Raw genomic sequence first — 72,089 nt, 5'->3', positions numbered from 1 at the left:
TTGGTGTAGATTCCCTAGATTCTGGTGGTGTTATGTTTGTCTTTCTGTTGTTAGGTGTTCTCTTGTATTGCCTTCTTCCCATAGCTTTTTCCAGTAGGTGTTTGTGGTGTCTCCCCTCTCTCTCTATGGTACTTCCCCGATGGGCTTATGTGGGTCTGAGATTCAATATCTGTAGCTCTGTGTGGTCCAAGCTCTCTAGGAGGTTTCTCCACAGACAGGGATCCAGTGATGGGGTCAAGGATGAGGATCCAGAAGAAGATGCCAGCAGGTACTCACAGTGGACCTCTGGCCAATAGCTCTGGCCAATAGCTGGCGGAAGCGGATGAGGGCTGAGCTGGAACTTGAGAAGGTTTTGCAGGGTAGTGGGATCTCACTGGAAACTGGTACTTTCCAGCTGAGACCTCGTTCTTTGGCAGAGGCCAAGATTTGGGGGTCAAGGTTCTTGCCCGCAGGAACTCTGAGTGGACCTGCAGAGATAGGGGGATCACTGGGATGGGCCTGGGACTGCAGCAGTGGGCTGGAGGTAGGGTCACAGACCAAGCTGGTGGAAATTACGGGTGGTCCAGTGTGGATAGTCAGGTCTCCTTTGTTCTGAATTGCTCCGAGAAGTCTCTGAAGTAGGGTGGACTGTTGGTTCCACCCTCTGTCCCAGTGCTCAACCAGAGCGGCAGAAACGTGGGTGGAGTAGTGCACAGGGTAGGGGGCTAGGATGGCAGTGGGGATGGGTGGGGGTGTATCAGAGCTCCAAGGGTGCTCTCGATGGGGACTGGAGACAGGAGCAGCAGGATCATGGGCCAACCCAGGGAGTTCAGGCGGGGTAGGGGGGCAAAGAGGTTGTAGGGGACAGGCAGCCCCGATTGGGCCCAGACTCAGCTCTGGCCAATAGCCGAAGGAAGAGGACGAGGGCTGAGCTGGAACTTGAGAAGGTTTTGCAGGGTAATGGGATCTCACTGGAAACTGGCGCTCTCCAGCTGAGACCTTGTTATTTGGCAGAGGCCAGGATTTGGGGGTCAAGGATCTTGCCTGCAGGAACTCTGAGTCTGAAAAAATATTTTTAATAAATACAAAAACATGAAAGTGGAGTTCTAATACTTCATAAAGTTTTTGAACATTTTAACTGGCTTTAAAATATCTAAGAGACTTTGGCATGTTGTCATTAGGTGCAATTGGTCATGACGCATTAGCTTATTTTGTGTATATTATCTGTAAACTTTTGCACAATAAAATCTAGAAAATATGGGGTGGAGAGATGGCTTAGTGGTTAAGTGCACTTGCTATTCTCCCGATGAACCCAGGTTCAGTTCCCAGTACCCACATAATATTCTTCTGAGTCTTCCTGGGTCAGGGTATTCCTTTACTAAGAATATATCTCTTTCCTTACTCCAAAAGGAAGCACTATCTTTAAAAATCATCTAGAAAACACAAATCCAAAGTAGACATTCCACACACTCAATTAGCATTGCCTGCTTGTTTATAAATATAAGCACCAGCTAAAGATAACGTTTTAAACCTCAGTGGTTTAACAGAAATAGAGATTCCTTTCTCATCATGTAAATTTTAATCTATAGTAGTTTAATTGACAGTAAAGGTGAGGTCAGAGTGGGATCCATAGTTTAGACATGAACTAAAACAACACCACAGGCTGTTTGGCTTAAACAGCAACACATTTGGTTTTTAAAAGTCTAAAATCTGGAAGTCTAAGTTCAAGATACTGTGATTTGATTTTTGTGTGTGTGTGTGAAAATAATCTGTCTGGCCTATAGATAGTAACTTTCTTATTCTGGTGTGAATAGTTAGGCAGGAGTGAACAGCATCGAGGAGAAAAGAAAATGTTATGGTCATTGCCTTAGGGTTACAATTGTTATGGTGAAAAACTCCATGATGCAAAGTAACTTTAGGAAGAAAGGGCTTATTTGACTTACACTTCCACATCAGTGTTCATTATTGAAGAAGTCAAGAGAGGGACTCAATCAGAGCAGGAACCTGGAGGCAGGGGTGCTGCTTAGTGTCTTATTCCCCATCACATGCTCCAGCACCACCAGCCCAGGGATGGCACCACCCACAATGGGCTGCACCCTACATCAGTAACTAATTAAAAAAACGATCTTAGAGGTTTGTTGACAGCCTACTCTTATATTTATGGTTGTGAGCCTAGCCTTTAATGGCTGAGCTATCCCTCCAGCCTGACAGCCTACTCTTATGGAAGCATTTTCCTAGTTGAGGCTTGCTCATTTCTGATGACTCTAGCTTTTGTCAAGTTGACAAAACTAGCCAGCACAGTCTTTCTATATCTTAATGTCACAGTGCATTGCATAGCAATGGTTTGACAGTCTTCAAAAGAACTAGGTTAAAAACTAGACCTACTGCTTTCACTCTAATCTGGAGGCTGTTATTACCATGAGTCAATATCTAGTAGCAGATGAGAAAGAGGACTATGCATATTGGGTCAAAGGCCAGGGGCATTAATTACCTCCATCTATGTTCCTCTGGCCATATACATTAAGATGCCACAAAAGTTCAAGAGAATTTTGGAAATGTTGTCTACAGTATATCTTAGGTGGGAGCATAAGGAAGCTTAGTGAAGATCTATCTCTTCTTCATAGCTGTTGCCTGTCCTATGCTATAAAAATTAGCCAGTAGGGATGAAAATTCCAGGTGAATATCAGCTTGATTTCTCTATGTTCCATAACTCTATTTCTATGGTCTCTGGCAATGAGTATTACCATTAAATCCTGGAGATAACTAAAGGCATTGGCAATAGCATGAAATATTGGGCAGATTAGGGAACTCAAAAGGAGTTCTTTTATTTTTTTTCTGTAATTTCTAATAGGAACAGTGTTGCTCATTACCATAGCTGTATTTATTCTGTGTGTATATGTGTGCATGTGTTTCTACAGTAGTAGGTTTTCATATGACTTTACAAATGCTTTTATTGTTTGTTATACCATGCTGTATTCCCTTGTCTATAAGCCCTCCTAGCCTCTTACTGACTAAACCCTTTCTATACCTCTTTAACCCTTTATACAACTTGGTTCTACATCCCTTCCACTAACATATACTCCCATCATGGCCCCTTACTGTTTTCCCGACCTTTACATGTATTCCAAATGGAAGATTACTGAAGATTCAAGGTTAAGATATATAACATCTGGTCTGAGTTACCTCACTCAGAATGGTTATATTCTATTACATCTATTTATCTGAAAACTTCATATTTTGATTTTTATTAACACTTGGGTAATACTCCATTGAGTAAATGCGGAGCAATATAACCCAGTCAGGATATAGGCAGTGTGTTCAGTGAGAAAGAAAAGAGTGTAAAGCCTCACACTTCTATCGTAAGCCTGAAGTATGAAAGAAAACCATGGCATATTTATTAGCCTGATGAATTACAGAGGTTAAAAAAGGATTTTCTCTACAGTGAGTGTTTGAAAGGTCTTGAGACTTTGTCATTGCACATTCACAACCTCAAAATTTGTTTATGATATCTGTTTGTACAGGGAGGGTACATGCTTTGTCATTGTAGAAATGGAAAATAGGCAAACTGGCATTGTTGTCTGGAAAAATGAACTGGAAAAGCACAATTATCTCTCTTTCCCCATTTCCTATATATCTCATGTAGACCATGAACACAGGACATATCTAAGACATTTTTGTTTATGTCCCCAGCACTCCAAAGGTCACTGAAAGTCACATTACAGCCCTAATGTCACAACCCAGAGTACAGGCTGATGTATCTTGTTGGTTTAGTTATTCTTTTTGCCAAAAGCAACTTATAAAATGTTTATTTTAAAATACACAATGGTAGAGGAGGGATGTCAACAGGTTCCTACAGCAGGAATCTAGGAGATCACATCCTTAACCACAGAAAAAGCAGAGAGAGTGAACTAGATGTGGGAAGAGGCTAAAATCTAGTGACTTTTTTTTTCTTCAGAAATGCTGGACTTCCTGAAGGTTCCATAATGGTCCCAAATAGCACCATCAGCCAGGGACTGAGTGTTTAAATACTTGAGCCTATGGGAAATATTTCTCATTCAAACCACTACACATGGTTTGAGGAGCACAGCGTGTACTATTGATTCTTTTACAGGATATTTCTAAGACACATTTCCTAGGATATCGAGATTGCTCAATGATTAATAGTCCTGGTTACAGGACCTTTCCCAGGAGCCTGAATTCAAGTTCACTCCCTATGGTTGGATACCTAGATCAGCACTGAAACAAGGGGGAAGGGCTTGGTTCTGCCTTAACTTAGTATGCCAGACTTTGTTGACCTCCCCACTGCCCCCAAGAAAGGCCTTATTCTTTCGGAGGAGTGGCTGCTGGTGATGGTAGGGTGGGAGGTGGGGGGGAGTGGGCAGAAGAAGAGGAGAAAGGGGGAACTAGGGTTGGTATGCAAAATGGAAAATAAATTTGTTTTAAAGGAAAAAATGAAAGAAAGAAAGGAAGGAAGGAAGGAAGAAAGAAAGAAAGAAAAAGTGAGTCCTGGCTACTCTTCCACAGTTTTTACACAACCACCTCTGATTTCTATTCTGTGGGATCTGATGGTTCTCTCTTCCCTCTGTGGGCACCAGACATACATGTAGTGCACAGACTAATATGCAGAGAGACAAAACACTGATACATATACAATATAAATAAGACATAAAATGGTTCCTATCCTCAGTTAATTATCCCTTAAGAATTCAACACTATGATTTGGCCTTTCCCTGAAGAGCAAAAATACAAATCTGATTAGTTTTCTAGCAATCTAGTTTCAATACTGTGTTAGTCTAATATTTTATTTCTTTTTGTTTTTCACTTTTTTTAATTTAAATTTGAAACAAGCTTGTTTTACATGTCAATTCCAGTTCCCACACTCTCCCATCCTCCCATGTCCCTCCCACAAACCTCCATCCCATCACCTTTTTGCTCCCCACGGAGGGTGAGGTCTTCCATGAGGAGTCTTCAAAGTCTATCCTATCATTTGGAGCAGAGCCCAGGCCCTCTCCCATGTGTCTAGGCTGAGGGAATATCCCTCTATGTGGAATTGGCTTCCAAAGTCCATTTGTATACTAGGGATAAATACTGATCCACTACCAGAGGCCTCATAGACTTCCCAGTCCTCTCAGCTAACACCACATTTAGGGAATCTGGTTTCCGAACTATTAGTCTGGAGTCCATGAGCTCCCCTTGTTCAGGTCAGGAGTTTCTGTTGGTTTCTCCAGCCTGATCTTAACCACTTTGCTCATCACTCCTCCCTCTGCAATTGGATTCCAGGAGTTTGGCTCAGTGTTTAGCTGTGGGTGTCTGCTTCTGCTTCCTTAAGCTACTAGATGAAGGTTATAGTATAGCATATGATATGGTTGAAAGACACTTAAGAAAGTGTTCAACATCCTTAGTCATCAGGGAAATGCAAATCAAAACAACTCCGAGATACCATCTTATTCCTGTCAGAGTGGCTAAACATCAAAGACAGTTTATACTGGAGGGGATGTGGAGAAAGGGGTACACTCCTCCACTGCTGGTGGGAGTGCAAACTTATACAGTCACTTTGGAAATCAATATTGCAGTTCCTCAGGAAAATGGGAATCCATCTACCTCAAGATCCAGTAATTCCACTCTTAAGCATATTCCCAAAAGATGCACATTCATACACCATGGACATCTGTTCAACTATGTTCATAGCAGCATTATTTGTAATATCCAGAACCTGGAAGCAACCTAAATGCCTCAACTGAAGAATGGATGAGAAAATGTGTGGTATATATACACAATGGAGTATTACTCAGTGGGGAGAAGTGGGGGCAATGGAATCTTTAAATTTGCAGGCAAATGGATGGAACTAGAAGAAACCATTCTGAGTGAGGTAACCCAGTCACAAAAAGACAAACATTGTATGTACTCACTCATATATGGTTTTTAGACATAGAGCAAAGGATTATCAGCCTAAATTCCACACGGCCAGAAAAGCTAGGAAAGAAGAGGACCCTAAGAGAGGCAAACATTGTCTCCTGGAGCAGGGGAAAGAGACAAGATCTCCCAAGCAAACTGGGATCATGGGGGAGGGGAGAGTGAGTTAGGAGGAAGATGAGGGGAGAGGTGGAATGAGGGAGTGGGAAGATTGAGTCAGGAAAAGAAAAAAGGAAAGCAAGAAAAGAGATACTGTAGTAGAGGGAGCCATTATAGGTTTGTCCAGAGATCTACAAGGATGACCCCACTAACAATCTAGGCAATAATAGAGAGGCTACCTTAATTGCCTTCCCTGATAATGAGATTGATATTTTATTTCTTGCAAGCAGAAAAATGCCTTTACCCTTTGTTCCTGTATAATGAACTTATATGTACTTTCAGTTTAAGCATTTTTATAGCCTTAGTTTATCATTGTATTTAGATTATCGATACAGTTATATTGACTTCTGACACAATTCATTGAAAGTGATAGCACTGAAACATGAAGATAGGCTTTTGCCAAAGGTGTTGCTTTTCAATTATGCTTGAGATGAAGAATCCAAGGACAACTCCATTCGTGTAGGTTGCAGAGGGGCTAACAAACAAATATGAATGAATAATGGCATAAAGAAAACAAGAGAAACACAATATGGAATAAAGGCTACAGATATTGCAGTATTGACAGTGTACTTGTCATGGTTATAGGTATTTGCTAAGGGACTCAATACTTCCTGAGAGCTGTGTATCAGGTCTCTGCACATGTATAGATTCTGTCTTTGATCCACAAAGAGAGAAATTTATTTAAAAACTGGAAAATTATTTTCAGTGTAATGTCTGGTATTGCATAGTATTGTACCCAAAGATTATTCACCATCTTTTAAAATGTAAATAAAGTGATATAATTTAGAATTATAACATAGAATTTAAGAAATTAACAGTTTCTCAGTGTTTTCAAATGATATTAAGAGGTAATAAATAAGCAATACCCAAGAATTCTGAAAATTTTAATTATTTTAAACACTTCTAAAACTCTCATACTCTTTATCACTTTAATAACTAAGATTGTTGAAGTAATAAGTAAGTACATTCAGACATGGAAAACCATGATGTAAAATTAACATTTCCTAGTCAAATAATGAAGGAGAGTTAGAGGAATATAGGGAGGCAAGGAAAGCAAAACTAGGTACTTTGAGATGACAACTTCTTGTTCCAGAAGACATTGTGAGGAGAAATGGCAGGAATATTCGGCAAAGTACTTACACAGGACCCATAGGGGAAGGAGGAGGACCAAGAATCCATTTATCATATTTCCAGCTAAGGCTCCTCCCATTCTGAAGGGATAAAATAATTACTTTCCCCTTTTATGGTTTGGTCCTCTGATTTTCCTGGATGTTCAGTTCTTTTTCCATTTCAGGAAACCAACTTGGAGATGCCATAGATTATTACTAGCACCCTATTATAATAATAACCCTTTGGGGAATCACATGTGGACACTGTCATTTTAAGGATTTGCTTTTGCATTGAAAATGTTTTATATCTTGAGAGTTGAAGGGACTTAGACAAAATACAGTATATAACTGAACTTATTAGTATGTACTTGTTATATTATACCCATATGCACTTTTTTCTATGTAGGTCCATTAATATATTATAGGTTAGGATTCATATATGGGGGAGAATAGGTGTTTTTTTTTTCCATTTGGAATTTAGGTGATCTTGCTTAATATTATACATTCTAAGTACATCCATTTTCATGCAAATTCTATGATTTCACTTTTCTCCAGAGGCTAACTGATACTCCAATTTAGATATGTACCAGATTTTCATTATCCGTTGATCTCCTGGTAGACAACTAAGCTAGTTTCATTTTCTTGCTATAGAGATTAGAGCAGCAACAAACATGGAGGTGTGCATATCTCTATTGTATAATTTGAAGTTCTTTTACTATATGCCCAGAAATGGTTGGGTCATATAGTAGTTCTAGCTCCACACTGATTTCCGTAATAGCTGTATTAATGTGAAATTCTACCAGTAGTGAGTAAGGGCTTTTCTTTCAGTCCTCTCTAACATTTATCAGATTTCTTGATGATAGCTATTTTGGCTGGGGTGAGGTCATTTCTCAAAATAGTTTTAATTTGATTGGGCAACCTGTGTAACAGCTCATTCCTGAAGAAAACTGAATATCCCTATCTCAGTAGACATTGATCATATGTAGCTTTTTATTTGTAGGTGGGGTATATGGAAAGTCCTCTGTGTCAACTGGAAATATTTTGCTGGTCTTGTTCAGGCAATCATACTGTTGAGAGTTCATGGGTGAACTTTTTAGAAGTTATTGGACATTTGTATTTCTTTATTTAAAAAAACTTTATATTAAATTCATTAGCCCATTTGTTGATTGATAGTTTTCTGTACTTTGTATTTAATTTCTGTAGTTCTTTTTAAATTCTGGATATTATCCCCTTGTGTGAGGTATAGCTGGTAAAGATATTTTTCTTCATTTTGTGGTCTATCAGTGTCCTCTACTGGTAGTTTCCTTAGCTGTACGTGAACACTTTAATGTCTTGTAGTTCAGCCTGTTAATATTTAGAGAGTATTCCTGTGTTGTTGGTATTACATTTAGAAAGCTCTAGCCTACTGCACCACCTTGAAGAGTATTCTTTTTTTTCTAGGTGTGTCAGCATTTTACATGTTAAAGTATTTATTCATGTAAATTTTTTATAGAAGATGAAAGACATTAATCTAATTTCATCCTTATCCAGGAGGATATCCAGGTTTTCCAGCTCCATTTGTTGAATGTACTATCTTTATTTCATTGTAAATTTTTGGCACATTTTCAAGGATTAGATAAGGACTGCTTTGTCAGTTTACTTCTGACCTCCTATTCTTTTCCATTAGAAATTTGGTAGCTAGTAAGGAAACATGCAGCTGGTGGTAGAAGGTATATTCCAAGGAGGAGGAAAGAAAATATAAGGCTATAAAGTCATAAAGGAGAAATTTTAATAGGAGAGTTAAACTGGGAGGGGGATAAGATGGTAGGGTAGAGGAAGATATATGATGGGGGACAACTGATACCAAAGGCCCATGTGAAAACCTAGTACAGGAGAAGCTGCTGAAAATGTGTAACTATACTAGACTGTATTCTAACTAGACATTATATGGTAGCAAAAGAAAGTATTAGGGATGGGTTGTGTCTTTTTAATATGTTAGCCAAAACTTTCCTATAAGCTCTCCAAACTATTGGCAATTCTACTGGTTATCCTTCCCAGCCTGATGGTAAGACAATATACCAAAAAAAAAATTATGTCAAAAGACATGGAGAAATTGACCTGAAGGATACTAAAAACACTGCAGGAGAAAAGTAATCACCAATATCACCCAATTAGGAACACTGTGAATTATAACATAGACTTGCTTCTAAGACACGCCCTCTTGTGGAATAGTGACACAAATGCTATGTGAATAACCAATTATTATTTTTCAATTTAAGGCTTCCTCTATGAGATGGAGCCCATACCTGACTGTTAATGAGGCCAAGAATCTGGGACCAGACAAATCATGGGCACTACAATACTACAATTACTCTGCTAAATGAACATAACAATAAAACAACCCCTAGTAAAATTGCTGTGGCCATAGATCAGTGCATTGCTCAACACTTATCAGAGAAGCTTCTTTTTGCCATAGATGATGATTGACACTGAAACTCTCAGCTAGATAATATACAGAAATTGAGAGACTTTAGAGCATTCAGTCCTGAATGAGTAATCTTTATCACACCCCTCATCTCAAGGATTAGGATCTATGAGAAAGAGGAGCCTTTGGTGGTGGGCAACTCAAAGAAAATATTATCCAGATAAACAGAGCTGATGCACATATAAACTCATGGAACTTGTAGGAGCATGAGCATGACCTACAGAAGTTCAAGTCAGACAAAATTTAAGCATGGAGAAGGGAAAGTGTTAACAAAGACCTATGTGTGATCAACAAGCTGTTTCTAATTTATATTTGCTGGGGAGGGAAAAATAACTTTCTCAAACAGAGTGATGCTGGGTCTATCAATAACTCTTCAAGACAGGCCTCATGCACAGTCTCAATATGTTTCTGTGCTTTTATGATATTAATCCACATACCTATGAACACCTATTTTTGACAAAGAAGCTAAACTTATACAATGGAAAAAATAAGGCATCTTCAACGAATGGTGTTGATATAACTGGGTGTTGACATGTAGAAAATTGCAGATAGATCCATATCTATCACCATTCACAAAACTTAAGTCCAAATGGAACCTCTTAGAAAAAGAAGTGGGAGGTACCCTTAAATGAATTGATACAGGAGACCACTTTCTGAACATAATATCAGTAGCACAGATACTAAGATCACAATTAATAAATGTGACATCCTGAAACTGAGAAGCTTCTGTAAGTTAAAAGACAAAATAGCAGCCCACAGAATGGGAAAAGACCTTCACTAACCCTACATCTGACAGAAGGATAATCTCCAAAATACACAAAGAACTCAAGAAGCTAGTTACCAAAACACCAAATACTCCAATTTAAAAAGTAGATTATATAACTAAATAAAGAATTCTTAATAGAGGAATCTAAAATGGCTGAAAGGCACATAAGAAAGTGCTCAATATCCTTAGCCATCAGAGAAATACAAATCAAAACAACTCTGAGTTACAATTTTACAACTATCAGAATGGCTACAATCAAAAACACCAATGACAGTTTATGCTGAAGAGTATATGGAGAAAGGGGAACACTCTTCCCTTGGTGGTGGGAGTGCAAACTTGTACAGTCACTTTGGAAATCAGTATGGCAGTTTCTCACATAAATGGGAATCAGTTTTCCTCAATATCCAGCAATTCCATTCTTAGGCATATATCCAAAGGATGCACATTCATACTACAAGGACATCTGTAGCTGGAGTTTCTTTCCTACCAGGTCCTGCCTATCTTCAGCCCCAAATAAGCACATGGACACTATATTAGTTATAAAGCTGTTGGTCAATGATTAGGGCTTTTTATTGGCAAACTCTGACTTAATTATTAACCCATTTCTAAAAATTTATGTATTTCCACATGCTCTTGGCTTACTGGTGAATGCCTGGACTTGTTACTCATTTGGCAGCTACATGGTATCTCTTCACAATCTCTCTCTGCCTACCTTTCCCAGAATTCTCCAGGTCTCCTAGTCCTGCCTATCTTCCTGTCTCTATTGCCCAAACAGTGTTTTATTCATCAACCAATCAGAGAAACACATATAAAGAAGGACATACCTAACCCTCTCCTATATCTAAATAAAAAGAAAGGTTTTAACTTTAACACAGTAAAATTATATATAACAAAACAGATATCAAGTAAGATAGTTAACAATATTTAGTTAATTAACATTTGGAAAAATTTAAAGAAAATATTCTATCATCTATCTTATCTTTGCGAATCTTAAGTTTTATAAATAACTTACCTTTTATAATAACTAAGGAAAACTGTCTCCAACTCCACCAAAAACCTCAGAAGGATGATGTATAAACTCTAGTCCCTGCAGGACTGTCCCATCTTGTTTTTCAAGTTCAGAAGTCACTTTCCTGTAGGTTCTTCATATCCAGTTTATACAGCCAACTGTCAGAGAAGGGCAGTCGCTTGCCCAAATGGCTATTTCTGCCTTGTTGAAGGCAAAGTCCGTAATGACTTTCTTCAGTGCCCATCTTCCTTTCTGACATAATTAATGTTGCCAGGAACAATTATGTCTCATTGCCATGAAATCCCTAAACCATTTTAAATGCCATACTCTGAAGGTCTTTGGAAGGTTGGAAGACTATATACCCATCTCAAATATATCTCTGATATCTAGAAAACGTAACTAACATAACTATAAATTTTGACCATTATAGGTGACTACAATCTGTATTTAATTATAGATTACATTTTAAAATGAGCTGTGTAAGCACAATACCTAAATAAGAGGAGATATACATATAACAAAATGTGGATTAATATCATAAAAGCACAGAAACATATTGAGACTGTGCATGAGGCCTGTCTTGAAGAGTTATTGATAGACCCAGTATCACTCTGTTTGAGAAAGTTATTTTTCCCTCCCCAGCAAATATAAATAGAGGAAATCAAAAAGGCTGAAAGACACTTAAGAAAATGCTCCACATCCTTAGCTATCAGGGAAATGCAAATCAAAACAACTTTGAGATACCATCTTACCCCTGCCAGAATGGCTAAAATTTGAAACACCAGTGATGACTTATGTTGGATAGGATGTGGAAAAAGTGGAACACTCCTCCACTGCTGGTGGGAGTGCAAACTCATACAGCCATTTTGGAGATCAGTATGATGGTTCCTCAGGAAAATGGGAATTAGTTTACCACAGAACCCGGCAATCCCCCTCTTAGGCATATACCCAAAGGATTCACATCCATGCAACAAAGACATGTTCTCAACTATGTTCATAGTAGCATTATTTGTAATAGCAAGAAACTGGAAGCAACCTAGATGCCCCTCAATCGAAGAATGGTTAATGAAGAAGATGTGGCACATCTACACAATGGAATACTACTCTGCAGAAAAAAATAATGGTATCTTGAAATTCGCAGGCAAGTGGATGGCACTTGAAGAAACCATCCTGAATGAGGTAACCCAGTCACAAAAAGAGGAACACAGTATGTACTCACTCATATATGGATTTTAGACCTAGAGCAAAGGATAACCAGCCTATAATTCACATGACCAGAGGAACTAGGATACAAGGTGTATTCTAAGAGATTCATGTAAAGTCCCTCACAGACCTGGGAAGGGACAAGTCCCCCAGAGCTCAGGGGAAGTGAGGGGGGCAGTGAATGGAGAGAGAAGTAGGAGAAAATGAGGGGGAGGAAAGGAAAAGATAGGAAAGAGAGAGAGAGAGAGAGACAGAGAGAGAGAGAACATAAAAGAGGGAGCCAATATTGGTTTGAAGATAAAATTGAACACAAAGAAAGGTCTAGAGAACTACAAGACTGCTCCCAACTAACAATTTGAGCTTCCATGGAAAGGCTATCATAAATGCCCTTCCTGGAGAATGAGGTCAACAACTAACTTCTCCATGGAGCCCTCAACTAATACCTGTTGAAAACAGGATCAAACACCCATACATAAACACTGAGTCGAACTAGAACCCAGATGCAGATGGAGAGGACAAGACCATGCGGCAGAAACACATAGAGACAGCTTACCTGAACAAGGAGGAGCTAATGGCCACTAGACTGATAGCTGTGAAGCCAGCCTGGGACTGACTCAAGCCCCCCTGAATATGGGTCTCAGCCAGAAGGGACCTCAGACAGTGGAGCCAGGATGTATCCCTGGTGCACAAAAGAACTTTGCGAACACATTCCCCATGGAGGGATAACTGCCTTAATCTAGAGACAGGAGAGAAGCCCTAGTCCCTACTTCACAGGACCTGTCAGATCTACATGACCCCAACTGGATGGCCTTCCCCTACATATGGAATTGGGGTGGGGGGATGGGAGGGGAGGGTGTTTAGAGTGCAGGTGAGAGGGCAGAGAGGGTAAAAAGGGAGGGAAGGAGGGAGGGAGGGATGGAGGGAGAAAGGGAAGGAGGGAGGGAGAGGGAACTGGGATCGACATGTAAAATAATAAATTAAATTAAAAAAATGCTTTGACTCCAAAATTTAAGTTCAAGGACAAGTTACTGGGGAAAAGGATTTCTATTTTTGTTTCCACAGAAAATGAAAAAATGTGGATTTCTTCCAGACTAATGTGGTTGATCAAGCCAGACCGCCTGAAACAGAGTACAAGGTGATCCTACATTCAAAACAGCTGGACAAAACAGCCCTACAGACTACAGCCAGGATTTCTGCATCTTCTCCGAATCCCCCTTGACAGCGCCCCTTACCAGCAGGAAGTAGTTTGGAAAGAACAACGCCCAAATTCCCAAATATTATCTATAAATGCTTGTTTTCATTTAATTGGACTTTGTTATATAAAATAAAATAAAATAAATTAAATAAAAAAAACAAAATTGGCCTTAAATTTGTATCAATAAATCAAAATTCACACCAAAGCAAATTATTCATTTCTATATCATATTTCCTTTATTATTATTTTTTTTTACTTTAGAGATTGACTGTGATCATTAACCACTTATAATCAATCCCATTTCAAGGAAAAACAAACATTTATAAACAATATTTGGGAATCTGGCTGTCATTCTCTCCAAACTGCTTCCTGCTTTTTGGCGTACTGTCAATACGATGGAGATCCTTATAAAACCTAGAAACCTGTCTGAATTCTGGCTGTAGTAGTTGGAGGCTGTATCATCTCAGCTGTTTTGGAGGTTGGATCACCTGGGTCACTGCTTCAGAGGGTCTTGCTTGATCAAACTATATTAGTTTGTAAGGAATTCAAAGCTTTTCATCTTCTGTGGAAACAAAAACAGAACTTCTTCTCCAAAGTAACTTTCCCATAGAATAAAATTTAAAGTCAAAGCATTTTTAAAATACGTAAGCATTTATAATTGTCTGTTTGCAGCTGTTGCTCTTTCCTCAGCAATCAGTTTAAAGACAAAACAATAGCATACAGTTTCCAGACTCTCTGTGTATTTTCCATATTTACTTGGCTTTGTTTTTTTTTTTTTTTTACTCTATTTCTTTTACTTTCATTTTTTGTTTTTTTGAGACTGGGTTTCTCAGTGTAACTTTTGCTGTCCTTGAATTCACTCTGTGCACCCAGCTGGCCTTGAAATCACAGAGATCTGCTTGCCTCTGCCTCACTAGTGCTGGGATTAAAGGCATGTGGCACCACCACCCAGCTACTCTATTTCTTTTTTAATCACTTTATCCTTTTTTTTCTCTCCCAAGCCTATGCATATTTTTAAACACTTTTAAAAGCTTTTCTTCATCTGAATCAGTCTTTACTGTATATCTCTATCTTTTTCTGGGCATGAGTCTTTTAGCTGCTAAACAACACTGCTAAAATTAAAGCAGATGACTTTCCACCATGGTGAGAGTACATTTACTACTAGCACTGGGAGCTGTGTTCGCAACCTTGACTCTTAAACTTTTTTAGTAAAAGCTAAATCTGACATACATTATGCTTTGTGGCTTGGAGATGTGGCCACTGCTGCTGCCAGCTGCTCATACACACCATTTAATTTGTTTGTAACAGGGCCTCCTAAAAGAGCTTTGATATTTTCGCTAATGCTGAGTCAGGAAGCCTCCCTTTACATGAGCCTCTGCTTGTCTCTAGGAAACAGAGTCCACCTAAGAAAATGCTGCTACCAAGAAGCTTGTCTCTGTTCTTTTGTTTAGAATCCCTTTTAAAGTTTTTGTCATGTTTTATGTGGAAAATCTCTCATCTCATTGCTGGATGTTTCTCTCATTTTGTTACTGAAGTTTTCTTTTCTGCCAGGTCCTGACAGGATGATATTAATTCTAAAACTGTGGCTGATGGACAGGGCTTCTTATTGTCTAGCTCTTACTTAATTATTAACCCATTTCTATAAATCTATGTATTTCCACATGGTCTTGGCTTACCGGTGGATGTCTGGACCTGTTGTTACTCCTTTGGCAGCTACATGGTGTCTCTTCACAATCTCTTTCTGCCTTCCTTTCCTAGAATTCTCCACGTCTCCTAGTCCTGCCTATCTTCCTGTCTCTATTGCCCAAACAGTGTTTTATTCATCAACCAATCAGAGAAACACATATAAAGAAGGACATCCCCCATCAGACATCTGTTCATAGTAGCATTATTTATAATATCCAGAACCTGGAAGCAACCTAGATGCCCCTCAATCGAAGAATGGATAAAGATGTGGCACATTTACACAAAGGAGGGACGAGGAAGATAGAGTTGAGGGAAAAATAGAGGAGAGCAAGAAAAGAGATACCTTAATAGAGCGAGCCATTATAGTTTAAAGAGAAATCTGGCATTATTGAAATCTTCAGGGATCCACAGGGATGACTGCAACTAAGAATATAAGCAATATTGGATAGGCTACCTTAAATGCCCTTCTCTTATAATTAGATCAATGACTACCTTAAATGATATCCTAGAGCCTTCACCCACTAGCTGATGGAAGCAAAAACAGAGATTCACAGCTAAACACTGAGCAGAACTCCTGGAATCCAGTTGTAGAGAGGGAAGAGTGATGAGCAAAGGAGTCAAGACCTTACTGGGGAAACCCACAGAAACAGCTGACCTGTGTAAGTGGGAGCTCACAGATCCCAGTCTGACAGCTGGGAAACCATCATAGGACTGAACTGGGCTCTGTGAATGTGGGTGTCAGTTGGGATGCCTGGACATAATCTATGGGTCCTTTGGCAGTGGAACCAGTATTTATCCCTAGTACACAAATTAACTTTGGGAGCCCATTCCCTATGGAGGGATGGATACTCTCTCAATCTAGATATATGGGGAGGGCCTAGGCCATGCCCCAAATGATGTGACAGGCTTTGATGATCCCCCATGGAAGGCCTCACCCTCCCTAGGGAACAGATGTGGGTATGATGGGAGGATGGGAGGGAGGGGGAACTGCAATTGGTATGTAAAATAAGATTGGTTTTAATTTAAATAAAAATTTATATAAAAAAGAAGACAAAACTTTCAAATATTTTTAGTTGGTAGAGAGCTATATCCTGTTATTTCCAATAACAAACAGGACTCTGGCATGCTAACTAGTTACGTGATCCTTGAGCTGCTGGCACTACACAGACAGAATTAACAGATTAATAACTCTTTCTCAATTCCATAGGTGGTATTTTAAATCCATTCTTAGCTAGTATGAGGAATGGCATATTGCTTTGATAGGAATTACCATGCTGCTTTGGGGATTTGGGGGATTTTGGATTAAGAAATCAGTTCAATGCTGTATGTAGGACTTAACAGGACATCCTAATAGGAATTTAGAAGACTCTCATGCTAAAAGCAACATGGACTATATGGAGGGGCAGCTTTCAGAGAGGAAGAATATTAGTAAGTGATCTACAGTCCATTCTTGTGATATTTCCGCAAAGAATTTGGCTGTTTTATTGTCCTTGTCCTAAGAATCTGCCTGCGACTACATTAAAGAGTTTTGGACTAATTCACTGGGAGAGGAGATTTTAAGACAGCCTAGTATTGACTGTGTCTTATGTTTATTGGTAATCAGTCTTAATAAAATCTACAATAAAAAAGAGCAACCAGGACTGGAAGAAATATGAAATGTAGTTTGAGGAGAAAAAACCCCAAGGAAATGTAATGCTTTATGCTGAAAGAGATAAGAAGCCTAAAGCAAAATGGAATAAAAGGAGAGGTGCACTCAACATGAGACTCAACCTGGCTAATCCTTTAGCTTGTGAAAAGACTCAAGTTGTCATCTGTTCCTAAAGAGCAACAGCAGAGGAAAGCTTATAGAAATTTAACTCACCAGTGAAACAAAAAGTTCTGATCCATAGAACTTGTAATTTTTATCATATAAATACCCTCATCAGAGTCTGATTTTGTATGATTTTAATGTCTGATCTTAAATTATGAGCATGATACTAACCATACCTAATATTCTTGAAAATATAAGTCAGCTTCATTTAATCATTAGTTAAATATATAATAGGCTATTAATTTGTTTTTAATTATTTCATTTTTGAGATTACAATATAATTGTATTGTTTATGTCCTCTACTAATTTGCTATTAGCTAAAATATAAATTCTATTTTATACCCCTAGAAAGAGATGCACAAAAGTAATACAAATGGTGAGAGCATGGAACAACCACCACTCTTAAACCTTGGTGCTTGTAGAAATTGGAAGATGTTTCTATTTCTTAAAGGTAAACATTTACTTTTTTCTTTTATGAGAACAGAAATGTTTGGATACGCATCAAGACAAGTGCAAGACTGTTTATATGAGCTCAATTTATGAGCCAAAATGGCTCAAATGACAACTGAGAAATGATTTAAAAAAATGTGCCATAGCAGGATAATGTAAATTTATAAGATGAACTAAATTGCTAATAAACCAATGGAAAGCATTTTAAAAGTATCAGGTTTAGGAAAGGAAGTAGAATGGAAAGTAGATTCCATATATCTTTTCCTATGAAATTCAAAAATAGAAGGAGTAAAATTGAAGTTGATTAACTGAGGAAGTGGAAGAAATTTTAGGTCTGTGAACATGAATTTACCTTCTGGGAAACTGGATACACTTTAGAATTTAACTTTGTAGCATGGAAAATGCATATACCAAACTCTCTAAACCTGTATGCTTGAGATTTATGTCTATTGAAGGTACACAGTACTTTGACTTAAAAAAAAATGTGATGCTTTGCAGGAATATATCTGCAACCATTTGGATCTAGTTCTTGTACAGACAAGACTTCCTGAATAGGAAAACGTTCTAGCTCAACCTATACTTGAGAAATGCTTTTCTTTCAAATACTATAGAAAATTGTTTATATTTCCCATGTATTTATAAAAATCCTTTGTACATTTACATTCAGATACTCAATTCACTATAAAATCTGTTATTCATGTTTCATTGTTTTAAATTTTCATAAAATATATTTTGATTGTATTCTTTTCCCTATCCTGACTCTTCCCAGACACTCTGCAATACCATCTAACTCCATGTTGCTTTTCAAATCACACAGATAAACAAACAACAACCCAATCAAACAAATAACAAAACAAGCAAGCAAGTAAAAAAAAAAAACAGACAAAAAGTGTGGAGTACATTTTGTGTTGGCCAATAGCTCCTGAGCATGAGACCTGTTCAGAGTTTGGCTGACAATCTTAGTGTCAGTCCACTAGAAAAAATACTTTCATTTTCTAAGCAATTATCAATTACAAATAGATTAGTCAGTTCTGGGACTTCAGGTCCACTTCCCCTTCTCCATGATTGAGTTTTGTCTGACTTGAACTAGGTGAAGGTCTTGTTCATGCTTTCAAAGTTTCTATATGCATTAGCCCTATTGATTGTGTCTGGAAAATTTTATTTCCTTGAAGTTGTCCACTATAGCTTTTATAATCTTTCTTCTTTCTCTTATTCATGGGTCCTGAGCCTTGAACAGAGGAGTTTGATAAAGTCATATCATTTAGGGATGAGTGTACCAAATTCACTTTTTATACACTAACCAGTTGTGAGTCTCTGTGTTAATTGCCATCTACTGCAAGAAGAAACTTCCCATATAAGAGTTGTACTGATCTATGGTTAAATCACTGTCATTAGGAGTCATTTAATTCCTAGGTTCATTTAACACCATAATAGTAGGTTTCCCTTAGGACCCATGAGCTATCTAATATCAGGTTCTTGGCCTCATTATAAGTATCCATTCTGTGTTCTATCTTATGGCATGGGCTTTATATACAACCAAAAAGTACTTGGTTAGTGTCATTAGTGTCATGACATTTGTGCCTCTATTGCTTCAGAATATTTTACAGGCCAATCTATATTGTAGTTCACAAAGTTTGTAGCTGGGTGAGATTTAAAATCTTTTCATATATGTATATATTTTAGGAAGCTTTTTCAGTAGTAGGTTTTCATATGGTTTTTCAAAATGCCTTAGTTTTAGTTATTCCTCCCCATGTTCCATGCTTTAGCCTGCTCTCCCATACATCTGTCCATTTAATACTCCTAATTTATTTTAATCTTAAGACAAGATCATAGCCAAATCTATTAAACTCTATACTCACTGCTTCAGATAAAAGTAGAATGTTAAAGATTCAGATGGGGATTCTTTTCTCTCCCCATTTCATCCATGAATCTCACCTGTATCTTATATCCTGAGTTCCATGGGACAACAGAGCTATTAGTATAAATATTATACAAACACAGATCTACCTTTACCAACAGGTACTCAGTCCTTGACAAGGATTACTGGCTACACTTTCTCATTGAAAATTTATAATTATGTCAATTTCTACAGGCCCCTGAGATCCTGTCCCAAGAAGCTGAAACACAATTCTGCATGCAATTGTGTGGTATATTGAATAAAAATGGTCCCAAAAGGCTCATATATTTCAATACATAGCCACCAGGGAGTGGCCCCACTTGAGAAGGGATAGAAGTTGTGGCCTTGTTGAAAGAAGTATGTCACTGGGAGTGGGCTTTGAGATGTCATAAAACCCACACCAGGCCCAGAATCTTTCTACAGTCATTCTTGCTTTAATGCTCCCTGACATGATGATAATGGATTGACCCTCTGAAACTGTAAGCAATTCCCCCAATTAAATGCTTTTTTATTTATTGGAATTGCTGTGGTCATGGTGTTTCTTCACAGCAATAGAACAGTGCCTAAGACAGAGGTTGGTACCAGAAATGAAATAATGCTGTGACATGTCCTACTACACTGTTTGTTGGAGGAATATGAAAGACTTTGTACTTTAAAAAAAGCAGTTGAATGTTTAAAGTGGCATTTACTGGGCCTTCCTTGTAGGAACATGGAAGGTACTCGTGCTGAGGGTGATGTAAATTATAACCACCTCAAGAGGTTTCAGAGGGGAGGAATATTAGTAAGTTGGCTAAAGATTATACTTATGATATTTTGTCAAATATTGTGGCTGCTTATTGCCCTTGTCCTGATATTCTGCCTGAAGATAAATTGAAGTCTTAGATTAACGGTATTGTCAGAGTAGATTTCAAGACAGCTTAGTATTGAATATGTCCTGTGGCTATTAATAATCAGTCTTAGACAACTTTATAATAAAATGGAGCAAGTTGGATACAGAGAAATGCAAAATGTACAGTTTGAGGGGGAAATGGAGCACCAGAAAAGTGGTGAACTTTGATAGCACACAGGGAGATGCCAAATTTGGAATTTGCCTAGTTGTATTTTTTTTTTTTTTTTTTTTTTGGTTTTGCTTTCATCCAGTATTTCCTCACTATGACCTTTTCCCTCCCTTCTGGAGTGGTGACCTATATTCCATGCCATTGCTTATTAGAAGTTTGTGGGTTCAGAGTGTTCTGAGGACTGAGGACTGCATTCAGGGGTGGCTGCTTTAGTGGTCTGGCCCACCCAGAGGCTGCCTGCTTCCTGGTCCCACCTCTAACCACTGGGAAGGGGTAAGTGTGAGCCTGTCTCCAGTCTGCCTTCCAGTGCCCTGCTCAGAGCACCCTGAGGACTGAGGACTGAGGACTGTATGCAAGGGATCCCGCCTTAGTGGACCAGCTCATCTGGAGTCTGGCAGCATCCTGGTCCAGCCTCCAACCATGGCAGGAGTACCACCATCACCCATTGGAGTATGTGAGCCATCGGACTATTGGAACTGCTTGCAACCACTGGAAGAGAACTTTGGTCCCCTGCCCACCAGAAGAGGGACAGACCCTACCAGTAAGTACTGAAAGAAGAGATGGTAGATGACAGTATAAGGATATAGTCAACAAAAGAAAGGTCAATATGATGTCACCAGAGTTTATGGACTCCACACCAGCAAGACTTGAACATCTAAACACAGATGAAGCAGAAGAGAACTACTCTAAAAACAACAATATGATGATAGTGACCCTCAAACAGGTAATCAGAAAAAAATCCCTTAAAGGAATGGAAAAAAAAGTTAAGAAATGGAGGAAAAGACAAACTAAAAACTACAAGAAACAATTCAAACAGCACAAGGTTTGAAAGCTGAAACAGAGACAAAAACAAAACAAACAAAACAAACAAACAAAAAAAAAACATAGTCTGAGGGAATGCTAGAAATAGAAATGTTAGGCAAACGATCAGGAACTACAGATGCAAGCATAACCAACCAAATATAATAGATGGAAGAGACAATCTCAGGCATTGAAGATAAACTAAGAGAAATAGATTAATGAACCAAAGAAAATCTTAAGTCCAACAAATCCCTGACACAAAATAGCCAGAAAATATGGGACACTGTGAAAAGGCCAAATTTAAGAATAATAGGTACTGAAAAAGGTGAAGAATCCCAACTCAAAGATGCAGAAAATATATTCAACAAAATCATAGAAGAAAACTTTCCCAATCTGAAGAAAGGCATGCCAATGAAAGTACAAGAAGCTTACAGAACACCAAATAGAGTGGACCACAAAAGAAAGTCCCCTAGCCACATAATAATCAAAACACCAAACATACAGAATAAAAAAGGAATATTAAGAGCAGCAAAGGATAAAGACCAAGTAACATATAAAGGCAAACCTATCAGAATTACACCTGACTTCTCCATGAAAAATCTGAAGGCCAGAAGATCCTGGAGAGATATTTTGCCAACTCCTAGAGATCACAGATGCCAGCCTAGACTACTATACACAGCAAAGCTTTCAATTACTATTGATGGAGAAAACAAGATATTCCATGTCAAAACTAGATTTATATAATACTTATCAACTAATCCAGCCCTACAGAAAGTTCTGGAAGGAAAATACCAATCCAAGGGAATTAACTACACCCACAAAAAACATAGGCAATAGATAATCCTATTTTACCAACAGCCAAAAGAAAAATGGGGGAAATCCACACACAATACCACTACCAACAGCGAATCCAACACAAGCAAGAATTATAGTCAATGGTCATTAATATCCCTCAATACTAAAGGTCAAAACTTGCCTATTAAAAGACACAGGCTAACAGAATGGATACAAAGACAGAATCCATTCTTTTGCTGCATACAAGAAATACACCTCAACTTCAAAGACAGATGTTGCCTCAGAGTTAAGGGTTGGGAAAAGACTTTCCAATCAAATGGACACAAGAAAGAAGCAGGTGTAGCAATACTTATATATTACAAAGTAAATTTTAAACTAAAATCAATCAAAAGAAATGAAGAAGGTCATTTCTTATTCATCACAGGAGAAATCCATAAAGATGAAGTCTCAATTCTGAATATCTATGCCACAAATACAAATGCACCCTTATTGGTAAAAGAAACAATACTAAAAACTCAAATCTCACATAAAACCTCACACACTTATAATGGGATATTTCAACACCCCACTCTCAATGCTAGACAGATCTACTAGACAGAAGCTTAACAAAGATACAGGAACTAACAGAAGTTATGACCCAATTGGGTTTAACAGACATTTATAGAACATTCCATCCAAACACAAAAGAATATACCTTCTCAGCTCCACATGGAACCTTCTCTAAAATAGACCATATACTCAGCAATATAGTAAACTTCAATAGATACAAAAAAATTGGAATTACCCCCTGTATCTTATCAGACAACCATTCTTTAATGTCAGAGTTCAACACTAACACTAGTTGCAGAAAACCTACAAACTCATGGAAATTGAACAACGCGCAATCGCACCATTCCTGGGTCAAGAAATAAAGAAATTAAAGACCTCCTAGAATTCAATAAGAATGAAGACACAACATACCCAAACTGATGGGACACTTTGAAAGCAGTGCTAAGAGGTGAGTTCATAGCATTAAGTGCCCACATGAAAAAACTGGAGAATAGTTACACTAGAGAATTAACAGCACGATTGAAACTCTAGGAAAAAAGAAGCAGATTTACCCTGGAGGACCTGAACAAGGGGGAGCTCATGGATTCCAGACTGATAGCTAGGAAACCAGCATAGGACCGACCCAGACCCCCTAAACATGGGTGTTAGTTATGAGGACTGGGCAGTCTATGGGGCCTTTGATAGTTGTTCAGCATTTATCTCTACTGTACATACGACTTTGGGATTGCATTCCACATAGAGGGACACCCTCAGTCTAGCCTCATGGGGAAGGGCCTGGGCCCTGCCTCAGATGATATGACAGACTTTGAAGACTCCCCATGGAAGGTCTCACCCTCCCTGAGGAGCAGAAAGAGGATGAGCTGGGGTTTAGTGGGGGTGATGAGGGAGGATGGAAGGGTGAAGGGACTGGGATTGACATGTAAAACAACTTTGTTTCAATTTTAAATTTTAAAAAAGGTGGGGGAGAAGTATGTGACCTTTTTTTTTTTTTTTTTTTTTTTTTTTTTTGATTGATTGTACATGGGGTCACAGTCTCAGGAGAGACTTTGAACTTTAAACAGTGTTGAAACTGAAAGACTATGGGACTTTTGAAGTTGTAGTGAATATGTTTTTGCATTATGATATGACTTTAAGCCTATGAAGTCCAGGGAAGGGGATAGGTGATATGAAGAAGAATGACCTGTATGACATGTATTTGAATGCTTAGTCACCAGGGAGTGGCACTATTTGAGAAGGATTTGGAGGCGTGCTCTTGTTTGAGGAAGTATATCACTGGGGGTGGGGGTGATATGTTTCACAAAACCTACACCAGGCCCAGTCCCCCACCTCTGCCTCATGCCCAGTATGTAGTTCTCAGCTACTGTTCCAGTACCATGCTTGCTGCCATGCCCCCTGCTATGTTGATAATGGTCTGGTCCTCTGCAACTGTAAACAAGTGCCAAATAAATGCTTTCTTTTATAAGAGTTGCTGTGTCTCTTTACAGCAACTGAACAGTGACTAAGACCAGTTGCTATCTCTGTCATCTTCTTCATCCTTCTCTCAGGTGAAACCTTGATCTCTTTTACCCATGTGCTGGTCAACCTTTTCTCAGTTTGACATAAGCTAGAGTCATCTGGGAAGAGTGATGATGCCCAATTTTGAAAATTCCTTCCCCAGAGAAATTGCAGAATTGCCTCAGGGCTTTTCTTGGTTACTGGTTATTGATATGACAGGGTCCCGGCCCCAGAGGACAGTGTCATCCAGTCAGCAGGTTGTTCTAGCTTCTATAAGAAAGCAGGCTGACAAAGCCAATGGGAACAAGCCTATAAGTAGCAAGTCCTCTGTGGTTCTGCTGAGCTCCTCCCTCTAGGTCCCTGCCTTGAATTTCCTCAATAATTGCAAGCCCACAAACCCTTTCATGCTCAGGTTTCTTTTGGTTATAGTGTTTCTAACAGTAATATAAACAAACTAGGGCAGATATTATTACAAGGTTTATGGAGTATTGCTATGACAGACCTGACTCCGTTACTTTCAGGAGGACTACAGGAAGGGTTTGGAACTTTAAATTAGACAAGCCAATGAGTTTTCAAAGCTTAATGAGCTACCATGGGAGCTTGGAAGATGAGAACATTGAGGGCAGTGCAGATGATGGAAGCCTGGCTTATGAAATTCCAGGGGGAGTCTCTAAAAGACTTATCAGGGCTGAACAAAACCTCCTGAAAAGAAGCTGTGTCTGCAGAGAATGGATTGTTATGGTCCAAAAGGCTAGTTACCTTAGTTTGAACTGGTTCTAACTATCCATAACAGCAATTCCTTGCCCATCTCTGTATCAGAACTAGCATCTTATGATTTATTAGATTAAAAAAACTTTTTATAGTCTCTTAACTAGCAGATCACTAGCTTCCACTAACCCTAAAGCTAAGAATGGAATATCATCAGATAACATCTTGAACTTACAGAAAGGTTTCTCCCATTTCACTGTACCCTCCTTTCAGATGTGCCCATCAATGCATTTTAAAGTTGCTTATGAATTTCTTTATTCTGTAAAACTTTAAAACTTGTGAAACTGCTTCTACATTGGAACATGGAATTTTGGGTAACTTCAATCTGTGTTCCTGGGAAATGGTCACTCAAAATAGCTCCATAACTAAATATCTCTTATTCCCTTTAATTTTCGAGCTGTGGCTCTTGTGTTGACAAGTGAGACACTTTGTATTAAGGATCAGTGGCTTCTGGTTAGGTGTGGCTAAAGAATCACTTTTGATAAACTAGAGACAGGTACTACGGAAGTGAAACATTTGCTTTGCTGGGATAATTGATGCTTCTTAGCTGGAGCTGAGACATCAGCTGTGAGGAAGATGAGATAAGCATCCTTGGGGTGTAGTTTTCTGGAGGTGTTTTCTCAGGATTAGCACACAGAGCTGTGTTTCAGAGGAAGCCAAGGCTGCATCTCAAGCTGGCAGCTGGCTAGGAAATGTGTTAGACTCCCCTACATGGTACTAGTTTTAGTGCCACAGAAACCACAAGATTTAAAGGGTTATGGAGAGCAAGTAGGGTGTAGCAGTATGAGAAGCCTGGAGCCATTGCTCTGGTTATAGCTTGGCCACAAAGGAAACTCCAGGGTAATTGAGAAAATCTAAGCCTCAGTACCATGTGACTAGCAGGGAGTATCTGAAGAGATGCCAGGAGAGGTTATCAGTGAAGGTACAGTTTCTGTCATAGCAGAGAACCTAGAATACTGGAGATGCCAGTACAGCAGGATGACTGCCAAGGGCAACAGGTGTTGCAATGTGGCTGATGGAGCCACACTCTGTATGTTTCAGATGGCAGAATCAAAGAAGTACAGATGCCCAGACAGTTTGCTGTTTACAGGATTGTGAGCTTCAGATGCTGGTGCTCAGTTAAAGCATTCAATTGGTATTTCTGGATGTTGCTTTTGCTTTGTATTTGATTGCCATTGTGTCTTATTTCCCCTTCTTGGAAGAAATATTTAACTTGCTTTTAACCTTAAAAGTTGTGAGATTGTAGACTTAAAAAGAGATGTTGGATATTTTAAAGAGATTTAACTTTTAAAATGTTTGAAGTTTTAATGGACTGGGACTTTTAAAGTCACACTGTATTTATATGCTGTGATATTAACATGAGTTCTTAGACATGAACAAGAAAGGAAAGAACGTGGTTTATTAGTGATGTGTGTGTCATGTTAACAAAATGTTGAGGGTGCTGATTAGTTTGTCAGCTTGACAAAAGCTAAAGTCACCTAAAGGAGGAACCTCAGATGAGACAATGCTGTTAGATTAGACTGTAGGTAAGCCTGGTGGCACACACACACACACACACACACACACACACACACACACACACACACACACACACACCGTCACTCCACCGGCACCACCACCACCAACTCAATAAAATTCTTGCAAACCGAATCCAAGAACACATAAAAAAATCAGTCACCATGATGAAGTAAGCATCATTCAAGAGATGCAGGGATGGTTTAATATACAAAAATCAATCAATGTAATCCACCACATAAACAAGCTGAAAGAAAACAAAATACATGATAATCCTCTTAGAAGCAGAAAAGGCCTTTTGCAAAATCCAACACCCTTTCATGATAAAAGTTCTGGAAAGAGTAGGAAGCCATTATGGGCTTAATGGGAAACCTGGCAGTAGGAAATCTTCAGGGATCTACAAGGATGACCCTCAACTAAGAATGTGAGCAATAATGGAGAGGCTACTACCTTAAATACTCTTCCCTGTAATGAGATTGGTGACTACCTTAAATTACATCCTAGAGCCTTCATCTAGTAGCTGATGGAAGCAGAAACAGAGATTCACAGATAAGCACTGAACTGAACTCCTAGAATCCATTTATAGAGAGGAAAGAGTGGTGAGCAAAGGGGTCAAGACCAGGCTGGAGAACCCACAGAAACAGCTGACCTGAGCAAGCAGGAGCTCATGGACCCTAGTCTGACAGCTGGGTAACCAGCATAAGACTGAAACAGCACCCCCAAAAGTGGATGTCAGTTAGGGAGCTTGGGTAATCTATAGGGCCTCTGGCAGTAGAACCAGTATTTATCCCTAGTGCAAAAACACCCCACCCGCACAGCAGAGTACCAAGCTTGGCAGAGGGTGTCCGGATTGAAACAACAGACCACCAAGAGAAGTGAAGAAGAAGAAGCTGCTGCCATTTATTACAGAGAGTAATGGGCTTATATACTCAAGCCAGGGGATGGGCTAAGCATAGGAGGAAGTCATGCACCACTCACACCTAGGGTCAAGGTATGGGCACTGTGTACCATGAAGTTCTGAAAACAACCTTGTTTGCTCAATCTTGAGAGAATGGAAGTTCTACAGCTGGGTAGGAAGGAAGAGAGCTATAAGGGACAAGTACTTAAATTTCCCAACAAAAAAATAAATTTGGAAGCCCATTCCCCTAGGAGGGCTACTCTCTCAGCCTAGATACATGGGGAAGGGCCTAGGTCCTGCCTAAATGGTGTGACAGACTTTGATGATCTACCATGGGAGACTTCACCCTCCCTGGGGAGTGGATGGGGGATGTGATGGGGAGATGATGGGGGCAATGAGAGGGAGAGGGAACTGGGATTGGTATGTAAAATAAGGTTGATTTTAATTTTAATAAACATTAATTAAAAAATAAAAAATGCAAATAGACCCATATTTACCATCCTGCATAGAACTCAAGTCAAAATGGATCACAGACCTCAATATAATACCAGATACACTGAAACTAGTAGATGAGAAAGTGGGAAATAGCCTTGAATGCATTGGCACAGATGACTTTCTGAACAGACACCAATAGTACCTGCCTTAAAATATACAATTAATAAATGGGACCTCAAGAAACTGAAAAGCATATAAGTCAAAGGAAATTATCAATAGAACAAATCAGCAGCCACAGAATGGGAAAAGATTTTTACCAACTCTACATTCAATAGTGGACTAATATCCAAAATATATAAAGAAACTAGTTATCAAAAAACCAAATAATCTAACTTTACAAATGAGGTACATATCTAAATAGAGATTCTCAGTGGTGGACTCTCCAATGTCCAAAAACACTTAAAGGAATGTTTAACATCCTTAGACATCAGGGAAATGCAAATCAAAACCTCTTTGAGGTTCCATCTTACTCTTATCAGAATGGCTAAGATAAAAGACACAAGTGACAGCTTATGCTGGAGAGGATGTGGAACAAAAGAACACTCCTCCATTGCTGTTGGGAGTACAAACTTGTATAGACACTATGGAAATCAATATGGCAATTACTCAGAATGTTGGAAATCAGTCTACCTCAGTATCTACCTATGCCAGTCTTGGGCATGTACTCAAAGGATTCTACATCCTACCACAAGGGCATTTGCTCAATTATGTTCATAGCACCTTTATTCATATTAGCTAGAAACTAGAAATAACCTAGATGTCCCTCCACAGAAGAAGTAATAAACAAAATGTGGCACATTTACACTATGGAGTATTACTCAGCTGTTAAAAATGATGACACCATGAAATTTTGCAGCAAATGAATGGAACTTGAAAAAAAATCATCAAAAAAATCATCCTGAGTGTAACCCAGACCCAGAAAGACTAGTATGGTATGTATTCACTTACAAGTATATATTAACTGTTAAGTAAATAATAATCAAGCTACAGTCCTTGGATGCAGAGAGGTTAAGTAATAAGATGTCTAGGGGTGATGTACTGATCTTCTTGGGAAGGGGAAATAGAATAGATTTTTCAGGTGGACTGGGATGAGGTTGAGAGGAGCACTAGAGATTAGGTGTGTGTGGGGGATTTGGATGGAGGGAGAGAATGTAGGGAGTGATGGCTAGAATTGGGAGGCATTTGGGGGTAGCATGGGAATTCAGTGCAGTGGAAACTTCCTGGAATTTATGAGGGTGATCTTAGTGAAGACTTAGTAATTGAGGATATAGAATCTCAACTGGCCATGTCTTACAGCCAGGTATGGCTTCCAGTTGTATTCAGTTGTGTTGTAGGCTGAAGGGGTCCCATAGAGAACTCCTAGAAACCTAGGCTGATATTAGGATAGAATGCTCCTCTCTGCAAACTGATAGTAGAGTCCCATTGCTGAGGGCAACATCTAAACAGCTCACTGAATGTGAAGAGGTAGAGCTTGTGCTTGCATGGAGTGCCTCCCCACTACATACCATGTTCTAATTTCTTTGCTGAGGGAAAATACTTTGTAGGCTACTAAAAGAGAAATGTGGACAGCCACACTGTCACAAAACCTTTGACCAACACTCAATCCAACCTGCCTGCAAGATGTGCTAGGTAATGTTGGTGCAGATCCTGTAGGAGGGGTCAACCAATGACTGGTTTAATTTGAGACTCATGCCACGAGAGGGAGCCCATGCTCTACACTGCCTAGATGGCCAGGAACTGGAGACTAGATAACTGACAGAGGTAGTTTAGACCTAAACACAACTGGCGGGGGGAGGGGGGATCGATGAAATTATTCCAAATGATATTCTACTCTACTTGTAGAATCATAGATAAGTGCCTTATCCAGTAGGTGTAAGAGAGATGTACTCTGGCAGCAGATGGGAGCAGATACAGAGACTCACAGCTAGACATTATGAGGAGAACAAGTATAAATTGTAGGTCTCCCCTCTGAGCTTGGGGAATCCCTTGGAAGAGGGGGAAGAAAAATTGTAAGAGTCAGAGGAGATGGAAGACACCATGAGAATATGGCCCACTGAATCAATCAAGCAGGGTACATATGGGCTCACAGACCTCACAGAGGCTAAAGTAGCAATGGGGGCCTTCATGAGTCTGCATTAGGTTTTCTGTGTATATGTTGTGGCTGTTAGCTTGGTGTTTTTGTGGAACTCCTAACTGTAGGAGTAGCAGTGTCTCTAACTCTTTTGCCTACTCTTGGGGCCTTTTTTCCTCCTATTGGGTTGCCTTGTCCAGCTTTGTTGAAAGGGCCTTTGCTTTGTAGGGATTAGGGTTTTTCTGCCACCGCGCCAGCCCCAATTAACACACTGAGACTCTGTATTTGATATAATTCTGTTGGCCAGTTACTTGTCTTTTATCGGCTAGCTCTGTCTTAAGTATTAACCCATTTCTATTCATCTCCACGCAGTCTTATGTGGTCTTACCGGGGAAAGGGGCCAGCGTCTCGTCTCCCCAGTCTCTCCATCTTGACTCCTCCTTTCTACTTCCTCTTTCCTCCTTGTCTCCTAGTCCCTCCTATCTTCCTTTCCTATTGGCCAACAGTGCTTTATTCATTAACCAGTATGAGAAACATATACAGAATGACATCTCCCATCATCTCCTCTTTTATGTCTAAAATAAAAGAAGGGTTTTAACCTTAACATAGCAAAATATATAACACAACAGTTATCAAGTAAGAATCACAGTTAACAATATTTAATCCATTAACATTTAGCAAGATTTAAGAAAATATTCCATCATCTATTCTATCTTTGTGTCTAAAGTCTAAGAAACATCTTTAATCCTAACTAAGGAAAACTATAATCATTACTATCTGTCTTCAACTCCTTCAAAGACTACAGAAGGATAATATATAAACTCTAGAAATGACAGAGACATTTTGCTTTGTCAGTCACCTGAAGTTCTTCTGTAATCTTCCATCTTCAGCCCATAGGCTATAGTGTGTCTATCATACTCTTCAGCAAAGCAGGAGACTCAAGACTGTCTTCTTGTATTGGCAGTTTGCCAGCCATTTTTCTTTGTGTCCTGCAGACTGTCTAGCAGACTCTTCCATGAAGCAGGAACTCTGTAGCAATGTCCATCTTGAATCAGCAGTCACTTTTCTATGGCACTGCATGCTCAGTTTATACAGCATAAAGTCAAACAGTCCAGACAAGAGCAGTATCTTGTCCAAATGGCTAGTCTTGGGAGCAAACTTCATAATGAGTTTCTTCAATGTCCATCTTCCTTTCTGACGCAGGTGGTATTGCCAGGAGCATTTATGTCTCACTGTCAAGAAAAACCCTAAACCATTTTAAATGCCATATTCTGTAGGTCTTTGAAAAGTTTGAAGAATGCCTATCCATCTTAAATACATCTCTATATATCTAGAAAACCTAACTAACACTATAAGTTTTGACTATTAAAGGTAAAACCTAACTTAAGTTTTGACTATTATAGGTTACAATCTATAATCTGTACTAAATCATACATTACATTTCTAAATGAGCTATATAAACACAATACCTAACCAAGAGGAGAAATATACATATCACAAAATTGACCTTAAATTTGTATCAATAAATGAAAATCCATTCCAAAACAAAGTATTCATATCTATACCATAATTCATATCTATACCATAATTCCCTTTTTACCTTTAAAAACATAGTGGTTGTGATCATTAACCATTTATAACCAACCACATTTAAATGAAAACAAACATTTATAAACAATTTTTGGGAATTTGGGTGTCATTCTTACAAACTACTTCCTGCTGATAGGGGGTGCTGTCATGGGGGATTCTAAGAAGCTGCAGACATCCTGGTTGTAGTCTGCAAGGCTGCTTTGTCCAAGCTGTTTTGAATGTTGGATTACCGGCATGTATTTTGTTTTGCTGTGTTTGTTGTTGGAGGCCTGCTCTTTTCTAATGGGAGGTGAAGAAGAGGCTAAGAATGGAGGGAGGGGAAACTGTGTTCAGGATGTATTGTATGAGAGAAGAATCTATTTTCAATTAAAACTAAAAATAAAAAAAAAAAATGAGATTTTTGAACTATTTCATTAAAAATAATTTCGTAGTGTTGGAATGATTTAGAAATTGGATATATAATTAAGGATAAGAAGCCATAGGATTAAGGACACTGTTCTCATATTAAAAGTCAGAGTTAACGTTGATAAAATGAAGACTATTGTTTACAACAAAGAGATGTTTTAGATTTTCCTATTGCTTTTTTCTCTTTTTCATTTATTTGCTTTTTAAGTACAGCATACATTGTAAGGAGGGATTTTTTTGTGTGTGTTTATTTTCAATTTTTTTTTTTTATTTGTCGCACAGATGGTGTCTTAGCAATATACATAGGAGGAATACAGGACTACTCCATTATTTATCTAATTGTCTTAAGGAAAATAATAATATAAAGCAATCTTCATATTGAAATGATGCAGAATAGTAAGTGTAAGGATTCAGACATTATGTTGGCCTTCCATGTCACCTGGCAGAATGCACTCAGGCAGTACCCTGGTCAGCCCAGGGTTCCATGACTACTAGTCTGCATGCAGGTGCAAAGGACCTCTTTATAAGAAAGACCCCCACCTGCTTCTTTTCTCTTTCCTCTCTCTTTTTGCTGTTTCCCTGGGGCAGACAGGATTTTCTTGTCTCCCTCTTCTGTCATCTCTCTGTCTCTGTCTCTTTACCTCTTTTCTCTTTCTTTCCTCCTTCCTCTCTTTTCTAATAAAACTCTCTTAAGCTCTGGCTACCTGGCATGTTTGTCCCCAGCTTCAGTCAACCTTGTTGCCATGGAATCCAGCAAGGTTCCCCAGTATTTTATTCTTAACAGTATGGAGTAATCTAAGAAAAATAATAATCCTTGTATGAAACATTACTTTATTCTTTTAGATGTCCTGTGATCTTTTATAACTTAGGGAATCTGAATCCTGCCTACTAATATCACTAACTCTATTCCCAGTAAATAAGGGTATTAAATGAAATAATGTATATTAGGTACTTTGATGTGATAAAAGCTTAATAAATTGACGATCATGGACTGGGAACTCCAGTTCAGTTAGGCAATAATTAAGAATCTTAAGTTCCTTTTAAAATTGTCTTTGAATTACATCCTCATGTGCTAAAAAGACTTTTAAAGGCAATAATGACTTTATTATCACTGAGGAGTTACTGCAATGATAGATGTTGTAGTGTGTAATCTAATTTTCCAAAGAGAAGAAAAGAAAGAGTCTTGAGATTTGGCCATTCCAACCAAACAATCCCATGGAAAATTCCAGTTGATTTATGAACTAGGAAAATATTTTATATGAAATATTAAAAGGAAGCTGTGGTTGCTGAAACTAGCACTTGATAAAATGCAAGTCATGCTGAAAGCAACAAATTTTCTCTTTTAAAAAAGAATTTTGTGTGCAAAACTAATCAGGAAACACCAGGGATAAGTAAATATTTCAAGAAAGTATGTAAATAAATAAATAAAATTTTGATAAGTTAATATATATTTTAAATACCCAAATAAGTATCCTTTTTAAATTATCTGACTACATAATTTGTATTCTGTAGAGTGAGTGCTTAATGAAATCTTGAAGGTCTTGGAGTAAGCAGAACATTGTGAAACAATACTCTAATCCTAGTGATAGTATCCATTGGCATACTGTGATTATTTACAAGTGCCTGTTCTTTTTATTTATTTATTTATTTATTTTCAGGAACACAGTCTTTCCAACCAAGGAGGATCAAAGAGCAAATTATCTAAAAATATAATACCTTATGGAATGAGTAATGTTGTTCTAAAACTTGATTTCAAGTTTTTCAATGACTAGGTTTTATTTTTTTAATGTAAATGTTATATTGAGGAAAATGCTTGTTAAAATATTATAAAGACTGATATATTTAATTTATCAAGTGCATATACACATGGAGAAAAGCATTGAGATTCAATTGAAATGAGAATGAAGGGAATGAATGGAAGCAAAGCTCTATATAGCTAACAGAATGAACATTATTTATTCTCACTTAGCACCGGTGAAATGGAATGAAAACTAATATTCCCAATTATTATGTAACAATTTAGCACCATCATAGACAAGCATGATATTTCCTGTGTATTGAAGAGGCCATGAACAATCAGGTTCCTGAATTATTACTGGGAGTGGACAAAGAATTTGGGAATCAAATTAATAATTTGGATTAAGAGTCTTGGTAACATTCAAAACCAGCAATTCAGTTTCCAAGGAAACTGATGGTTAGAAGTTCTCCATGAGTTTTAAGTGTTAAGGTATTTTTCCTGATGGTGTGTGTGTGTGTGTGTGTGTGTGTGTGTGTTTGTGTGTGTGTGTGCGCGCGCGCACGTGTGTGTTTGAGAGAGAGAGAGAGAGAGAGAGAGAGAGATATGTCTTTAGCATTTTAAAAAATCTCTTTTTGAGATTATTTGTTTGCTTAGTTTAGGCAAACTGTAATGTGAGTTCTGTCTAAGAGGTCCAAGGCAATAGGTTTGGATTGAATATAAAGATTTTTTATGGAAGGATGCGTGGGTGCTATGTCTTCACACCCCAGCCCTTCCCCCTTTCCCTGCTGTGAACAAAGTGCTCAGTGTCTTAGAATCTCAGACTTCAGTCCTGGGAGGAAGCTCCTGGAGACACAGCAAAAAGTAAGCCTTAAACTAAGTTTTGAAAGGGTCTGCTACTGTGATTGAAAGAGATGGAGGACATGGAAAAGAGCAGAACACCTCACTAGTGGCAGGAATCAGCATTGTCAGTGCTAGTGTCAGTGCATAAACATGTTTTTAACCATTTAAGGAAACAAAAACCTATGTGCATTGTTTGGCAGAGCAGTTATGCCTCTGTTCCTATCTATTAGCTAACAACCACGTAGAGATGAGTAGAGATAAAAGTGGGACTTAAGACCAGCCTTAAATAACCATGGTGAATTTTCCATATTCAAGAGGCTCAAAATTAGGAGTATGTGTGCCAATCCTTTTATGGGAACATGGACAGCTTCAGGCTACTTTAAATTTAGCTCCTCCTTGACTGAAAACATTTTCCAGATTTGATTCCAACAAATCAGCAGTTGAGCCTAAGAGTCAAAAGTCAAGACACATGAAGGCAGAACTCTAAACAACAATCACACAGGTCCAGCTGTTGGTTGTCCTAGATTTTTTAGCAAGTCCAGGTTTCTGGAGGTGCTCTGTAGTCTTGTAGCAATCCTGGTCAGTCTAGTGTTTTGCCTTAAAAGCAACAAAACAGCTCTCTTGCCCACTTGGAACTCACTTGTGACAGCTGCTGAAAAAACAGGAAGTGACTGGAATGCTTTTACAGCTTCTCTGGACCTTGGGCTGCTTTATAGCCTGGCTCCTGAAAACATCTGTGCAGGCAGTAAAGCACCAACAGGAGTCTCCTATCTCATTGAGCTTTTGGGTGCATGCCAAAAGGAAAGCACGTTTAAGTGCTGTGATTTATTTCTTATTCATGTATTATTATTATTATTTTCTATATTTGGCGGGGTTTGGGGGATGGCTGGGTTACAAAAACTGGTGGGGGAGGGGAGGGAAAGAAGGAAAAGAAGGAACTAGGAAGAGAGGAAGTTAAACGCAGTTCCCCTCCCTGTTTTTTTTTTTTTTTTTTTTTAGGGAACCCAATATGGCATCTTGCATGAGGAGCTTGTTTTCTGACCACAGCAGATACGTTGAATCTTTCCGGAGGTTTCTAAACAATTCCACGGAACATCAGTGCATGCAGGAATTCATGGAAAAGAAGCTGCCAGGCATAATAGCAAGGTAACAAAAAGGCTGCCAATGGGCTAACCGGTGGGCCAAAGATAGGTGGAACACAGCCCTGTGGCTAGGCAGAGGTGGAGGAGACATTGGGATTAGAGTTAAAGCCGATCTCAGCTACCGACCTTGCCTAAACCTGCTCGCCTCCCTTAAGCAGCTCCGAGTTTGCTTTAAATACCGAGAGACTGATTTGTGCTGCGTAGCCGCCAGGGCACAATAAGTATTAACCATTTGAAGGCTTTAAAGGCACAAAGCCCGGCCGTGTTTGGAAAAAAGATAAGTTACCAATCATTAACCTCAGATTTTTTTTTTTTTTCTAGCCTCCTTTCAGATTTTGTTTTTGTTTTTTTAAAGTCCCAAATGGATTCTGGTATTCTTTTCGTTAGAATCAAATATAAGTAATTGCAGAAAACTGTTTGCTTCAGAGCATAGAATTAGTGCTTCTCAATTCTAATGAGTTCAGTTCATTTTCTTTATCTGTTATTGTAATCACTGTGCCAAAAGCTGTCTTTTCCTTTCAACTTAATATTACCAATATGATCCCCCCAAAGGATCATTTTACCACTCTCAGTGAAACTGGTTTCTTGCCTTCACCCAGACCCCGTTGTTTATCACTAATTTTTGATTAATGTGTTCAATTTGTACCAAAGCTGATAAGCATTATCGAGGTAACAGATTCCACAGGCTAACAATAATCAAGTCACCTATCTGGGGATAAATTGTTCCTACTTGTTCTGTTTCTAGAAGTCACTATGGAAAACTAGTAAGCAATGACTGGCTGTGGACCTAATTTACAAACAACAAAGAAATCTGGTATTTTATCTTTTGCTGTTTGAATTTCTCTGTGGAGTTAGTTTCCTGTGGTTGTTCTTCTGTCTAACCAGAGCAGACTTGTTGGACAAATACAGAATTCTCCTCCTCCTCTTGTAAAGGACTTTATCAACTGAGTCGTTTCCCCAGCCTTGTATTTTCTGTCTTAACAAGGTTAAAGAATAGGATAAAGGGTATTAAAAACTAAACCATGGGCTCAACACCCCACCCTATGCACTCATAGCTAGATTCCACTGAGTATAAGTGGATTTAGGCTGTACAATCAACAGCACAAGAAGTTGGGAGGGACACCTGGTGGTGGGGAGATAGAGGAGAAATTTCAGGGGAAGGTGAAGGAAATCCCTACAGAGTGGAGGCTCACTCTGAGACCATGGATTAAACACAGACCACACTCAAACCCTTATTTTCACAGAGAGATCCTTTATTAAGGGAGGAAGGTAAAGTTGTAAAGTGTCTACTTTCTGACTAAGGCAAATCATGCCCTTGCTGGTGTAATTTTTAAAGGGGGAGGCCTGTGTTAGAATGGGCTAGGATGTATGGTATATTTGGATTGGCACTGTTAATTAGGGTAAAATGTTAAAAGGGAGCTTTTGATTGTTGGACTTTAATGCTTCCATAACTGGACCTTGGTAGTCAGCCTCGGGAGGAGGAAGTGGCCAAACTAGGGAATAGACCTTGTTGGCTAACTTTAGGAATGTGATTTAACAGTTTTTAGCAAGGCAGAGGGAACTCGGGAGAAAGGCATGGCCTGTCAGAACCACATGCTAGAGTGGGCTAGTCCCTTCAGAAGGAACACTGGATAAATTTGATCAAACTTATTATATATATGTATGACATTTTCAAACTAAAAAAAGCATTAAAGCAGTTACCAAGTAGACAGCTTTTATCTGAAATTATAGTTTACTTCTTTTGAACTTTCTACTCATTTCTAAAAGTACAGGTTGTTATAGGTTGCTTTCTCAATACACACTCACTCATCCCTTAGTTTAACCAGATCCTTGATTTTCTTCACCCTCTCAGTTTAGTCTGAAGATGGATGGGTTTAAAACAATAATGGCCCCTGACCTGTCTTCTGAATGAATCCAGTCTAGATGGAATGTTTAAGGTAGAATTTGTGAAACATAAGATTTTGGTTATAACTAAATTTATGTTATAATGGCAATACATAAAGTTATGAATATCTGAATCCAAATGTCATTATTAAGGAAGCAATTTTGGTAGATATGGGGGCCCATGCTATAATCTACCACTTAGGAGGCAAAGACAAGATCTGTAGCATGAGTTATATAAACCCAGAGGCTAATATTGGGGTTCAAGCTGAAGATCAGAAAAGCAAAGCAGGCAAGCTACCAGAGAGGTCTTACCCCTCCTAAGACTAGGGCGGTCCTGTCCTCAATGTAGCTGGAGACTAATTGCCTGTTCTGAGACTCTGTTTCTGTTTTATATACCTCTCGTGCTGGGATTAAAGGCATTCATTCACTAAACTATGACTAACTGGTATGACTGCTGGGATTAAAGGTGTGTACCATCACTGTCTGACCTCTGACTGTGGCTAGCTTTGCTTTCTGATCTCCAGACAAGATTTATTAGATCATAAACAATATATTACCACAAAGATAGTGAGTTCCAGACCAGAATGAGCTACAATGTGAGACTGTTTAAAAGAAAATAAATAAATAAAAAAGAAAGGAGAAGAAAGAATGAAAAAGAAAAGAATATATTTTCCCCTTGAAATTAGATTCTGCAAAAGGAGCTCTAAGCTTTTTGAAGTAGTTTAAAAGTTACATGGTGTTACAAAATGCTTCCAAACTTCCCTGTGTTCTTAGGGAAGAGTTTGCTAAAGTGGGAGGTTGGGTATGGCAATCGCATACTTAGTGTTATACATTTTTATAAATAAATGCTTTTGTATTTTAAAACTCTAAATGATTTTGAAAGCAGGTAACAACAGAGTTCCTTTGTCCCAAATACTTTGTCTGTGATTTCCACTATCCAAAGGCAACTATTTTTAACTAAATCTTTTGTTCATATCAAAATCTGTAGTTTGTTATCATTTTTTTTTTTTGGTAGTTTTGCGTAACGTGTTTTCTTCTATTTCTTCAGTTTTACCACATTCTTGAAATGTGATTTTTTTTTTTTTGTTTCTTTGTTTTTTGTTTTTCTGTTTGGCTTTGTTGCTTTGTTTACTGAAGTTTGAAAATTTCAGAAATTGAATTTACTATGGTAACTCTCAGGAATTCATCCTTGATCTGGATGTTTCTCCTTAAATTCTTCACTTACAAATATCTGCTAAATTAAAATTTCTTAGAAAAAAAAAACTTGATAAATTGGATGAAAATTTTTGTCAGTTTATCTTGCTGCTTCTTTTTAGAATACTTTCTTTGCCCTTTTTTTTTTTTTTTTTTTTTTTTTTTTTAGGGCAGCCACTCAGATCTTTTCCTGACCCTTAAATTTGCATCTGAAAGAAGTCCTCATGCCATGGGTGGAATGCACTGTGATTTCACATTGAAAGTACATACTCTTTTTTTTTTTTTTTTAAGTTGATTCCCAGGATAGGCACTAAAGACATAATTAATATTTGTTTATTGAGAGGAAAATGGGGAAGGAAGAGGAAAGAGACTTGTAGAGGTAGCATGGACCAGGCCCAGGCTTTATGTCATCTGTGTAAAAGGTCCACAGAACCATGTGTTTTAGCCGCCAAAGAAATGCCACTTTTTCTATATGAGATGTTTATAGTGGTGCTTCTGTGTCTCCCAAGTTCAAGAAAGAAATGGAACCTGTGTTTTCAGGAACTCTAAAACTAAAAAGAACAATAGAAATAAAGGGCCACAGATATGACTGACCATTCATGCATTATTCTTTGCTTCTCAGTGGACTGGATAGAAAGAATTGCAAAGCACCTTTCGTTTTTTTCCTTAAATTCTATAATTGTGTCTATTTGCTTGCTTTTCAGGATTGGAGAAACAAAAGCAGAAATTAAAATTCTGAGCATAGGCGGAGGTGCAGGTATGCATAATTCACATGAAATTTATATTCTGCTATAGGCATCATGGTATTTGATAGTCACATTGCTCACACTCTAGAAAGCCACTTTCTTTTTCTTTTGTAAAAGATAGATTAAAAATACTGTCACCATTCAACTCAAATGCCCTCAATAGATTTATTGGCTTTATACTTTAGCCTTCATTACAATTTGTAGGACAGATAAGAGATGAAATTTTCTTTTTTTTTTTTTTAAGTAGAAAAGCAGGATAACTTTGAAGATTATTTCTTATCCAAAATTATTTACATACATATAGAAAAGGGAAGTTTCAGAAGTTCTTTAAGCTCGAGCCCTTTAAGGAGTGTGGTGATATTCTGTTTGTATTTTAACAAATAAAGCTTGCCTGAAGGTCAGAGTGCAGAGCTAGCCACACTAGTTAGCCATAGGGGTCAGGCAGTGGTGGTACACACCTTCAATCCTAGCACTTGGGAGGCAGAGACAGGCGGATCTCTGTGAGTTGAAGGTCACCCTGGGCTATACAAAATTGATTCAGTCTGAAAGAGAAACAGCCAGGCAGTGTTGGCTGGCTGTTCACACCTTTACTCCCAGCACCAGGGAGGTGGAGAGAGGAATATAAGGTGGGAGGAGCTCATTGCATTTCCTCTGAGGATTCATAGAGACAGGATTGCCCTTTCCATATGAGTTAGATGCACTTTCCAGATGAGTTAGAGGTAAGAACTAGGGGCTGGCTGTTCTGCTTTTTTGATCTTTCAGCTTTCACTTCCTAATAATATCTGATTCATTGTTTTTTATTATTAAGACCAATTAGAATTAGTGTTACTGGTCCATGTGAAGGAATGGAAACTTTCACCAGAGTGTAAATTGATGTATGGCTCTTTTCATTAAAAACATCTTAATATGGACAAAATACTATTTAATCATAGTTAATTTACATTATTGTATCCTCATCACTAAAATGAATTAGTCTCACTAGTCCCTTCTTCTGAATGAATCCTAAAAGTATTTTTTAATAACTCAAGGCACTTTCTTATCTGTATTTTATTAGCATCACTTGGTTTTATTATTATTAGGAGGCTTTGTTCTAGATGAAAAATCCTAACTCCAGAAAAGCAGATTGATGTATGTATCATTTGAAGCACCCCCCCCCCCAATGAACTGTGTAACTGTCTGATACATGAGCTGAGATTTTTCTCATCAGTAAAATGGAAACGCTGAGTCTCATCCACAGATTGTAATAAGAAAGCATTTATGAAGTGCTGAACATATACTATTTGTCTCATAAGGCAAGACTGTGCCTCTGCAACACTAAAATAACAAGTTTCTTCTCAAGGGTTAGTATTTGTTTAATTTTTAAGGTGTTATATATCTTTGACATAATATGTTAATATAAAACATGCTGACATTGTTGTGATTACAGCCTACTAAGTAGGAACCACCCTGTCACCTGTTAGTGTCCTTGAGCCTATTAAATACAAATACAGCACCTTATAAATGAGATGATTTATAGCCCATAGGAACACAAAGAAAATCAAGAGCTCTTCAGTGAAAAAGAATAGCTAGTTTATGGTGGCATTATTTGTTCAGTTTTCATAAAATTCAGTGTGCTATAATGTAATTAGGGCTACTTCTAAAAATCCATTTGCTCTGTTATCTTTAACCACACAGAAAGAAAAAGCAGAAAAGACAAATCAAGAAGGTTACTGTTGTTAATCATGCTATGGAGAATGTTTAAGTTATGGTACTATGTTATTGCTTACTGATACTATAATCACAAGGATTGAAATAGTGATGAATTACCAAAGGGCAATTCTCTTAATTAAGAGAATATTTCCAGTGTGTTTGCATATGAGTTTCAGATAGTCTCCAAGCTATCACTATAACACATATAACTTTATAGTGTTACATGTGCTCAGAGAGTATGAAAAACCCAAGCAACAATAATTAAAAATAATCTTTATCACCATTTATTTGTCTTTTAATATAAAGTTTATTGAATTTTTAATACAAATGTATCTACATACTTTCTTTTTTGTTGTTTTGTTTTTGTTTTTTTGAGACAGGGTTTTTCTCTGTAGCCCTGGCTGTCCTGAAACTCACTCTGTAGAGCAGGCTGGCCTGAAACTCAGGGATCTGTCTGCCTCTGTCTCCCAAGTGAGTGAGGCATGCACTATTATGTCCAGCTATATATTCACATTCTTATGATCTATCTTATAAAGAATATCCAGCCTGCACACTGATTCTTTACATCAATAAGCACCTAGGTGCTAATAGGATGCATCTAAATAAGGGGAAGAATACGTTGAGTCCTTTTGTTGGTAGTCGAACATTGTATTGATACCAGGCTCTATCTTGGAGAGAATATGAAATCACATTAGAGTTATCCTTCCTAAGAAACTTATCAGAAGCATAAGCAGACCTTAAAGAAAATTTCAGATTATATACTTAGCTTTCATTAACCCAATGAAATAAATAAGTAGTACCTTGAATAGTTGCTTGGACAAGGTGTCATTGTTATGAATGAATGGCATTTCATATAGTCTGAAATTTTATATTGCAGATAGGGAATGTTTATCTGAAAGCCTGAAGGCAAGCATGATCCATTGAGGAATCACATAACCTTGCTTCAGAAAATCAGGACCTGTCATATTTTACTATTTTCAATTAAGAGGTTTATGTCATCCATGAACTTGATTGTACTTCTGAATCAGTCTCTCAACTCTAATCTTTTTCAAATTCAGCCATTGTTCTTATTCTATACTTTGTGCTGAGGTCACACTTCACAGGAGGAGTCTTAGCTCACTAGAATCTGGTTTCACTGTCTACATGTTCTAGTCTCAGATGCAAAAGCAACTTCAGCTGATTTTCTACATTACCTCTGGTGAAAATGTTCTTTCCATTCATAACAGTGATACCATTTCTCCCAGCACAGTTGTGCAACACATATCCAAAGCAAACATACAGAGACTCTGTAAGTGAAATTACTACTTATGGGTGATTGTCCTCAGGGTCCAGTAACTGCCATCTAGGGGCAAACTCTGTCCCTTTGCAAAAGGTCATCTTAGCTGGCTTATTGACAGTTTACACCTGCCCCCAAGTATCCAACTGTTCCTCACAAACTGGCAACTCTGTACATGACCTGGAGGAGGGGTTATAATGTATATATTTTACATATTTATATATAAATAATCTATATATTTGTATATATGCCAAGGGGAAGACTAGAGAGGGGACTCTATCTAGGTGTCTATGGGAAAGCCCTCATTTCCACTGGCTGGATCTTTCCAGGTGGTGGCCAGAGGGGAAGGAGTGCCCATATCCCTGTTCTCTGTCAGGAAGCCTAATATCTTCCCTAGAAGATGGGATAGACCTTATTTTCATCTTCCTCTGGGAAGGAATTTTTGCAACACAACTTTATACCACTTTATACCATTTAGTGCTCATGTTCTTTAGTTAATTTTTATTTTCAGAAATAGCAGAAGAGTATGTCTATGCAATATTTTCCTTTTAGAAATTGGTGTTTATGTCAATAGACTTTCTATACCTTATGAAAAATTGTAAGGTTTTAGTCATAATCTAAGCAATTATTAGGGTTTTATACAGTTCGAATGAAAGGAAATTGATGGAAAACTCCTTTGGGTAGTCTTTAATTTTTCATATTCACAGCACTAGTATCTATAAACTATATGTTCTAGTGATGGAGAAATGTATGAAACAAATATTGTATGAGTAAAACAGAAAGGAAATCATAAGGAAGACACATCATGGACAAAACCCAGACTGTGTAACGTTTACTGCATCCAAACTGAGTAGCTGTTTATGTGTATATGCTGGCATTTGTATTCTTTAATCAGAAGTGATCAGCAGCAGCAGTTTTTGTAGTTGTTTTTATTTTTCAGAGTTTCTATAGTCATATCACATTAACTGCAGCAATTGCTTTGTTTATTTAGAGAAATACCATTATTTTTATTCTAAATCTTATAGAATTTGTTTTTGGGTCATTTTCAGCATTGGTGATTCCTTAAATTAAAATTATACTTGTTAGGGCTTTACTGTCACTTAATTTGTATGAGTATTGTTTTAAGTTAAGTTGCACATGAAAAACAAGGAAAAATAGTCTTTTTGGTAAGGGGAAATGCTACTAATTTAACAATTATGCCTGAAAAATATTCCAGAAAGGAATTAATGGCAATATGTTCTCCTTGCTATGGACTTGGCGTATATGAGACTTATTTTTTCCAGTTATTATATTCAAGTATCAGAAAGTATTACAAGAATTAGACAGAACTAAAATCAGTAATCTAATTCTACCAGTTTTTTATTTGAATTCCCATTAATCTATTACATTATGTACAGGTGGAATGAACCCTCTCATAATTTCTTTATAATAATTTTACTATTATCAGTTGAGAGCAGTTGGTTTGGTGAACTTTTGTTATTCAACACATAGACACCAGTGTTTCCTTGAAGAACAAAAATGAGGAAAAGTTTTAATTTCCCTCACTTTATAAAGTAACTTGAGCATTATTGTTCTATAGACAGAAACTGCAGAATTTGGTTGGTTGAGTGAATGGATAGATTTACAATTTAATAATACTGATATAGTTATCTTTACACAGACCATGGCTGCTTTTCCTGAGTGAGTGTTAACTAGGGTCATCATCCCTGGTGAATTATTCTTTTTCTGTTAAGATGCACAGGACCTAATTATTGGCTGTCAGCCAAGGTTGTGACCTCTTAAACTGCCTGGCAGAGGCATGCTGTTTTAGCTAAAATTTACTTTTGTATAACTTAATTTTTAAGCAAGTTTATTGTTAAATCCTTTATAATATACTTCCATTTCTTCCTACACTATACACTAAGAGATGGCTGGAAACAAAGGTTAATGTTTAATTATCAAAATCAATTATAAATTGAGAATGATGAAAAACAGAGAATTTGGGAATAAGAGAGTAAAAAGTGAAGTTGAATGTACTTATTTCTGTCTTCAGATAGCTCCTGTTGAAAAACTTGCAAAATATTTGTTTTCAGAAATTGACAGCCCAGGATTTCTTGTTTAATATAAGGATCTGCCAATAACTAAACCTGTTTGGAAGTAGAAGTAACAGTCTAGAGAGGTTGAATCATTTGTTACTTCATGAATGTCAACATATACTGGAAAACAAAACCCTGTTCAGAAGTTTTACAAAAGGGCGTAGACAGTAATATTTTGAATGTTTGGGCCAGTAGAATTACTTGTAGTCTAAAATTCTGTGGTTTTATAAGTAACCTTTTAGGAAATAGGTTCTCTATTCACATGGCTGTCACCATGTTTGGTTCTGTTGAAGATGTGAAAAGTTTTAACTGTTTTTCATTTAATGTATTTAGATCATGTTTTTTCTTTTTCCATGGACTTCTGGAAATGCACTCCATCTTTAGACAAGGTTTTAATTACTTGTAACTTAAAATGGCTAAAATTTGATTTATTAATATATAGCAAAATGGCAGTTATTACATGCTGAGAAAGATTTAGACTGTGGTGATATAGTTTTTAAGACTTAGGACTGTCTAAAAGTATATTATACAAGAAATGACCACAAGAGTATGTGCCATTGGAGCTACTGTTTTAAAAGTAGAGCAAACAAAATTCTTTGAGCCAATTTGATAAGGCTTGAAACAGTAAAACAAGTGATAATTGACAAAGTGAAGACAAAACAATCATTGTTTGTAAATTAAAAGACTACAGGATGCAGTGATGGTTTACTGTTCAGGAGCCACTGCTGCTCTTCCAGAGGACTAAAGCTGGATCCCTCGTACCCACATGGAAGCTCATGACCATTGTTAACTCCAGTCCCAGGGCATATAGTGTCCTCTTTTGGCTTCTGACACACATATGTTTCATAGATATACAAACAGTCACTCTCTCTCACAAATTATAATTTTAAAAATTAAAAAGATTACATAATTTGAAAAGCAGGTAAGTTTAATTGTGTAGCTATAGGATTAATAAGAATGAAGCAATGGTCTGAGATATATTTTATCTTGCAGATCCTTATGTGTGTCGGGATATAGTATCTTAATTGGAGAATGGTTTCTGCATGACCTTTGCTATTGAATAACACAATACATTTTAGAACGCCAACATTAGGGTGGGGAGATGGCTCAGTGTTTAAGGTTACATACAATCTCTGTTCTTGCTGAGGACTGGTATTTGGTTCTGTGTACCCATGTCAGGGGGCTTGTAACATCCTGTAACTCTAACTTCAAGAGAGCCAACGAGCTCTTCTTGCCTCTGTGGGCACTTGCATACACATGGTGTCCACAAAAGTAAAGGCAAACAAATTTTAAAAATGTTAAATTATTGAATTAATATATAATAGCTCCAATTTATTCAATACGTATTATATATCATTAACTATGAAAACTTATCTCAACATACTGTAATAATTTATAGTAACTCTTTAGCATAGACTACATTAGGCCTAATTTGTAGCTATGAAACATAAGGACGGAAGATCAACAAATAAGTGTGTGAACTTGTTGTGCCCAGGCAGCTTTCCAAATTTGTTAATACATTTGCTGTCTTGGGTTTTTCCTTTGTTTGTGTTTTGTTTTAGGTGAGGTATTCATTGGGTACTTCTGTCTGGATCATGATCCTGCTGCCTCAGCATCCTTAGTGCTCGGGTTACGAGTGTACCTCTACACCTGAGTAGTCACTAAGACATTTTTAAGTGTTCTCTCATTCTTTAAATACTATAGTAGTTATCTATGCACTTTATTTCTAGAAGAGGAGTTGAGCTATTATAGGTTTGTTGTTTTGTGAGAATGTTACTTGACACTTTCCAGGTTTTGTTATTTTTTTCCGAGCATCTCTTGGAGGCATCAATTTAAACTCATAAAGTTCATATTCATTCAGATGCCTGATATCCTTAAGGGTTTAAGATATTTAACATCTGGTAGAAAGTGGCCAGTTGGGAGCTGAAATACAATCTCAGGCCTAATTTTCCTTAAAGCCTTAATTGCCTTTAGTAATTCTATTTATTAAAGGGAATCTCAACCATAAGCATCATACAGAAACCTACCAGTTATTCAAAATAATGTCAAAGTTCTAGTGTAATGGCTTAAAACCCAGCAGAGAGCTAACGTTAAGCACATAGATGGTGCCAAGGGTTATCTCTTCCACAGTGTTCCCTGCACACCCACATGCTGCCTTGCTTCCTTATTAGTTTTAGTAGCCATTGTACTTTCATCATTTGCCCTGCAGAACTCCATGAGGTGTTGTAATAATTTATTGCACTAATGTATTACAAGTGTCCCATTGGCAATCTGCACATTTTTCAAATTACTGTTGTGTATTTTTTATGATACTCCAATTATAGGGAGTGTAAATATTGCTTTCCTTTACCTCCCTTGAGTCCTCAGCTGTATGGATCCTTTACAGAAAGAGAGATTAGTAAGAGAAATACATGTTAATGTTTATTGATCGTGCAGTGTTCATCAGGTAAGAGAAACCTCTGTGAGAAGTAACTCCAAGCAGTGGCTTCATGCTCTTGTGTATAAAGAAACTTAAACAAAGAACAATTGATTGGTAAGGAAATGAGAGAACACAGGAAGAATGTAATTTTGAGCTTCTGAGGCCAGGTAAAATAAATGAGAAGGCAAGTATTTGGACAGAAACTTAACTGCAAATTTTGTTTGTAGATTTCTAGAACTGTTTCTAACAAAGTATAATTTATAACCTACAATTAGGAAAACAACAATAACAAAAATGTAGGTTGGGGGAATTTTTCTTCTTTTGATCTCAGTTACCTTTAGCAATTCTAATGTTAAAAAGGTCATTAATATGGTTACATAAGTAATGCCATTAAAGTGAATATTAACTTGTTAATGTTAGTTGTCCCATAATTGGTTTTATCTGCCTTAGGATAGTCACATGAATATAAAAAAGAACCATAATCAATTTGAACCCATTCTATTAAACTTTCATTGTTTTGGTAGGACAGTGATATAAAAGGTACAATAGTGGAAATGTTCTAGAAACAGAATTACAAGGATACATATGTATAGTGATAGCAGGCCCATTCACATGATAATGACAGTGACTGAGAAACCAGTCTGCAATCTGTAGGCTAGAGACACAGGGGAGTTTGTGATTCCAACTTCCAGTATAAATGTTGGCTGTTTGGAGTCTCAAAAAGAATTGGATTTGCCTAATGGCTTAAATTCTATGTATTGATCATCATAGAATATCAGACTAAGTTTTAGAACCCAAGGAAAACCAATGTCGCAGTTCAGAGTTTTCTATTTTGCTTTTCAATATGCTTTATCTAGTTTATTGATTCCCATACTACTCCAATCCAGAAACAACCTTAAAGATATATCTACAAAACTATTTAACTGAATTTTTGGGCACTTCATGCCCTGGAAGAGTTGACATATAAAATTAGCAATCAAGGTTATTTTGAAAACTAATGAACTTAAGTAAAAAATAATTTAAACATCTGTGGAAATGTTTTAATATATAGGCAAGGGGGAAAAGCTATAATGATATCAGCCTGAAGTTACTGCTGGTTCTAATTAAGTCTTTCTAAGTACAATGATTTGAAAAGAGGTTCTTTATACTACATTAGTTTATGCTGATCCATATTTGGATTTTATTAATTGATTGAATTCAACAAAATGATTAACAGAAAGTTAATTTAAAATAATCATAACATGCCCATACTCCAAAATCATTAATTTGCTCTGCTATTCACAAAGGAGGAAGACTAGAAGTTTGATATATTTAAATACAGCTATTTATTAATTCTGAGTTTTTCACAGGAAAATTTGTAGACTTTTTTTTTTTTTTTTTTTTGTAATGAAGATACTTAATACCATTTCTTGTTAAGGCTTTTGAAACAACTTTGGTGTTTTAAGTCTCAGGATGTTAAAATCAAGTTGCCTAAATGGCCCCTTCCCTAGTAAGGACTAATAGTGTTTGCAGGCAAATGGGGCAGCAAATGGAGCTTGCATTGCCTTTCTCCCTAGAACAGGTCTATCTATGGCTTTCATGTGTCTTTTATTCACCACTGAAAGTACTGTGAATTTCGGAATTGTTTGATAATTTAAGTCTGTTTTATTTTCTTTCACCTATGAGCTGTTTCTCTAGCCCATGAACATAGGTTTGAAAGTATACCCTTGTGATGGACCCATTGTCTTTGTATTGGGGTGTTCATTTGTTCTGCTCAGATTCCCGATCCATTTTTCTCTTCCTTCTGGTTGTTTGGGCTAAGGGTCTATCAGTCTTCTTTGTATTCTCCAAGGATCCGCTCTTAGATTCATCACTTCTTTGTATTGTTTGTTCCTACTTCATTAATTTCTGCCCTTGTTCTTACGATTTCTTCCCATCTACTGGGTTTGGATTTGGTTCTTGTTTTTCCAAACTCTTGATTTGCATCATTAAGCCATATATTTGTGTTCTTTCTGATCCTTTAGTGTAGGTGCTTAGAGCTACACATTTTCCTCTTAAGAGTGTATTTGATATGTCCTGTAAGTTCTGCCATGTTGTGTTTTTACTTCTGTTTATTACCAGGAATTTTATTTTCTTCTTGATTTTTTACTTGACAAATTCATTATTCAGTTGCTGTGGAATAAATTCTTCTGTATACTGTGTGAATACATGTTGCTATGATTGGTTTAATAAGCAATCTGACTGGCCAATAGCTGAACGGGATAAAGCTAGGTGGGAAAGCCAACCAGAGAATGATGGGATGAGGAAGGGCAGAGTCAGAGGAGTAACTAGGCAGCCACCAAGGAATCAGGATGTGTAGAAAATAAATGAGTTAACAAACCATGAACCACATGGCAAAGCATGGACAAGAAGTATGGGTTAATTTAAAGTTTAAGACTTATAGTATATTATTTAATCTCCATAAATTAGGTAATTTCTAGAGATTCTTTTGCTATTGATTTTAAGCCTTACTGTACTGAGGTCAGATAGTAGACACAGAATTAGTTCAGTTTCATGGTATTTGTTGAGGCTTGTTTTGTGCTCTAGAATGTGATCTATTTTAGTTCCAGAACTGCTGTATAAAAATATTCTTTGATGTTTGGGTGTAAGATTCAGTCTACTGATATCTATTAGATTGATTTGATAGATAATATCATGTAATTTTGATGTTTCACTGTTTATTTTTTTGTCAAATGACCTGTCTATTATGGTAAGTTATCTGTATCTTCAAGACAATAGTAGCTACTTATGAAATGGGATGAGCCAGAGTTTGATGCATATATGATTAAGCTTGTAATGGCTCCTTATTTAATTATTCCCGTGGTCAAAATACTTATTTTTTATCTCTTCTGATTAATTTTGAAGTCTACTTTTTTTTCAGCTATTAGAATGAGGATACCTGCTTGTTTCCTGGTACCATTTCCTTGAAATACATTTTTTTCCTATTCTTTCAGTTTAAGGTGTTGCTTATCCTTGAGTTAATGAATTTCTTGTGGACAATAAATAGTTGGCTTTTTCTTAATCCATCCAACTAACTTGTATCTCATGATTGGGGAGTTGAAGCCACTAATATTTAAAGGTCTTATATAAAGTTATGCATTGAATGTTGTCATTTTATTGTATTATTTTGCTGTTTCTGTAAATCTCTTTGTGTCTCAGTAATTATAACCTTCCTTTCTATGATCTCTTGGCTTTGCTTATTCCTCTCTTTAGTCTGAAGCATCTCTTATACTAGTCTCTGTTGGGCTGGGTTGGTGAACATGAATTCCTTTAGCCTGTTTATAACACAACATGGAAAGTTTTTTTTTTTTTTTCCTCTTCAAATACGATAGTTTCAATGGATAAAATTGTCTGATTGGAAACTGTGGCAGTTTAGAACTTGAAGTATAATGCTCCAGGCTTATCTAGCTTTTAGAGTTTCCATTTAAGAGTCAGCTGTTATTCTGATGGGTTTTCCTTACATGTGACTCCTGACTTCTCTCGGGCAGCTTTCGATGTCTTTTCTTTATATGTTTAGAGTTTTATTATAATATAATATTAAAAGACTCTTTTCTGTACTTGCTGTCTACTTGGTGTTTTATGTGCTTCATGCATCTCCATGGCTCTGTCTTTCATTAATTTAAGGAAGCTTATTTTATGCTGTCGAAACTGTGGTCTAGCCCACTGATCTGGCACTCTTTTCATACTACTTTACTTATAATGAAACAATTTTGTCTTTGCCTGGTGTCATGAATATTCCTTTCCCATATTTTTAAAAATTTGCCTTTTTTAAAATTAATTGGTTCAATCCCTCTACTTTATCATCAAGTTCTGATGTTTTGTGTTCTACTTGATCCATTCTACAGCAAAGGCTCACCCTTAAAGATTCTGATTGGATCTTTAAATTTTTCATTCTGTCTTCATTCAGCTTGGGTTTTTTTTTTTCAGTATTTCTACCTTTTTATTGCATTCCACTTTCAAATCCTATTTGTAATTTCATTCAACAATTTGTTTGCATATTCTTGAACTTTAATTAAAGTTTATTTCTGTCTTTATGTTCATCTGTGTGTTTGCTTGTGTCTTCCTGAGTTCTTTAATGGTGTTTATGATTGTTCTTTTAAATTTTGGGTTCTAAAGTTCATCTAGGTCATACCTGTTGGGGAATTTTTCTACATAACCACATAACTACATAAAAGTCTTTAAGGGGACTGTATTTTATTGATCTTTCATATTGTTTATGTTTTTGTATGGGACTGCAACATGTGGATTTATTTTATTGGTTGCAGGTCTGATATGAGATTCTGACCTTGTTTTGGCTGGAGATTTGTTTCTATTTGTGCTGTTGCCAGAACTTGGTTGATTTCAGTTCAGGTAGGAGGAGTGATTAGTCCGTCAGCTTCTCGGTGTTGATTATTGATTGGAGATCCTGGGGGTGATTCCAATTAACTGGCAATTAGTATGACACAGGAGTCTTAAGGTTACTCAAGAATGCTTGGTTGAAGTCCAGCAAAGTCCCCTAGAGCACTTCCTAGCTCAGGGAAAGGGGCCAGGGCTCCCTGGAAAATGTGGCTCTGGTTGGACCTGGGCTTACAAGGCAGCACACAGGTTTTAAAGGGCACCTGGACCCTGTTCGAAATCAACAGGTTATCATTTGGATATGGATTCTATGGGAGCCTGGCCAAGAGACCTTACAGAAATACAGTCTACATTGGCCTTGAGAGGAAGGATAGAGGCACAGCAGTGGTATGAAATAAGGGTCCTGGGTTAGACTTAGCAAGAGAACTCACAGATGCAGTTCCTGCATGAGCTTGGGCATTGCAGGAAGGGGAAGAAAGTAAATCATACCAGCAGAGCCCACAGATTGACTCCCACTGGGACTAAAGTAGTGGCAAGGAGTGAGGGTGCTTTCTTTTAGATATTATTGCCCTATACTTGGAATTGAATTGTTTTAATTAGAACAGGGGTATTGGTAGTAGAACCAAAAAGAGAAAGCAAAGATCTGTTTATTAAGAAAACATTTTATAAGCCAGGGAAAGCAAATAAGGACTTTATAAAGCATAGTGGCTATAGATGATAAAAAGCATAGGTAAATACTAAATACTAATAATTTAACACTTCTTTCTGTGTGTTTGAGTGTTTTATATAAATGTATGTGTACCACATGCATGCCTAGTGCATGTGAAGGTCAGAAGAGGGCAAAGGTACATCTGGAACTGGAGTTACAGATAGTCATGAGTCATCATGTGGATATTGGCAACCAAATTCTGGTCATCTGCATTTGCTGCAAAGGATCGTAATGCAGCACCATCTTTCCAGCCCCATGAAACACTTCAGACTAAGCTATAGTACAAGGGGAGACTTGAACTATCTCTTTCCATTTTACTGAGAAAGAAGCAATTGAAAAGAAATATCTGACATATTTTTGTACTCTCTATGTACATCACATCTTTATACTTTAAATCTTTTCCTTAGTGTTCTTTTGAACTAGATTAGTTATCAGTTCTAAGATGTTTTCCTCATATTTTAATATCGTTGGCTTAAATATATCTTTTAACTGATAAATACTTAAAATTATAATTGATTACAACAAAACTTATTGTCTTCTATAGTTCATGGCAACTTTGTAACTCAAAGGACAGTAATAGATATATGAATGAAGATTATATGAATGAAATAATTAATAAATGAGATTATTATTTCTACTTTCAATGTAGTGTTTGTACATCATAGATATTTAGGCAGTACAACAGTTGTTAATCTTTTTGCAAATCTTTTTAGATGTAAGTCAAAAACTAAATCAGTTCAAGTTTTTCTTAATTACTACTTCTTAATTCAATGTAACCTGCTCTGTTTATTTACCTTCTAGGTGAAATTGACCTTCAGATTCTCTCCAAAGTCCAGACTCAGTACCCAGGCATCTGTATCAACAATGAAGTTGTTGAGCCAAGTGCTGAGCAAATTGTCAAGTACAAAGGTATGTGCTCAATTCTATCTCCGGAGGCCTATCTTCTCATTTTGTTTGTTTGTGGGTTTCTTTGTGTGCCTCAAGTGGTTAATTGCTCACTGACCACTATGTATTTGGAGAAAAATCTAATTAATTCTTGGCAGGCAGGGGTGAACATCTGAAACTACTACTTCTTTTATTGACTGCATGCATTAATCTGTTTTGTATTAAACTTCTATTCATAAAATTCTGTAGTTGATTTCATCTTTATACTAAAATAATATAATCTATATTTAACCATATTCTCAAGTTTATTTCCTAGTTTTTCCTTTCTCCTCCAATTTTGTCAAGTACTAGGAAAAAATCAGTCTAGACAAACCTTCTGATTTCCTTAGCTACTTAATAAAGAAAAAATAACATGCCTTTTTTCTGTCCTTCTATAGGGTTGTCCAATAGAACAGAACTGGTAGAATTAATCTATATCTATTAAAATGGGATGTAGTAGAGTGGCTTACAGGCTGTGGTCTGGCTATTTCAATAATTGCTTCCAGATACAAAGGTCAAGAATTCAGTAGTTAGTTTGTCAGCCCATAAGGCTGAACGACTTAGCTAGTCTTCAGTTTGTGTTGGAATCCCAAGAAATACGCCGTAATACTTATAAAAGTAAAATGGGCAAGCAGGCCAAAAGCAAGACGATTCATTTTTCACATCCATTCATGTGGGCTGTCACCAGAACATATGGTCCAGACTTAGGGCATGTTTTCTGTCCTCAGATGTTTCAGATTTAGGGACAGTCTTCACAATCCTCCACAGGTGTGCCCATCTTATTGGTTATTTGTTGATTTCAGAAGTAGTCAAGTTGACAACCAAGATTAGCCATCGATGTCCCATAACACTTACCACATTAAAATTCTAAATTCTAAATAAAAATGGGTTCCATATATAATTAAATTAAAATTGATTATAGGCCACCTTTTCTGGGTATTTTAGAGCGTGTAGCCAAGACATCAAATATGGAGAATGTAAAATTTGCTTGGCACGAGGAGACATCATCTGAATATGAAAAACGAATGCTGCAAGAAGAACCTAGAAAGTGGGACTTTATTCATATGATTCAGGTAAGAAATAGTATCATAATATGCTGCCAAAAAAAAAAAAGATGTTTCCACAAATTTGCATGAAGAATGCATATTATTTTAATGTTCTAAAATGAAATTTTTTGGTTTCTAGTTTTATGTGAATATTTCTGCCTAAAAAAGGTATTGATAAATACAAAGACTCTTTGACATTTAAAAGGGCAGTTGTTTATTATCTGCAGAGTAATAATATATTCTAGCTTTTGGTCTAGATGACCAGTTTATATGAAAATGTTCCAGACTTTTTCTGAATCCTCTTGGTTTTTCCAGTAGTTGGCATCTTCAATAGTATGTATGTAATAGAAGGGGCATGTTTTATAAGATTAGATCAACATGATGTTACTTACATTAGCCAGTCATTTAGGAGGACTTTATTTCCATGATTCAGCAGCAATGGACTAACACGCAATGATTATTGAGTACATGGCATGATCACTGAAATTTCTAGATAGTAAAGAGTATGTTGGTATTAGAAGATGGTTAGTGTTAGGTTAGTATTAGTTTTAGGTAAGTATTAGCAGAGCACTTAATTGAATCCATAATCACAGTGACTTCAGAGAACTAACAAGCAATGATTATTGAGTACATGGCATGAGGTGTCAATTCTTAGCATTAAAGAAATTTCTGGATAGTAAAGAGTATGTTATATTAGAAGATACTTAGTATTAGGTTAGTATTAGTTTTAGGTATTAGCAGAGCACTTTTTGAATCCATAATCACAGTGACTTTAGAGGAGTACAATGATAAGAAGCAAAAGAAAAAGTCGAGTCTAAAGTAAACACATTTAAACCGCCCAAGCCTCTGTTTCCTTAGAAAACAAACATTTTGTCTGGAAGGAGACATTTAACTAACATGTCCAGAAATCGTATGCTATCTCTCTAGATGTGTTTTCCACCCTCATGAAACCATTTACTAGTCTCCCTCTCCTAACTCCTACAACTGCCTGTGATGAGTCATTCCTAACTGACCACTTTACTTCATACTCTTTTGAAGGAAAAAGCCCACTGAAAATTAATCTTTTACTCTCTGTCTTAGTCAGTGTTATATTGTTGTGAAAAGATGCAGTGGCCATAAGCATTCAATTATATGAGCCTGTGGGGACCATTCTTATTCAAACTAACACATTCCACTCCCTGACCCTCATAGGCTTGTAGCTGTATTATAATGCAAAGTGTATTTATTTCAACTTCAATAGTCCCCATAGTCTATAGTGGTCCCAACACTATTTAAAAAGTTCAAAAAGCTTTTCTGAAACTCAAGGAAATCTTGTAACAACCTGTGAAATTAAAGTATAAAAACAGATCACATACTTCCAACATATGATGGCCTAGAATATACATTATGATCCCATAAGGAGGAAAAGGGGGCATAGTGAGGAAATAATGAACCAAAGCAAGTTAAAAAAAAAAAAAAAAAAACAGCATACTGCCTCTCCATTTCTGATGTCAAAATGCTCCAGATCTCCAACTGCTTTCAGCTTTGTTGACTAAAACATACTTCTCTGTCTTGGACTGGTTCCATACTCTTTTAGCATCTCTCCTCAGCAGGAATCACATACCTCTGGCACCTCCAACATCTTTGGGTCTTCAGGCAATCCACACAGCTTCATACGATTGTCTTCTGGACTTCCATGCAGAGACACCCCTGGCATATGCCTGGCCTCAAGGGCTTTCCTTAGTCTTGGAGACAGAGTCTGTAACCCCTTTCTTGTATCCTTGACTCTAAAGCCAGAATCATGTGGCCAGAACTGCTAAATTCTGCTAGTTGCTGTGACTGGAACATGGTTCACTTCTTATTTATTTGTTTATTTATTTTTAAACCAGGTTTCTGTTTTCATGGTTTCCTTCACTGCCTGATCTTTTCTGTAATTCCCTTTCCAATGATGGAAGTTTAGCTGGATTAGGTCATGCCCTGAGGTCATCACTCCCTTTATGTATTGGAATCAGGATTTTCTTTAAAAATTTTAATCTCCTTCAGCACTGGCCTTATCTTAATTATACTCCTCAATCTCTAAACAATTTTTCCTTGTTTAACTTGCTTCTTTTAATTATATACCTGCCTAGTAGTGGCCATTAATAATCAAGCAACACAATCAATACCAGGTTGTTGTGAAATCTCCTCTGGCAATGCTGTTAACCCAAAATTCTTCAATTTAGCCTTGGACCGTTTCTTTGGACACATGCAGAAAACAGTCACATTCTTCACCAACTATCACAAGAATAGTCTCTTGTCCAATAAATGATGTTCTTCTCCTCTGAAGCCTCTTGAGCCTAGTGTTCATAGTCTACATTGTTCTCAGTACCTCTGTTCTCCATGCTTCTACTAGTTTGGCACATTAAGCCATACTGAAACGTTCAACTGCTTTCCTACTATGAAGGCCCCAAGTCCATATTTTTCCAACAAGCAGCATGGTCAGGCCTCTCACAATACCCCATTCCCTGGTACCAACTTCTGCCTTTGAGTTCTATTGCTGTAAAGAGACACCATGACCATCACAACTTCTATAAAGGGAAACATTTAACTGAGGCTAGCTTACAGTTTCAGAGATTAGTTCATTATCATTATGTGAAGCATGGTGGCATGCAAGCAGACATGGTGGTGAAGAAATACCTTCACAGTTCTACATCTCGATCCTCAGGCAGCAGAAAGAAAACAAAACTAAACAAAACAAAAAAACCACCAGGCATGGCATGGGCTTTTGAAAATTCAAAGCCCACTCTCCAGTGACATACGTCCTCTAACAAGATCACTTCTACTAGAACAAATAGTGCCACTCCCTAAGCATTCAAACATCAGTCTATGGGAGCCATTCTTATCCAAAACCATCACACCCTCTGCATTTACAACCGCAGCATATGTGTACATTGTACCTGTGTCTCCTTCTTGCTGTAAATCAAAACCATTTCCTCTACTTCTGCATTGTAGCCTGTTCTTCTCTCTGGTATGCAATGCTGTGGCCTTAAGAGATTTATATAGTTCTCTTAGAACTTTCACATTTGTTTTCTTTCTTTCTTAGAGCAAAAGTCTATTCTCTTTAATTTCTCATATACTCTGAACTTGTTTAAGTTATGTTTCTTACTGCTGTTTCTAATCCAAACATTCTTATGACATGTTTTCACTTTGCAATTTTAACCTAAATATCCCAGTGTGTTTTAGATAAAAGTTCAGAGAATCTCTTGTGACCAACAGCCTCTTTTTATCCTGGTCATGCCATAGATTATTTGTCATCATATGAATTTGCTGCATTTGGGTGTCTATGGTAAACTGCATGGAGAAACTTGATGGTAATCATGGCTCCTAAAGTTATATAGGCCATATGCAGGGTCATTTTATTTCATTCATTAATGTGGGGAAAATCATAACTAAATTATTTGACCTTTTTACAGTGACTTCTGTTATGGCCATACTACATGGAAAATTGAATTCTTGTCCAGGAGATATAAGTGTGAGATATAAAAAGTATCTGTTGGGTAGATTCTGTACTGCCTAAAGGATACACATCATTAAGGTTTATATTGACTAGAAAAGCCTGCACTTGACTAGGAGTTGGTCTAGAACTATTAAAATTGGGTTGACTAATCCCTAATGCCCTGCGACCAAAAAAACAAAAGAAAACAAAGAAAAACACAAAAAACAAACAAACAAAGAACCCAAAACCAAAACCATTACTTTATATTTTCTACTGTTCTAGAGAACCTAAGCATGTCATAGCCTGTCCCTTTATGTATGTGTGTGGTTTACAAAAGGAAAATTTGTATGTGAGGCTATGTAGAATCTTGTCAAAAGGCTGGATTTTAAAGTAATATACTAGGAAATAGAGTTTCTTTTATTTTACTAACACCATCTTCTTTTATAAGTGCTAAAACTCACAAAATGAGAATAGGCACAATATTATTTTCCACTTGTAGAACAAAGTTTAAACATCTGTAGTTACAGATGCATATGGTCTTTGTTACAAAAAGAGGAAACTAACTTTAAAAGTTTTTTACTGTAGGACTGAGGATGAAGCTCAGTGGTAAAGTGCATGCCTAGCATATTCCAGGCCCTAGGTTCCAGCCTCAGGACTGGTAGAGGGAAAAAAGGCAACAAAAGCTATTAACCTATAGGTGGGCAGATGGCATATTTGCCCTTCCCCAAATGTCTTATGGTCCTAACTCTCTAGCATCTCTAACCTTTAAACATTTAAAGTTTTTTCCTGATAACTATTCGCTCAATGTGAAAAACCCAAGCTTCTACTGAGTATCTAGTACAAACATACAAACTGTGTGATTCAAAACAAGATAGAGAAGCATCTCATTTCTTCTTTCCCTCCCACCTAGATGCTGTATTATGTAAAGGATATCCCAGCTACCCTGAGATTCTTCCATGGTCTCTTAGCTGCCAATGCTAAGATTCTTATTATTCTTGTGTCAGGTAAGCTATGTCAACCATGTGGATGTTAAAATAGTAATTATGAATATATACATGGATTCGTTTATAGATAAAGCTATTATATTTTGTTATTGTTATGGAATTCATTTTAAATTATTTTTTAAACCAAAACAATGCTCACACAATGCTCAGTTTAGAGAACCTATTGGAATCAAAATCTCTTTGCTACACTCTATTCAGAAAAATGTTCTTACATTAGGGAATGACTCAGTGGTTAAGAACACATTTCTTTTGTAGAGGACTGCAATTTGGTTTCTATCACTTACTTCAGGCAGCTCAATAATGCATGTAGACACACACACTGTAATAGAACCTTACAAAAAAGAAATTTCTTTGCCTTCTACATATGTGTCTGCTCTGGTTACTTTTCTGCTGCTGTGAGAAAACACTGACCCAAACCAACTTGGGGAGAATAAGGGGTTATTTTGGCTTACAGTTTATACTTCCATCATTGAAGGAAGTCAAAACAAGAACTCAAAGCAGGAACCTGGAGGTAGGAACTGAAGAGAGACGATGGTGGAGTGCTGATTACTGCCTTGCTTCCTACTGCCCACCTGTACATTGATAGCATTATCCAAACTGGGCCCTCCTACATTAGTTCACAATTAACAAATTGTGCCTTTTGGACATGCCCACAAACTCATCTGATAGGAGAAATTCCTCGGTTGAGAATTCTTGTTCCAAGGTATGTCTCAATTTGTGTCAAGTGTCAAAAACTATGCAGCACCAACCACATTGTTTTATAGAACAAAAAGTTCAAGAAATAGTATTTTTAATGTGAGAACAACTACATTTATTATGTTTACCTATTTTATGTCACTTTAATGTCTTTTCCCCATCTTTGAGATTTGCTAATAAGTAAATAAAATTTTAAATATTTTGGCCATTAATTTGCATTTCTAAAACCATTAGCAACATGGCTCATTATAACTAATTTTATATATACCTATAAAATTATTCATTTGTTTTATTTTGTGGTGTAGCACCCATGCTACAATCTGTTCCATGAATCGAGCTAAGGCCTAGAGATTGATATAAAGAGACAAGACAGCGAGTCATGTGTTCAATGGCAATGTCAGACAGGCTTAAATACTGACTTTTATAGCACAGTGGAAAATAACAGGATTTTTAGGCTTAGCTCCTCCCTACAAGGGGTGTGTTATCATGAAGTGTGTGTTATCAATACGGGAAGAGTACCGATAACAGCTTTGAGGCAAGGAGTTCTGGCCAACAGCTTCAGGCTTGCTTAAGGTGCCTTGGGGGTCCATGCAGGGCCCTACATTGTGGTATAGTTACATTTTTCAGAGAGGACATTTAATTAGTTTGTTGCTTCTGGGGTCATGATACATAGGCAAAAGTTAGAAAATGAAACACTGATATTAAGGTCATTCATAAGATTTTACTATGTTGTGTAGGTTGGATTCTAAGTACCAGAGTGTTATGGGTACCTGCCACTATGCCCTGTCTCTGTAGTACTTCTTCCATGGATGCCTTGGATTGTCTAGATATTGCTAGATGATTCATGTCTAAAAACACCACAGTCCTTATCACCATCACCAGACAATAACTCTATGCACTGAAACTGTTTGCCACAATGTTTGTCTTCCCATATAAGGAATGATTTTTAAAATGGCAGGTACAGTCGTTTTTTATAATCCCAGACTTTACTTGCATACAACTGACTCCCTAAGCGAACATTCTGATGTACTATTTTTACCTCTAGTTAGTTCAAATTGCTCATGTATTTGGGAGTGGTCTGGTTTTCCATTTTGAAGGGATTATGTAAATTAAATATTTTCTGCTAACCTATATCTAAATTAGGACACTTGGTTTCCGATGTTGTGGGGAATCTATTTTTGTGATCTGTATTAATAAAACAGAAACACTGTTCTGAACGGAAATCTATCCTGAATTGACAAACTTCATATTAGTAGAGTTCTACTAGTGGATCTGACATTTTGAGCAGTTAAATATTTGAATGCTAGGTATTTTCCAATAAGAAAAAAAACATTATTATATGCTCCAAAATATGGTATAAGTATGGTCTATGTACATTTTAAAATTGACCAAGCACCTTTGTAGAGACTATAGTCTGCTGCAGCATAGAGTTACTATAACCCAAGAAATCTGAAAACAAAACAGGACCAGGGGAAGGTATGAAGACACTTGGGGTATGAATACTAGTGTACTTCCTACATGTATGAACTTTGCTTACAAGCCTTAGTTAACTTTAGGCTATTTGTGGACAGCCAAACCCATGTTATTTGTATGTGCCCATACATGGGATCCAGATGAGGTCTGTATATTTTTATATGGAACCAAAAAGATAGTAAAGATAAGTAACTTTTAGAAATAATTTTTGAGCCAGAAATTATTCAGTCTGTACCCTTCAGATGGTAGAAATAGTTTTCACATTTTTAACATAATTCACAAGCTCTTTCTACTGACTGAAGGATAAGAGGTTGTTGTCTGAAAGAGGTAAGCACTTTTAATCAATATAATTCCTAGGAATGAGAATAAACACCTAAGAGTGTTCATTTCATTAACTGGAACTCAAATGAGATTGTCCTATTTTCACAGTCACTACTTCGTGGGAGATGGTTTTACCAGAGATGAAATGTCATATTAATTTCTTTTTAAAGGAACCACCAAGTAAAATGAGAAAAAAATTCAGAAATTTGCTTGTATTTGTCAGAAATATTAAATAGATTAGATATAAAATAAAATATATATTTTCAAAAAATCACCTTTTCTAATAGTTTGCTTTGCAGTTCAAGAAGATATTTGACCTGAGGAAAAAAATAGTACTGCCAAATATGTTAGTCATTTTTCATCAGTTTAGTCAGTTAATTAGACTGTTCCTAGTTTCCCCAGCCATCCTCTCACACATAACAGTTAAAACACAGAGTAAATGCCTCTAGTTTTTATCTCGAGCATCTTGAGTGATCCCCTCCCCATCCCTGCCCTGGAACTTTACTGCTGTTTCACATCAGAGATGCTTAGGACCTGAGGAGAGTGAAGATCGGTGTCTTTGCCTCTCAGTCCGTTACTATACCTTTGTGGAGCCTTGATTGCACAGAAAATGCTCAGTGAGTCTTTGGATTCCACTGAATAGTTGTTTATTTGTGCTTTGTGATACCAGAACTACAAGGTTATAAAAGTCCCCCCCAAAGAGGAGAATATTATTCATCTAAGAATGACTACACATAGAACACAGAAACTGTATGCACATGCGTTTACATTGAAATAAAAGGCTCAGTGAACTATAAACATACATTCTCATGGGCATATATGCTGGATGTGGGATAATCAGACAAAACCATGTAGGATAAACAAGTAAAACAAATTAAGATAAGAAAGACAGGATGAAATCAGAATAAAATCTGGTCATTTAGTGGTCAGAGTACTGTAAGTAATCTTATGTTTTCTTTTGTGTTGCTATGCTTCTGTTATAGAGCAAGTTCAACTCAGTAAATATTCACTTAGTGGTAACTAGCAGAATTCTTTGATTATTAATATGAAAAACTGAAATGAAAAAGAAGAGAAATAAGTACAAAATAATTTTGTAAATGAGAGTATTGTATACTAAAATATTTCACGGATAGGTTTTCACTCCTTCCCCCTAATCATTCAACTCCATTTTTTTTTTTTTTTGTTTTGTTTTTTGTTTTTTGTTTTTTGGCTTCCTGGTCAGTTCTTAACTGTAACAGCCTTGCATTGGCTTCAGATCTTTGTAGTTGTTCTTCCCATCTGGAGTAGCCTTCCTGATGTCTAAATGGCTGCTACCAGATTGTGCTCAAATGTCACCACATTAAATAAACTCCGTGATCACCATAGGTAAAAAGGAGTGCTCAAATGTCTCTGGCTATCCTTATCACTTATCTCTGATGTTTTTCAATTACACTTTACATCATATGATATATATTTAGTTACTGACTTAATTTTCTCCATGCTTTTGTTATGTTACTTGGCTTAAGCTCTACAGAGGATATGAATATTATTTTGTTGATTGTTCTATTCTAAATGTCTAGTATAATGACTAGGAGAAACTAAATGAAAGACAAAATAAAGAAAACATGAACTTTGTTCTTTTGCATAGGAACTAGTGGCTGGGACAAGCTATGGAAAAAGTATGGACCCCGCCTACCCAGGGATGACCTCTGCCAGTATGTCACTTCCTCTGATCTCACTCAGATACTGGACGAACTGGGGATTAAGTATGAGTGTTATGACCTTTTGTCCACTATGGACATAACAGACTGCTTTATTGAGGGCAATGAAAATGGAGACTTGCTTTGGGATTTTTTGACAGAAACGTGCAACTTTAGCAAAACAGCACCACCGGATCTTAGAGCAGAAATTATGAAAGATCTTCAAGAACCTGAATTTAGTGTTAAGAAAGAGGGGAAGGTACTTTTTAACAATAACCTGAGTTTTATAGTGGTTGAGGCATAACTATAAGTCATGAGTGTTCAGAACTTATATTTTGAACAATTGTTTATTATATATTGATTTACATATCACACACATATTTACATACTAAAGGAAAAATTAATCTTATAGTAAGTAAAATATACATTCTTTTCTCTTATAAATGATATCTACAAACTTACAAGACATTCTTGGGTTTCCACCAGAATCATGTGGGTTACTTCCAGTTATATCTTGTCTAGTTAAACACTACCTAACTGAAAACATATGGCTTGAGTTTCATTGGTTTACTGATAATAAGATCCTTTCCATTTTCTTATTGTACTGGAAATTCTTACAGTAGTAAAATATGTGCCATCTATATTTTGAACAACAGCAAAGTGACATTTATTGATTCTATCATCACAGAAAGTAATATAGTTCTGCTTGTAAAGAAGTGTTTATCTTTCTACTTTCCTGTAATAGTTTCTATCATACTTTTTATCAGTATCATCACAGGGACAATCCTGCTTTTGGTCAGCTGGATAGAGGACTCAGGGGACTCAATATATTCTTAATTTGCTTAATAAAGCATGGTGAGGGGCTGGAGAAATGGCTCAGTGGTCAAGAGCCTAGCTGCTCTTGTAGAGGATCAGGTTCAGTTCCTAGCACCCACATGGCAGCTTACAACTGTTTGTAAAATTCCAGTTCTAGGGGATCTGACTCCCTCATACATAACACACACAGATCAAACACCAGTGAACATAAAATAAAAAGATAAAGCATGGTGATTTGTAACTTTCATACAGGCTTCTTTGTTTTCCTTCCCTTTTTTTTTCTTTTTGCCTTATTTTATGTTTGTAAGAAAGACTCTCATTTTATAGACCTGTCTTTAACTGTGTAAACAAGACTACTAGACTAGCCTCAACCTCACAGCAAGCCTGTTGTATCAGCCTGCTCAGTGCTGAGATTACAAGGGTAAACCACCATGCCTGGCTTACTTATGTTTTATTTTTTTATTTTTTAAACAGAAAACCATCTCCACATATGCCTAAAACTTAGTGTGACAAAGATAGCCCACCAGAGATGACCACTTAGACAAAGTTATAGCCAATTCAAAGTCTTTATTCCAACAGGCTAGGACCACACCCTGATATCTGGCTGACCTAGGTGTGGCTCCAAGTGTCCTGAGTATAGGGTTTTTAAAGGCAAAACCACATTCTATCAGTCGGAAGCTACCTAGGGTTGGAGGGCTGGGCTTTGCAGAAGCAAGCAGTTTAACCACTGCAGCTAAATTAAGTGGTTAGCTGTAGGGGGCTCTGCACAAACAGGCACAAACAGACAAAGGAGCTAGGACATCCTGACCTTGGGTTCCTAGAGTAGAGTTGGGAAATTTTCTGGAGGATTCTCCATCAAGGAGATCAAATTCTAGTTAAATCTGAAATGGCCTCATCAAGAATACAAGATGGAGCAGCCTTTGCACTGTCTTGCCCAGTCACAATAGGAGGCCATATAGTTTCAGTGGATGCAACTTTTGACTTCTTCCTGTATTACAAAGGATTCCTGTATTACAAAGGATATGGGGTAGTCATATATTGACTTTTTAAGTTTGCTTTTATGATCAAGATTTAAAAAGACATTAAAAAACACAACATATTTTGTGTATCATGGCTCTGTAGCATGGTGCCTTGCATATGATAGATGATAGGTAGAATGATGAATCCTTTTCTTTTGAACCATCTACCTTATACTTGGTGTGTCTAGTTTAGTGTTACAAATATGGCTCAAGAAATTAAACAGTTGCTAGAGCAATTGCAAGGTGTACTTGAGGCCCTGAGTTTGATCCCCAGCCCAAACAGGAAGTAAACCAAAAAAGAAGTAAAAATAGAAACATTTAAAAAAGAAATAATACACTCTAATCAAAATTGAGTTGTTTTCCCTAGAATTAGTATAAATTTGAAGTTACCTAGGACTCCTTCTGGCACTTGCTCTTAGAGGTTATTGTCGAGATCCAAAGAGAAAATGTTCTGTGGTACATAGTGTTGTGCCCAAATTCCGAACTCCCAAATCACAGAGACCCATTCCAATAAAAAAGAAAATAGTCTTTTATTTTTTTCCTTTTTAAAATTTAAATTAGAAGCAATCTTATTTTATATATCAATTCCAGTTCCCTCTCCCATTCTCCTATGCCCTTCACTGATCCCCATCCCATCCCTCTTCTTCTCCATAGAAAGGTTGAAGCCTTCTATGGGAGACCATCAAAGTCTGTCACATCATTTAGAGCAGAGCCTAGGCCTCTATGGGGAATGGTCTCACTGTCCATTAGTACACTAGGTGTAATTGCAGTTCCATTATCAGGGGCCCCATAGACTGCCCAGGCCTCCTAACTGATACCCACATGCTGGGGCCTTTGTTCTGTCCTATGCTGGTTTCCAAGCTGTCAGTTTAGGGTCCTTGAATTCCCCTTGTTCAGGTCAGCTGTTTCTGTGGGTTTCCCCAGCATGGTCTTGACCCCTTTGCTAATCACTCCTCCCTCTCTATAGCTGGATTCCAGGAATTCAGCTCAATGATTACCTGTGGGTTTCTGCTTCTGTTTCCATCAGCTACTGGATGAAGGCTCTATGATGGCATATAAGGTAGCCATCAATCTCATTATAGGGAAGGGCATTTATGATAGCCTCTCCCCTTTTGTTTAGATTTTTAATTGTATATCTCTGCACATTTCCCTAGTGCTAGATTTCTCTTTAGATATATAATGGCTCCCTTTATGAAGGTATCTCTTTGCTTGCTCCCTTTTTTTTATTATTTAATGAGTTAATTTTTTTAACACTGCCCTTTGTCTGTTCATGCTGGATGGAGTGAGAAGGACCCTGGGGAACTGTGAGGTGGAGAATTTATTGGGTATGCAAGGGGAGTGTCTACGGGTTTGCAAAAGTCTCAGGATTGATGCAGTTCCAGGCTTGGGCGTTCTGTCCTGTGTTGATCGGTCAACTGGTTGTTTTGGCCTGTAGGCACTCTCAGGGTGGTTGCTATGCTCTGCAAGGCACTGTTATGCCACTTTTACCATAAAGCATGCTCAAAGCTTGCCAGCTAATTTCTGAATGGTTTCTTGCCATATGGAGTGTATCTGACCTCCTAGTGACTAGGACTGGTCCTGCAAGTTCAGAAGGCTGGAAACTCAACATGTGCCGAGGCCTACATCTTGTTGAGTCTTTTCTGCACCCTGTCATAGTTGCTAAAGCAAGGGCCTGGGTGAGGGTCTTGTCCCATCACAAATTATTTTAAGGCCTGATATTTTCTTATCATAAAAATTTGCAGACTATGATTGGCTCTTCTACCATGAGCCAACAAAAATTAGATGATAGCTACATTCATAAAATGAGATGGAAAATTCATGAAGAATTAATGTTCATTGCCTATAAAACTATACAGAACCTGTGAGACTCAACACTTTATTTTAACTACTTTGCCTAAGAGATTCATGAAACAAAAATTTCTCTTACCTCTAAGCTCCTTTCCCAAGGACAAATACTTCCTGAAATGCTGGAGGCTGTTTGTGGGAGATAGCAAGCCACATGTTTTCACACCTCTAAACCAATGTGTTTCAGCCCAACTACATCAGAGGTGCTTGATTACTTGTGGGCAGGACTTCACAGGAAGGAAATACATCAGGGTGTACACTCGCTCCTGATTGGACCTGACAGGAAATTTGGTGAATTGTGGGTTTGGCCTATTTAAGCCTCTGCAAACTGAAATGACTGTGGGCCATTTTCCTTGGAACTCAGGTATGATCAGGCCAAGGGCCATGATTCAAATTTGGCTCTAAATCATGATAGTGGTCTTCTTCTTGACCAGTGGGATTAACCATCCAAGTGTATATTTAATGTTTTTCAAATATTTGTTTAATGAGAAAACTTATTGCATCATATATTGTCATTTAAACAATTTCTATATATAGTTATGTTAGTAGAGCATGTGCCTTGTATAAGAATGGGTTTGATCCCCAGTATCACAAATAAATAAAATAAAATATATAAAACAAAACAATATAAAATACAAAAACAAAAATGATAAAAGTGTATTTATATATATTCACTTCTTCAGAATGGTTTCTAAGAAAAATAAAGACTACTTTTAAAGTATAATTTTTACATAATTTTTATTGATCCTTAGGGAATTTTATATCATGCACTCTAATTCCACTCATTTCCCAGTCCCTTTATCTGTCCTTCACCCTTGTAGTGTCCCCCTCAAAGAAAAATTGAAAGAAATAATAAAAAATAAAAATTTAAAAATACAAATAAGAATATTAATTAACAGAAACCAAACATGCAAAAGCAAATAATAAAACAGTTCTCTTCTCTATCTTTTTTCACCTCTTCATTCCTCTTAGTGGCATTAGAAGCTGCTATGTATCATGCAGTAAATCCTTTTGTCAAAAGAGCTTTCCTTGCAGATGTTCACTGTGTAATAAGTTGTTGGTCAGGTTCAAGTCCTCTGGTTCCTGGTGCACTATGAATACTACACCCTCACAGAAACTCTGTTTAGATATCTTGCTGTTGCCTGGCGTCAAGGAAATCCTAGTTCCTTCAAGCTCTTCAGCAGATCATAGATAGGGTAAGTGTTCCGAAATGCCAACTCAAAGCCAAAAGTGGCCCTGGATGTGTGCCTGAGTGGCAGCTGAATTGACCAGTCCAGGTTGCTGGGACCAACCCCCTCAAATGAGGGGCAGAGCCAGATCTCCCATTTCCATGGTGAAGGTGGGGCCAGCTTTCCCTAGAGCTGGAGCTGGCTCTTCCATGTTGGAGTCATTAGTGTCTTTTAGCCCAGGGCTGATGAGCTGCAGGATTATCTTTCCAGTGAGAGTTGGGACAGCTCAGCCTAGTCCCATTACCTCAGTACATAAGGGTTCAACACATGGTTTGTATGGGCCCCTGTGTTAACATGGGCCATGGACATCAACACAGAAACAAGCTGCAGCAGGACCACAGATCCAGACAGATGTGACCATCAGCAGCATCCTGGGTTTGGATGGCACCATGACCCCAGGCTACACAGGCCTCTCAGATTGGCTTAGGCCCAGCAGCAGCATGGCACTCTGACTCCCAACAAGGCCCCAGGTGGCAGCCCAGACCCTGGCAGTCACACAGCCTTTGAGGGTAACAGGATTCATGAACTTCAACACAGACCATGACTGCAGTAGGGCCACAGACCCAGACATGGACCTGGCCACAGATTGAGCCTAGATATCACCATAGCCTTTGGGTGGCAGCACAAGCCATCCCATCTGTATGGCCCTGGCAGCAACATGGGTATAAACATGTCCTCAGTGCTCAGCCAAGACATGGACATCTGCACAAACTTCGATGGTAACCAGAGCCAAAGACTACTACTTTTTGGTGAATGAATAGCCTAGTAAGATGGAGCTATGGCAGATGACTTCTTAGGTTCAAATCCTAGCTGGTTGATTATCAACTACATGATTTGAGATCATTTTTATTTATAGTCTCATTTTAGTCATATCCAAAATGAAGACATTCATTGCAACTGCCTCAGATAAAACTTCAGAAATTAAAATAAGGAAATATTTCTTATAAAGTACCAGGATCATAAGGATTACTTAAAAATAATAACCACAGATGTAGTTAGTTGTTTATAAAATAGAGAGAAAATTAAAAGAAATTTAAGGAAAATCAAAATTAAGAACAAAAGGTTTGTATTTAGAGGAGTCAACTTAGTTTCTAACAATGAGATTCTCAGCCAGGGCTTTCTCTGTGGGCTGAGTTTGTACTTCAGTAAGTCCAACTGGCCAACAGGGCAAAGCCATTAAAGTTCCATGGTCCCTGGTGTACTAAGTGTCCATGCTTTGTGGCATGTGAAGTGGTTTTGTCTTATCCCTGCTGGAAATGACCACAGGTTCCTCAGTCATTTTAGACAGGGTTTCTGTTGCATTAATAAATCACCATGATCCAAAACAACTTGAGTAGGAAGGGTTTACTTCAGGTAACACTTTATAGTCATCATCCACGGAAACAGGATACTGAGGCTGAAAGCCTTTGATGAACTCTGCTTACTGTCTTATTCCTCATGGCTGGCTCAGCCTAGTTTGCTTACAGCACCCATCACCACCAGCCCAGGACTTGTACCACCGGTAGTGAAGTGGTACCTCCTACCACAATCAAGAAAATGCAATGCAGGTTTGGGTACAGGCTAATGTGTTGAGGATATTATTTTTAATTGAAGTTCCCACTCACAAAATGACTCTAGTCTGTGTCTTGTTTGTATAAACTAGCTAGCATATTAGCAGACAGATGGATGGCAACTCACAGGTCATCCAGAAATTGATTAGAGCAGTTTCTCCTAGAAACTATGAAATAGAGTTGTTAAATTCTTTGATAACTAATTTTGTATAATTAATCTGAAACAGTCCATTATTTATTTACTCATCTATAAAGTAATAAAACATTCTCCAATATTGACTAAGGGTCTCATGTGTAATTTATTCTAAACAAGAAAAATACTGCAGTAGAAAAGCTTGTAGGCCAATGAGATGGTCTAGCACTTAAAGATGCTTGCTACCAAATCTGATGGTCTGAGTTTAATCTTCAGGATACAATTGTGAGAAGAGAGAACTAACCAATACCTACAGCTATACTCTGACCTTGACATACAGGTTCATCCTTCACAAATGTGTACAGACATAAGAGAATGATTGCAAACTTTAAAAATGATTAAAAGAGAACTTCCTGCCCTCATGTAATAATTAGCTTCACCTGTCAACTTGTTGAAACCCCAAAGTCTTTTGGGAGGTAGAAATCTCAAGTGATGAGGAACTTGATTAAATCAGCCTGTGGGAATGTCTGTCAGATATTTAAAAAAAAAAATTGTTAAGTGATTTGAGAAGGCCCCACTCGCCATCAAGTAATAGATGCACACCTTCAGGAACAGCAAAAGTAAGTGATCACTTTGTCCTCAAACACCCATTTGTAAGCACTGACTGCTTTGAAGACTTATCTTAATCCACTCAGTTGGTTTTGGCTGGAGATGCCCTCACAGAAACACACAAAAGAATGTCTCCTATATTGACTCTCAATTATGTCAAGTTGAGAGTTAAGTAAGACCAAGCATTATGCTGACCTATACAGACGAATATCTGTAAGTGTTGCAAATAATGACATTGAAAATGAATTGAGTGCCTATTATGTGTCAGACTGTATAAAATTCTTTTATCTCATTTAATTTTCATAATGAAAAATCAGCCAGTATTATTTTCACTTTTCTGATAAAAACCCTGGGATTTGATAGGTTTAGACTGATTTGGACAAAGTATAAGCTGAGAAGTAGGAGAAGCTGGCATTTTTAGAATTGTTTCCCTTCAAAGACCAAGTCAAATGCTTACCAGAGCTTTTATGATTCTTTTTTTTTTCTTTTGTTACTTTTTTTTTTTTTTTGGTCTTTTTATTACTTTTTCCGGAGCTGAGGACTGAACCCAGGGCCTTGGGCTTGCTAGGCAAGCGCTCTACCACTGAGCTAAATCCCCAACCCCGCTTTTATGATTCTTAAAGGCATAATCATTCAGAGAAAATGGGTTCACTAACTACTCAAATAAGAATAGCAGTGGCTGCATAGATGTTTATGTCTGTACCAAAATTTTCACTTCAAGATATCATATGATACCTATATAAAAAAAGTGAGTTCATTGACTAGAAAGGGAAAAGGCTATAAATGTGTGTTTTCAATTTAAAGTTCAAACTTTGTCCATGTGAGTGAGTGAGTATGTATGTATGTGTGTATGTATGTATGTATGTATGTATGTGTGCCTTGCATGTATATGTACTCATGTAGGTACAGGTGCATATGCAAATGCATGTATGTGAAGACAAGAGGGTGATATCAAGTGTCTTCCTCTCTTATTTTTGAGACAAGTTCTTTCACTGAATCTGGAACTAATCAATTTAGTTATACTGGTTGGCTAGTGCACTCAAAAGTTCCACTATCTCTATTTTCTGGCACTGATATTATTGATATACTTGTTTCCAGGTGTATGCTGGGTCTATAAACTCAGGTCCCTATGCTTGTACATAATACACTTGCCAAGCTACAAAAAAGAGACTCAGAGACAAGCCGAGGCACCTAAAGTAAGCAAAATCCAGCCTAGCTGCCTGGAGTAGGTTTACACGACCTTGAAAGGACCCTCTTCAAGCTGTTGAGCTGCCTGCAGTCTATGCAGTATGCTCTAGGTTTCCAGCTTTTGTGAGCTGTTACCATGTTGGTGTGGGCTTTCATGATGCAGCAGTCTTTTAGTCATTCTGCACCTCGGAAGTAACCTCTCACCCATACTCCTGTAAGTAACCCCAGTAAAAGCCATTGGTTCACCAAGTAGGACTTTAGTGGTATCTTTACTTTGGTCTGTCATGGGCTCCTTACCTGGAGTGAGTAGATGCGTGTGTTACTTCTCCCCAGGCAAAATTTGTCAGACACCAATATGACATACACTGAGACATATTGATACTGGCACAAGATGCTATTGCTCAACAATCTCAGTGTCAGATACCTTTTTTCAAGATGCTGGTCAAGAGGGTGCCAGAGAGCTCCCAAATAATTAGGCTATTTGCATGATGTCTGTTTTCCACAAGACTTTGATTCTGAGATCCCATCACTGAAGATGCCACATATTTTGGTCACAGAAATCAAGGTGATACTGAACTAGAAGTTTCATACAAGCTATCTAGGTTTTACCAGGGCTATAAGGTACTATGTAGGCTGCTTGGGAAAACTCTTCACAAGTCTTATATAGCTTACTGGCCTGGCAAGATATGCCCATTGGCTCAATGGTAGCATAGATATTATGTGAATTATCAACTACATTTTAATAGACTTAAGTTCAGTTCCACAAAAAGGAACTCATTTATTCTATTATTGGCTTGTGTTTGGAAAGGTAATAAATCCCAGGGGAAACCCTCTTACTATTACTTTTCTAAATGAACATGACATCAAACTGCTTTAGTGTTTATAATATTTGTGTCTATACTCATAGATTAGTGAAGGTCTTGCCCCTCATCAGATAAACTTCTTTTCTTGGAGTGGAA

At 37.4% G+C, this 72,089-nt stretch overlaps 1 protein-coding gene across 1 annotated transcript; it reads left to right on the top strand.

Annotated features, from left to right (window-relative positions):
• The first annotated feature begins 35,442 nt into the window (after nucleotides 1-35,442).
• Hnmt (histamine N-methyltransferase) lies at nucleotides 35,443-63,340 on the top strand. The gene is made up of 7 exons (XM_051184745.1): nucleotides 35,443-35,497; nucleotides 35,657-35,803; nucleotides 39,582-39,634; nucleotides 52,946-53,053; nucleotides 54,014-54,141; nucleotides 58,479-58,572; nucleotides 62,690-63,340. Coding segments are annotated over exons 1-7 (888 nt in total). The 5' UTR covers nucleotides 35,443-35,495; the 3' UTR covers nucleotides 63,046-63,340.
• The last annotated feature ends 8,749 nt before the right edge of the window (nucleotides 63,341-72,089 follow it).

The sequence above is a fragment of the Phodopus roborovskii genome, unplaced genomic scaffold, assembly GCF_943737965.1.
Source record: "Phodopus roborovskii unplaced genomic scaffold, PHOROB, whole genome shotgun sequence".
Taxonomy (NCBI): domain Eukaryota; kingdom Metazoa; phylum Chordata; class Mammalia; order Rodentia; family Cricetidae; genus Phodopus; species Phodopus roborovskii.
The sequence above is the reverse complement of the archived record's forward strand: the minus strand, read 5'-3'. Positions and strand labels throughout refer to the sequence as shown.

Bases quoted from the DNA above. Each gene is read 5' to 3' on its own strand.
- Hnmt (XM_051184745.1), top strand. The intron at 39,635-52,945 runs GTATGCATAATT...TTTACCTTCTAG, and splicing joins GAGCATAGGCGGAGGTGCAG to GTGAAATTGACCTTCAGATT. The intron at 58,573-62,689 runs GTAAGCTATGTC...TCTTTTGCATAG, and splicing joins TCTTATTATTCTTGTGTCAG to GAACTAGTGGCTGGGACAAG.